The sequence below is a fragment of the Lactuca saligna genome, chromosome 6 (genome assembly GCF_052625555.1).
Source record: "Lactuca saligna cultivar CGN05327 chromosome 6, ASM5262555v1, whole genome shotgun sequence".
Lineage (NCBI taxonomy): Eukaryota > Viridiplantae > Streptophyta > Magnoliopsida > Asterales > Asteraceae > Lactuca > Lactuca saligna.
The window spans coordinates 40,512,456-40,584,544 of NC_136422.1; the positions used below are offsets into that span (position 1 = coordinate 40,512,456).

Consider the following 72,089-nt stretch of genomic DNA (forward strand, 5'->3'; position numbering starts at 1 on the left):
TAAAGAGATGTAGATCACTAGTGTAAATAAATGTAAGTTCTGTTTATGCTTATGTTCCTGTATTGACGATGACATTCCAAACGTTTTAAAATGAATAAAATATGTTTCTTCGAAAATGTTTTAATAACGTATTTATTGTGTTTTTCTGGGAACGAATTCCGCAACATTTTTATTAAAAGAAGAACTCTGATTTTTATAAAGCATAAACAAAATCGGTCTTTTCTGGCCGTGAAAATGGGGATGTCACAGTTGGTATCAGAGCATTAGTTTAAGCGAACTAGGAATATGGATTTATTTCTAGACTTAAACTTAGAATGTTAAGCGGTGATTGTGATGTGTGAGCACTAGATTATTTTAGGAATTGCGCCTAAAATGCTTTTATGTGTTAAATACTTGTGCCTGATATGCTGTTATTTGTTCGGATCTATGGTATGTTCCTGACCGGATCTGGAAACCTTATGTGTTTAGGATTCTAAGCGTTTAACTACGATATTAAAACTAGCATATAAACGTTTCGGAGTGATAAGGATGATTTAACCGTCAATCCTAAGTAAAGGTCTAGGTTCACCTTATTCGGTGTATAGATCAAGATGGCAAGAACCCGTAGCGGAAACGTCAATGCAAATGGGAACCGAAACCAACCCCCAGTGATTGAGAAAATACCGGTTATGGTAGCCGCTGCTGAGCCAATAACGATGGTCGGAGTGCAAGAAATGATCCTGGCGATGTTGGATCGTCAAATGGAGGAAACCAGACGTTTGCTCCAACAAAATCGAGAGGAAGCGACTATTCAGATCGAACGGCCTGAGTTGAATGAAGGGCAGACTGAGGAGGAGAACTACAGCGGGACTGTTGGTCAAGTCAACCCGCCAATAGTTCGACAAAACAACCACGACGACGAAGTCGAGAGGAATGGATGCAAGTATAAGGGTTTTCTGACTTGCAAGCCATCGACTTTCACTGGAAAGGAGGATTCGATCGGGGTCATGGATTGGATCGCGGAGATGGAATTAGCTTTCATGACGTGCGGTTGCAAGGGAAAACAACATACCACATTTGCAATGGGTCAGTTTCGAGGAGGCGCTGTACGTTGGTGGAATACCTTGGGGAAGACTCTGAGCCCCAATGAGCCCCTACAACTGACATGGGTAGAATTTCTGGTGCAATTCAAACGTAGGTACTGCTCAGCTCAAAATCTGCTCGAGCTAGAAAACCAATTCCTTATCTTGAAGAAAGGAAGCATGTATGTTGATGAATACACCAACAACTTACAGAGAAGATGGAGTTCGCCTTACATCTTGTTCCGGATGAGCTGACGAAATTTGATAAGTATGCAAAAGGACTTCCATGGGAGTACGCGGTGCCAGTGCATCAAGCACCTACTTTGGAGGCAGCTATCTGGGCTGCCAAGTCGGTTGAGGAGATGATCAAGGGAAGAGCCGCCAACAAGACCGAGGATGGCGAAAAGAGAAAGTTTAAGGGGTCTGCGAATCCCGATGAGAGAAGCAAGTCCAGTACAAGGAAGTTTAGAGGATGAGGGAGTGAAGAAATATGGTGCGAGAAGTGCAAAAAGAAACACTCTGGAAAATGCGGTGAGGAGGTGAGTTGTTTCAAGTGTGGGAAGCATGGGCATTATGCCAACCAGTGTAAATTCAGCAAAAGGGTGTGTTACGAATGTAACGAGGAAGGGCACTTCAAGCAAGATTGCCCAAAGATAGAAGGGGATACAAAGCCAAATGTGCCGCCCAAACCAAAGGCAAGAGCATTTCAAATGATCCTTGACGAAGCAGCTGACGATGCAAAGAATCATGAGTAAGGATGGATATATAGAGATCGAGTCACATGATGTAGCCTATTATAGGCATAATCTAGGGTGAACTTGAACACCCATGTAATCATTTCAAGTAATAAAATAAAACCTTTGTTTTATTATCTGATGTGTTGAATGATTGTGTGATTTGTTGCATGGTGACTTGGGAAACTACGGGACAATACTTGGGACGAGTATGAGTAGGTGTGAATGGTAGTAGAGGCCTATACTACCGGAAGCACAGGACTCACACTTGGATCAGGGAAAGTCACAAGGTTACCAAGAAGCCAGTAATTGATTTCGTTTTATTCAAGTATGTTGTTACCATTGTTTCGGTAATGACTAAGAAGATTGTTGTTATCCCGAGCCTAGTGGTCATATCACATTGAGTCCGACTACGATGAGTAGGTTACGTGGTTCAGAGAACCAAGTTTGATATAGCGTCTGACTTAAACCAAACGATTAAAATCAAATCGATCAATAGAGGTATCGCGCTCGTTGGTAGCTAGAAATGCTACATGTTAAAGTATGATTATATCACATTAGAACATGAAGGAAGGCATAGTCTGTTTTAGAATTTAACTCTAAGAGACCTGAGTCTAAACGTGCATCACATGATGATAAGTCATAATTTGGAGTCTAACATGAGGTAGAGAGCAGGTGCATGATCAAGTACTGCTTACAGTCAATAAGTCTAAGAGATAGACTTGAAGGAATAAAGAAGTTATAATTATTACCTAGGATGAAGAGATGACGTATGGAGTCATTATACGAGCCCAGTTTCGTTGATGATTCTGGGACGTAATCATCCTAAGGGGGAGATAATTGTAACGCCTGCAGATCCGGGCTAGTCAATTTACAGGCAATAGGGATCGAAAAAGATTTTTCGACAAAATATTATTTAGAATAAATAATCTTAACCAAGTTTTAGAATATGTCACAAGGTTTCCATACATATAAAGAACGCCGAAATCCGAGTTATAACGAAGAAGTTATGGCCCGTCGAAGTTTCGCGACGGAACCGGCACGGCACCGGGAAGCGTAAATAGTGAATTTATGATGGAGGACTTTTTAGCCTTAGTGATCTAAATGAAATCCGTAGAATATGTTAAACTAAGAGCGTCGATAAAAAGAACGCCCAAATGTGACTTCGTATGAGGAAGTTATGATTTTTCTAAGATTTGGCTTAGCAGTGTACAACCGAAACTCGAATTTTAGTTCGAGCGGTTTTTGGCTTACGCGACCTAAATGAAAGTTGAATATCTCATTAATAGGAACTCAACGGTAAAAATACAGGCGAAAACGGAGACCATATGAAAGAGTTATGAATTCTTCGTGGTCATTTAACAGTCTAAATGCCTCCTACTGTTAAATTTGAAATTGGTCGAGAATTAGCCGACGGAGTCTAAACAAAAGTTATAGATCTTGATTTTTCCTATGCATTGAAAAAAATAACGTCAAAAACGGAGCTTTTATGCGAAAGTTATGATTTTTCTAAGTTTGACGACTGATACGCGATAGGGGGTGACGTGGCACCACCAGAATTGGACACGTGGCACCACCAGAAGGTTGCCACATGCACCAACTCGGTGAGTAGGCCAGTCAGCACCCCTATAAATAGAGGTGTCGGGTTCCATTCATTCTCACACCTTCAAACCCTTCTTTCTCTCTCTAAACGCTCTCTCTAAGCCTCCCTAACTCCCCAAAGCCTAGGATAACTCCCTAGCACGAGGCGGAAGCCCTGGAGTGCCCGACGACTCCAAGAAAAGGGCCTTTCGGCTCGGGAAACGCTGCTCCAGCGAAGCCCGGTTTTGCGAAAAACCTGCTGTAAGTGAGCTACATCTACGCTAGTTTTAATATAGCTTCTAATTAATTATAGTAACATTATTAGGACCTTAAAATAATTGTTTGGGCTATTATTATGAGTTATATTGAGTGTTATTTAACACTTATATAATAATAATAATAGTTATACTATTAATTAGTCGCGGTTATCGTTAGACTAAACCCTAGTGGTGTTGATACTAGGTTTTATCGAAGGAAATTGTTTTGAGAGTATCGAAGCGCTGTCCGAGTGCTAAGTCACCACCTATCAGGTGAGTGCATGGTCCCTTTCATTTTACACATAGATATGAAGTATTTTATTATAAATTGCGTGCTATGTGCGCATATTGTCTGAATACTTGTTGTTTATGCTGGTGAAAGCTTTTTATACATGTTTTAAATGATGTAAACTGTATAAAGTATTTTATATCTACAAAATATGTTGGGTAAAACATGGGTAGATGAATGATGATGGATAAAAGATGAAATAGAGGAACATTAGTAGCATGGACCTAGTGCCCTATAGTTATACATTAGCAACAGTGGACCTAGTACCCTATAGATGAGCACTGGCAGCTGCGCCACAACCCGTAAATGTTTCAGATCTACGGTAAACATCCTAGCAGCTGCGCTCTAAGGACAGTATAGGCAGTTGCGCCAAATAGGAAGCCTTATGACCATGACAGTAGCATTTAAAGGTCAACACCGGCAGAAGCGCCTCATAGAAAATGTCCCAATTCTAGCCGTTGCGCCTAAGTGACAAGATTAGCAGCTGCGCTTGAGCAGTGTGTCATTGGCAACAATGGACTTCATGTTGTTTCCTTAGGATGATCCTTAGGAATGAATGAATGAGAAATAGTTGATTCTTAGGGTAGACCCTTAAGAATAAAGAAGATAATGGGGATGGGTAATTGGGTTGATTGTTTGATTATTTAAACATAATAATTATATTATTGTGGGTTGAAAACCATATGTACTCACCAGGTCTCCCAACCTGACCCACTCAGTTTATTTATATCACAGGTGTTGATATGAAGTCACATTACACTGAGAGATTAAAGAGATGTAGATCACTAGTATAAATAAATGTAAGTTCTGTTTATGCTTATGTTCCTGTATTGACGATGACATCCCAAACGTTTTAAAATGAATAAAATACGTTTCTTCGAAAATGTTTTAATAACGTATTTATCGTGTTTTTCTGGGAACGAATTCCGCAACATTTTTATTAAAAGAAGAACTCTTATTTTTATAAAGTATAAACAAAATCGGTCTTTTCTGGCCGTGAAAATGGGGATGTCCCATAGCCTTCCAGGGTCTTCCATATCATTCTTGTGCCTTCCATCGTGTTCTAGAATGTTCCATAGCCTTCCAGGGTCTTCCATATCATTCTAGAGTATTCTAGAATCTTCTAGCATCTTCTAGACTTCTCCATAGAATTCCATAATGTTCTAGAATCTTCCAGATCATTCTAGAACATGCTAACTTGTTCTAGACAATAACATGATTCTATCAGGCTAGTGATGACCTTCAACACTCCCCCTCAGCACTAACCCCCATTCTTCGTATCATGTTGAGCTGACATCTAAAACCTTCACTTTTTCCTTTACTCAGCCCTTTGGTGAATAATTCCGCTATTTGTTTACCAGTCTTGATCTATCGCATATTGACTTCTTCCTTGAGAACTTTTTCTCTTCCACATGCTTGGTTTTTTCTTAGTTGTTGTAGTCGTTGCTTCGTATATTGTTTTCGTAGTTGACAACGACATTCGTGGTTGCATTTTCTTGCAGCATAATATTGTTCCTTACTTTGTTGAACTGTCTTGTGTAGTTTCTTATGCCTCCCTTTGAGAAACTTGTAAGCATGTGAGTTGTCCCTTTTACAAGCTTTGGAAAATTCCCACAATATTAACATGTTATGACGTGATCCCTTATTGATCTGCTCATCTCGTTTAGATGTTGCTCTGTTGAGAAATTCTACTTTGCTCTTACAAATTAATGTGTTTTTCTTCTTTTTCGCCTTATCCATTTTCTCCATCACATGTTCCATTTTTCGTCTAAGATGAGACTTTTTATGCAGCTCTGGTGACGTCATGTTCTTATTCTCCTTTGGAATGTCCATCTTCAAGGGAATAACTTCCTCCTTCAAGGTTGTCATAAACTCTGTCTTACTCTTCTTGAGACCTTTGTCGAGTTGCATAGTTGATAGCATGCGGGATCCAATCATATTTCTCTTCAAGGGTACAATGTGAATTATTGAACCCTTGGTGATACGCATGGTATCGTCTCTCTCAAATGACCAGGGTCGTACATTTTCTAAAAAATCCATTCCCAATACCATACGATAGTCATCCATATGCACCATTGTCAAGTCTATGGTGCCTTCCCATTCTGCTATCTTAAGAGGTACTCCATATGTAACACCAATGATAGGCTTGGATAAAGAGTTGACGACTTTCAAACGGCCTGGCATTTTGGTGTATTTGATGCCCAACTTCTTAGCTTCATCTTCAGCAAGGAAATTATGGGATGCACCTGTATCTACCAATGCCTTGGTGTATCCTCCATTTACCCTGGCATCCACGAACATTATGATGGGTTTTGGTCATAAGACATCCTATGTGCTCATACAAACCCTAATGTTTGGATCTAGGTTTCTCTATTGTACATGCTTTGAATCCAAGACTATAAACCCTAATTCTAACATACAAGTAATCATATTAACATGAGAATAGGTTTATAATGTTACCTTGATTGTTATGTAGCAATAACAATCCCAAATCTCCTTGTATTGACTTTGGAAGGCTTAGAGTCACAAGTGTCACTCATCTAATGGCTCACAAACACCATAAGCAAGAAGATGAAGAGGAGAGAGGATGGAGGCTATCAAAAACGTGTAGAAACCCTAGCAAGATCATTAGCCACGTTTTTGAGCCTTAAGGGGTCTTTATATTGTTGGGCTATTAGGGTTATCTAACAAGGAAACCCTAATTTGGATGCTTAAGCCCTAAGCAACCCATAGACTCCTTTAATTAAGCCCATGGACGATTTCCCTATGGGTTTCCCATTAGAATTCGTCCATCCCTTAATATAAGGCAATCCATGGCCCAAATTATAATTATCTTATAATTACAATTCCAGCCCCTTAAGTTTAATTAATCTCTTTTAGTCACAAAACTAATTACCAATTAATTATTGACTAATATTAATTAAACAATATGATTTCTCCTTTAATATATTATTCCCATAATATATTAATAAATCATATTTAATCCTTTCTCTCCATAATTCATCCTATCAAGTTGCTTTGGTGAAGGCAACCCAAAAGGACCATGCACCATCGGGTCAAGTACATACCAAAATAGTTATGGACTTAGACACTAATCCAACAGTCTCCCACTTGGATAAGTCTAACAACTATTCTGCGTATGACTTCAGATCCTGATCTGCAATCGTAGCTTTCCAAAGCCGCTGTCAACTCTGATCACATCAGATACGCGTGTCCTTAGATAAGGGATCATATATTCCTCCATTCTTGATATCGTCTGAGATATGATTTTTAATCATTCTCTTTGTACTACTTCTCGATTTCTGATTTATGACGACAGACTAACTGAACAAATCAAATTAGCCCTATCCCGGCCGAGCATTTACGTATGTCATCACTAAACCATCGAGGGGCCCAAAGATATCGCTCTTATCCTACCTTGGATAAAAGGAACGGATAAACTTTGATACAATTCTTGCTTGCACTCACTAACCAAATCACACACAACAATATGTTTTATAACACCAAGTTACTAGTGCGTTTACATATTATCAATGTGCAACCGATTAGCAAGATACAACTCACACATCTTGGTTTCAAGAATATAATATGTTATCGTCTCACTAATCACTCGAGATAGTGATCCAAGTGAGCGTGGGTTTAATCCAATGCTCAAATCATATTCATAAGAACTCATGAACGTTGCAGCAAACATTTGCTTATGTCTAATACTTTTCTAGACAATCCACACACCAATTCATGACAGTCTTCATTCATATCTACTTCCAACATATGAACGACTGTGGCCCGTTTGAATAATTCGATTATTCTTAATAAACTCAATTATTCTTGAAGTCAAAACATGCAAGGTGAAACACAAGAATAATACTAATCCCATATGGCCTCAAACCTTTGAGTATAAACAAAACACGTTTTATTTATCACCATATCGATTACTCATTATTTGTCGTTTCGGGTAATCAACTTTTTACTTGAATTATTACACTTGTCCCATGCTCCTAGCATGCACACAATGTTTACCTATGGTTCTTACTTTTGTGAAATAGACAAATTGAACACATTTCCAATCATTCTCATTTTACAACTCCAAATCCATTTTCTTAAGTGTAAGAATATCAAATTCTTGTTACTTATAGAATATACTATATTCTAACACTTTATGCAAGGATCCTTTTGTAATGTCACTGCACCAAAGTCTCAAAGACTATTGCCAATGATATTACAAAGTCCTCTAACGTAGATTGTTACAAGACAATTCCTTAGATATGATGTCTCTCACTCAAAGTACATTCCTTTGAACATCCTTTTGCATAAAAGTTTCTAATCTAGACATAGATTTTCAATATTTACTTCTTAATATGAACACGCTTCCATATTTTCCTCATGACAACTCATTCTTAATAGAATCTTTTCTATTTGTAATGATGTCGATATGGTCCATCCAATATGGAAACATTTCCATATTTTCCAACACTATACTTCCAACTACTCACAAGCGACCAATCCTCGTCGAACTTTGGATTGTCCTTTGATAATTGTTTAATTATTTTAGTAAAACCAATTCTAGTCCCTTTTCCCTCTAAATGCGCTAGACATTTGGAAAATTTTAGAATGGTCAAACATTAAAGCATTGTGCAATCGATCCTATACCCGAAGCGTATGGGACACGATGCACAATGTTTTATTTGCTATGTTCTCAAAATTCGAATTGTGAAGAGGAATGCCGTAATCATAATCAAATTTTAAGAACACACAATTTATTAACATTCCACAACCTAATCCTTTAGATTTGAAATGAAGCATAATATTCTCTCCCTTAATTATAGCAAAACAACTTTATAACCCTTACAACTTTGCAAGGTTTAACTCTTGTTTTCTATAATTAATATTGCCAACTTTGCAATACGTGCCTTAATAATCATACAATCATAACATTTATGCTCCCACTATCATGATGATTATTGTAAAACATAACACTTATGCTCCCACTAGCTTTGACATGTATTCATAAACATCTTAACTTTCAGAAAAACAATACTTATTAAATTTCTTAAGTTCATGTTTCTAATACTTAGTGCTTTGATAATCTTTTATCAAGGCTTCTTGAACTTATACACCTTTGCCTTAGATAGTTCATATGTGTGTCTTAAACAATTAAGACTAATTGCCAAACCTCACAATTCAAATTATGGAAAGGGATACCGTAACCATGATCGAATTCGAGAATGCAATTTTACAATCACTATCTTCTTAAAATCTTTCTTAGTGAAAGCATTTCCTCACAATCATTTTCATGAAGGAGGAAATCTTATGACACTTAGATTTAAATGGTGTATTTGTTCCTATCCATGTGAATTTGTTAAAACCAAAGTTTACGACAAACTCAAACTCATATGGACCGAACTATCTTAATCTTGATTTCTTGCCTTATGGTAGCACAACTGCCCACCACGTCTTCCAAGTAGTTAAGCAGCTCACCTTTTCCTATCAATTTACTTTCCATTGATCAAGGCCCTTGCCTTTTATGCATTCAAATGAGAACTCATAGGACTCACATGCATAATTAACTCGATTGGATTGGCACAAAAACAAAATAATGTCTTCACGATAGGTTGTAAACCTCAACTCGTGTGCTAGTGATGATCGATAAGGTTTATTTGATTTGTTCTTGAAACTTTTCAAGACTATTAAGACTCCCACTGACTCCTTGACATATACGATTCTCTTATCAAAACATTTCTTGACAAACAAATATTCAAGAGTTAGTGTAGCTTTTATCAAAACAAAACACTTCATAATTTTGGTCTTAGTTGGTCTTTGTCTTATTCAAGACATCACAACTTTCCACAATTGATGAATGTTATAAACCTTTATAATACTATTCACTCAATGTCACAATCTTGACTTTAAGACTTGTTTTGGAACGAAGTATGATTGACTTCTTGATTTGACCATTTCTTCTATCTTTGATTCCTATTCTTGGACATACAATTGTACCAAGACTCACTTAGAGGATCAATTGAGATATGGTTCTTAATCATTAAGACCTATCATAAAGCATAAAAGCTACTCTCCCTTCTTCTTAGAATGGAGAAACTCTTATCTTTCTGCCTACTTGATTCTTCTTATTCGTTTTGCTATTGATCTAAACCCTTTAATCAATTCAAAATTACACTTAATCTTATAAGCATAATCATATTTACTAAACCTTTAGTAAATCATGACGAATGTCTTTGTTACTCTTATGGTGGACTTTGATCAACACGCAACTTTGTGTACTCGATCTCCTAGTCCTTCACTTGACACTTTGTCAATGAATTAGTCTAATTTCCAAAATATGAAATTTCTCATTCATCGTGCAACCAAGTTGCATGATTCCAAGTTTCGGTCCAATTGAAACTTGGGCGATGAGAAACTCTCCCTATTTGGTAAATTCTTGACATTTCCATAAATAACATAACTACGAATCATATCCATTCGTTGTAGAAATATGCAAACACCAATTTTCATAACGATTTCATTGCAAGGAAGTAAACAAATAAATAAATAAATCAAACACAATTTATTTTATTTATAAAAGCAACGGAAAAACATTTGTCCTTACAATGCAAAATCTATTGAAAACTATGTAAAAAGAAAATTTATAACAACTCTATCATAACTATCTAAGCTCAAAATCCAATCTTCAAGTCCATGAGATCGAGATCCATCTCTTGTGATTAGATTCATCTTGCTCTCTTATCAAGCTTCCTTTCTTTTCACCGATCCTTCAAAACATTCAAATGCAATCTTATCACATCATGTATTAAGAATTAATGAATAGGAACTTAATGGAGTTAGATAGTGGATTCTTACCTAAAGCGTAGTCATACTTTTGACTCTCCCATCTCTTAGATCTCTTAGGTAAATAGGGCAACTTCGTCTCCAATGCCCCTTCTCTTGGCAATAAAAGCAAACTGACTCTTTTGGAACAACACATGGAACTACCTCAGGAATCGCCTTTCTCTTATGATCAAACTTTTCGATCATTGCATGTCTTTCATTGCCATTGTCTATATCCAAAGAGGTCTCGAAGGCATATTCACCAATCAACTTTGCTTTTTCTATTACGCCAAATCATTGCTGATTCAGCAGCAATAAGCATATAGGTGAGATCTATAAGGGTCACGTCGCGGTTCATCATATAGTACTCTCTTACGAACTCACTATACGAGTTAGGAAGTGACTGAAGAACCCAATCAACATCCATCGCTTCACCGACAATGGATCCCATCATTCTTAATCTATCAATGTGTGACTTCATCCCTAAGACGTGTGCACACACCGACTTGCCCTCTTTATGTTTACTTGCCAAAAAGGGCTTGAGTGATATTGAACCTTTCAATTTTACAATCTTGTGGGTTAGGGAGAATAATTGGAGGAGGAGGAGGAAGTGAAGCATGATTTCTTGTTCCTCGATCGAATCGTGGAATATCATCTTCATGTGGAATGCTTGTTCCACGGGATTTGACAAGACCATAGTTGTCGAACTTTGACATCGGGAGAAAAACTAATTCTAGTTAGTTGATTGATTGAGTCCTTGGTAAATCACCCAAATGAAATACTAAGGCTAGGACCCAACACAATATTCTACAACTCGGGAGAGGGATGCCGTAACCCTAATTGCAGAATATTTGAAGGTAAGTGAATGACGATTCACTATATTCCACCATGAAAAACGAAAAAGAAATTTAAGTTTTAAATCTATGAAAACTCCTAGATCCTTTGAGATTCATTGAACATTTCAATGGCATGTTTAAATCTCGATATGCCCCTCTTGTTTGTGACTGGGATGTCGAGGATCACAAAGCGGGTGTGAATAACCATGCAAACTACATGGTGCCCTCACATGTTACAATCACCTATTCGATGTGCCGGTAAACCACACACGCTCCACCGAACTATGACAAACATTGAGTCACCCTTTACTACTGATAGCTTCATTTTAATTACTTCTTTTTATAGTTTATTTTAGCATATTTCATTCATAATTTAGATAATTTCCATGCATATTTTCCTTTTTGTTATTTTATGACTATTTCGGGTACTCTCGAATCTTGTGAGCATAATTGCAGGTTTTCGGGTCTAGCGGAGCGGGAGTGTTCAGGACGTATAGGAGGCGATGAGATTTGGTAGACAAAAATGACGTTGGGCTTGATGGGTAGTGGCGATGATGCATGGAGTGATCTTGATGATTATTTGAAGACTTGGAGAGAAATAAACTTTAAATTTGCAAGATGCGGGGGAATATTCAAGCGTACGTAAATTATTAATCGGGCGAATTCACGAGCTTTGGAGGATTTGGAGAGGTCAAATTGGGCTTAAAATGAAGAAAAACTTGAAGAAAATGGGCTAGGAGGTGATTGGATTCGATCTGGGCCAAGTGGGCTAAGCTATGGAGGCCCAAAACCTCAAAGATGCTACATCCAGGGACCACCCGCGCAACCCACCCGCGCAAGAGCACGCGGGTCGCGCAACCTCCTGCAGGGGCAATTTCGGAAATTCTTCTTTTGAGCTATTTGAGGAAGGTTGGTGCCCATCTTTTGCATACTCTTGGACACCCGATTTTTGAAGATTCTCTCTGGAGTTTTGGAGACTTTTGAAGGCCAAGAACCCTTGAAGAACATCATATTTTTACCTCTTGATTCTTGCTTAATGTTTGGTACAAATTTCTCTAACTTTGTTTCTTTGGGTTTAGCCATGCTTGGCTAAGCTAATCTTGGTTGACTTTTGGTTAATCCTTTGAACTTTTGTTGAATGTTGAAGAATCCATGAACATGTTCTTGAATCTTTATGGAAATGTTTTGTGTTTTAACATCTTATCATTACTTGTATGTTTTAGTTCATGAGTTTAAATGTGTTTGTGGTGATTAGTTGGCTAATTTCTTGATTAAGTAAAGGATCCTCAAATTAGCAAGCAACAAATGATTTTTGTGTTGTTTTTGCTTCACACAATCATAAAAACATTTCCTCCAACATGGTGGTGAAAGCATTTGATCCCTCTTGGATTTGGTGACTTTTTGGTTCTTAATGCTAGTTGACTTTCACTAATTACATGCTATTTGGAATTAGTGACTTTGACTAAGGAAATTGTTATGAGCTTCTCTATCCATTTCAACAATTAATAAAAGTCTAGGTAATCTCAAGCTCCTTGGATTACTATAGCCAAATTGAGGATTTAAAAACAAGTATTGCACCATTGAATTCTAATGATATGTTCATCAAAAGTCAAAGTGAGAAAACTTTAAGTCAACCATCTTTCCCTTATTGATTTTACATCAAATTCTTATTTTTGTTGCAATTGTCTATTTAAATCATAGTTAATTCTAGTTTGTTTCAAGTATTTCAAAACATCAAAACCCCCATTTTTAATTCATTGTCATATTCCAAGTATTTTACAAAGAGATTTTTCATAGAGTTATCAAATTGAACCAGTCTCCATGGATTCGATCCCTTTACCACTATACACTATTTTAGTGTGTAATATTTAGGGTTATTATTTGTGTTGGCCTCGACAACCACCAGCTACCTTTGCTTAGAACCATTTAGTGTGCCGGTAAACCACACACGCTCCACTAACGTCTTCGCAAGGGCACAAAGTGTAATTTCATGGAATTGCATCAATTCACTTTTGCCTAAGTAACTAAGATTGGGAATTTGAAAAACATTTACTTACTTTGTATTTCATTATACTTATAATGGAAGGTTTCGTCCTATCCTACCCGTTCGGATAACGACCCTCCACTAGTCAAGAGTGCGGTGGGTAAGAGTGGATACCCATTCAATCGTCATTTTATAGGTAATTTCCTTAAACACCCCTTATAGACCAACTTCGTGAATGAGGCCTACTAACGGTAAGACTGACTTTTACTCAATTAAAAGGTTAACCTAAACTTTTATGGATTTATTAAACCTCTTTTAATTATACTCCTTAATTAATTAATAAAACCATAAGGGTGTGATTTGAACTTTTCAAAACATTACTAGGGTTTTAGAATTTAACATTTCTAATTAAATCTTTAATCAACTTTTAAATTCCAAAACTTGAGGGCAAGTTTTGAAACCTTTTTCAAAACATTAGGGTTTTAACTATTTACATTTCAAAACTCCAAAACTTTTGGGTTCAAATTTAAACTATAAAACCTAAAGGGGAAAATATGAAACCTTTCATAACAACAAGGATCAAATAACAAATAATTTTAAATTAACATTTAATCACATAATTATCCATATTTGATTTATTTAATGATTTCTTGCAAAACAATTTATCAATTTACTCAAAATAATTAATCAATTATCTTATAAGGAAAGAATTATCTTGTTAATTGATAATTATCTTTAATTAGATCAAGAATATAGTCATATATATAATAAAATCGGATTTATATTAATCTAACCTGATAAGGTAACTATCCATATGCAAAAACAGCAAGAAATCCCGAGATAAACATTATCTGACGAGTTGACTCGTCGAGTCAAGCCTGGACTCGTCGAGTCACCCTGGACTCGTCGAGTCATAGCTGGACTCGGCGAGTTCAGCTATGGACTCGGCGAGTCCAGCCTCCAAAACACCAAAAATCAAAGTTTTTAGATATACAATGCATCAATACAATTGAAACCAAGCTAGGCTCTGATACCACTGATGGGTTTTGGTCATAAGACATCCTATGTGCTCATACAAACCCTAATGCTTGGATCTAGGTTTCTCTATTGTACATGCTTTGAATCCAAGACTATAAACCCTAATTCTAACATACAAGTAATCATATTAACATGAGAATATGTTTATAATGTTACCTTGATTGTTATGTAGCAATAACAATCCCAAATCTTCTTGTATTGACTTTGGAAGGGTTAGAGTCACAAGTGTCACTCCTCTAATGGCTCACAAACACCATAAGCAAGAGGATGAAGAGGAGAGAGGATGGAGGCTATCAAAAACATGTAGAAACCCTAGCAAGATCATTAGCCGCGTTTTTGAGCCTTATGGGGTCTTTATATAGTTGGGCTATTAGGGTTATCTAACAAGGAAACCCTAATTTGGATGCTTAAGCCCTAAACAACCCATAGACTCCTTTAATTAAGTGTAACACCCCCCTCTGGCACGTATCACAATATTGTCCGCTTTGGGCCACTCGGCACGAGGACTTCCCAGGGGGTCACCCATCCCGGTACTACTCCCGCCCGAGCACGCTTAACTGCAGAGTTCTTATGGAATCTGCTGCCCTCACGGCTTTAAAACGCGTTGTGATAGGGAAGGTATCCACACCCCTTATAAGGAATGCTTAGTTCTCCTTCCCAGCCGATGTGGGATCAGATCTAACCCACTTTCACCCCCCATTATAGGGTTCGACATCCCTGTCGAACACATCGACCCATGCCCTAGCTCTGATACCATTTGTAACACCCCCCTCTGGCACGTATCACAATATTGTCCGCTTTGGGCCACTCGGCACGAGGACTTCCCAGGGGGTCACCCATCCCGGTACTACTCCCGCCCGAGCACGCTTAACTGCAGAGTTCTTATGGGATCTGCTGCCCTCACGGCTTTAAAACGCGTTGTGATAGGGAAGGTATCCACACCCCTTATAAGGAATGCTTAGTTCTCCTTCCCAGCCGATGGGGGGTGAAGGTGGGTTGCACCTGATCCTACATCGGCTTGGAAGGAGAACGAAACATCTACTTATAAGGGGTGTGGATACCTTCCTTGTCACAACGCGTTTTAAAGCCGTGAGGGCAGCAGATCCCATAAGAACTCTGCAGTTAAGCGTGCTCGGGCGGGAGTAGTACCGGGATGGGTGACCCCCTGGGAAGTCCTCGTGCCGAGTGGCCCAAAGCGGACAATATCGTGATACGTGCTAGAGGGGGGTGTTACAAATGGTATCAGAGCCAGGGCACGGGTCGATGTGTTCGACAGGGACGTCGAACCCTATAATGGGGGGTGAAGGTGGGTTGCACCTGATCCTACATCGGCTTGGAAGGAGAACGAAACATCTACTTATAAGGGGTGTGGATACTTTCCTTGACACAACGCGTTTTAAAGCCGTGTGGGCAGCAGATCCCATAAGAACTCTGCAGTTAAGCATGCTCGGGCGGGAGTAGTACCGGGATGGGTGACCCCCTGGGAAGTCCTCGTGCCGAGTGGCCCAAAGCGGACAATATTGTGATACGTGCCAGGGGGGTGTTACATTAAGCCCATGGACGATTTCCTTATGGGTTTCCCATTAGAATTCGTCCATCCCTTAATATAAGGCAATCCATGGCCCAAATTATAATTATCTTATAATTACAATTCAATTCCCTTAAGTTTAATTAATCTCTTTTAGTCACAAAACTAATTACCAATTAATTATTGACTAATATTAATTAAACAATATGATTTCTCTTTTAATATATTATTCCCATAATATATTAATAAATCATATTTAATCCTTTCTCTCCATAATTCATCCTATCAAGTTGCTTTGGTGAAGGCAACCCAAAAGGACCATGCACCATCGGGTCAAGTACATACCAAAATAGTTATGGACTTAGACACTAATCCAACACATTAGCCTTCCTCTTTTAGTCTTATTCTCTTCTATAGCACATAGTGCCTCAGCATCCCATTCATCATCTACTTCCTTTTTGGAAGTTACTACATTGCTTTCCACAGACTTTTTCTTTGACCAACAATCCTTGGACATGTGGCCCCACTTTCCACAATTTTTGCAGTTGCCTTTGAACCTCCTCCCCCGAGAACTCTTATTGTTGGTCTTTTGAGATCTCCATGGTTGTGAGATTCCTTGTTGACTCTACGCTTTGTTAGCATTTTTGTATGCTTCTTTAGAAGGTGGCTTGAAATTCCTTCGACTTTTACTTGTGTAGAGTGCTTCTTCTTCACTTTTCAGCGTGATGCCACCCATTTTCTTAGCCATAGCTTCTTGGCTGCACAACAAATTCTCAAACTCTACAAGTGATGGTTGAGCGGGCCATCCTTGTATAGCAGTAACAAAGCTTCTATATTCCGACCTCAGTCCATGGATAATGATCCTCTTCATTCGAGCTTCTGCAATGACGGATTGCGGATCTAGTTCAGTAATCTCCCGACATATCGACTTGACCTTGTGGAAATATTGAGCAATCGTCATGTCACATTGTGAGATTGATAATAGCTCGTTCTCCAAAAGTTGTAGTCTCGTATCATTCTTCTTTGAGAAAAGCGTCACAAACGTGTCCCAAGATTCTTTCGGGGTGTTCTCATCCCGAATATGCTCCAACATCTCTTCTTCGATTGTGGTCTTCAAGGCACACATTGCTTTGCCTGCTTTGATTTTCAATTTGCGCAAAGCACCATTAACGTCTTCCTCTGGTGGCGTAGTTTCGCTTCCACCGACGACCTCCCATAGATCTTGTCCTTGTAAGTAGGACTTCATACATGTTTCCCACGTTTTGTAGTTGTTGTTGTTGAGTTTCTTGATTCCTCCGACGACTTGGAGATCACCCATCGTGTTGGCAGTACCTCGGTAATACCAAACAAGCTAGTTTCGATACTAAACTTGCAGAATCACAAACTACTCACGATACAACGAGAATCACTCGTTCTCACTATCAACAAACCTTGCTCTGATACCAGATTGTTGAACACGACTCTTTGTATGGGAAACAACAAGACTTTTATTAAGACACTTAAGAAGATCTTACACTTTGTGAGACTACTACACACTTTTCTTACTTGGAGGCTTTTCTTGGATACTTAGATGTTGGATTGATTTGGAGCAAATGAGCTCCACACCTATTTATAGGTGTTTCCACCTCCTTATAGGAAGTTTCTAGATCTACATAGATTCATGACTATTCTGGAACTATCTACCATATTCTATATCAATTACAATCTTATATATGTTTCTAGAATATTCTATAATGTCCTAGATAAGTATAGACATTCTTGTGCCTTCCATCGTGTTCTAGAATGTTCCATAGCCTTCCAGGGTCTTCCATCTCATTCTAGAGTACTCTAGAATCTTCTAGCATCTTCTAGACTTCTCCATAGAATTCCATAATGTTCTAGAATCTTCCAGATCATTCTAGAACATGCTAACTTGTTCTAGACAATAACATGATTCTATCAGGCTAGTGATGACCTTCAACATAAAATGTGTTTGCTGATCCAAGAGGCTTTGGAATTGGAAGGCACTATTGTAATTTATTTCTAATTGATGCTATTTTTACTTATTTGTCTATTAGAGAACCGTACTTTTAATTTTGCTTATCAGAGTATTGTATTTAAAAATATATGGCTAGTTATAGCAATAAAAATGATTTCCAACCCATGCGAAGCATGAGTCCCTACACTAGTTTTAATAATCTTAGAGTAATTTACTTTTTTGTGCCTAAGTATATCTGATTTTTCAATTTTGGTCCCAATTTTTTTTTCTTTTCAGTTTTGGTTCTTATTTGAGGTTTAACCAATATTTTTGGTCCTGTTCCAAGTAAAATGACTATATATTTTTATTTAAATTGCAAAATTTGGCTATAGTCAGGGACCAAAATAGTTATTTCATTTTACGGACAGTAACAAAAAATGTTACAAAAGCCATAAATAAGGACCAAAATTTCAACTAGATTTTTTTGGGAATAAGTAAAAATCGACTACACTTAGTGACTAAAAATATAACTTACTTTTATGTTATTAAAATTAGAGTAAATTATAATTTTGGTCTTCGAGTATAGTTGATTTTGCAATTTTGGTCCCATAAAGTATTTTCTTGCAATTTTGGTCCTTATTTGACGCTTTTGGTGTTTTTTCCAAGTAAAAAGGTTTTTTTTTGTTCCCAAAAGAGAGTTGATAAGAATACTAATTAAGACAATAACAAGAAAAATGTAAGATAAGAAGAGAGGACGAACTTCTATTAAATAAAACGGGAAAAACCATAAAACTTCAAGAACTTCTTTCATTCCAATCCACTAAATAACATTCCTCCAACAAAATATACGCATTTTACTTAGAATAAGGACCAACAACATTACAAAAACCTCAAACAAGGACCAAAATTGCAAAAATTTGGAAAATGAGCTATAATCGGGGGCCAAAATGTAAAATACTCATAATCTTATGATTCGTTTCTTCGAGTATGTGTTAAGATAGATAATCTAGTTTCAGAGGTGTTTAACAGTCAATAGGTAGAGGTTTGGTCATGTGTTGTATTTGTATGGAAGCCAAGCCAATATGGGATGTTACATTCCCTGATGTTAAAAGAAAAGTAAATTGAAACAACTTTGTTTCTGAACATTTGTTACTCGATTCAGTTGATGATGCATGATAAAGACAATAGTGCATTTCATGAAGAAATGACTATATTTTTATTTAATTGTAGTTTTATTAAAATTAAAAACTATTTAAATATATAAATAATTAAATATTTCATCTTTTTCAAATACTTCAAAAATTGTTTCATCTTTTTTTGCACCTCTAATTTCCTTCTAGGATGCCTTATCTTATACAACACAAGGAAAATAGCCAGCCATGGTGTTAGTGGCAAATTTATTGATATTGGGGACTTAAAACCCCTTGCCAAGTGACATTACAATACACAATGAAAAATAAGAAGTGAAAATATAAAACTTATATGACACTACTTTTGCAAATACTCAATGAACACCACCACCTTTACATAAACCCAATCCTTTACGTTATCATAAAATTGAAAAAAAAGCATGTCTCCCGCGTTGATTTAAAAGCAAAACTGAACATGTTATCCAAAATCCAGTAGCAAAACCAGTCCCACCACCAATATAAAACCATCTCTCAACTTCATCTATGTCTTCCTCATCACCCTCACCTTTACCAATAAGAGATGGTTCTTCTGGTTCTTCATCTCCAGGACATTTTTTGGTAAGAGGAGGTCCACATAGACATGTGTTTCCATTGTATCTTGAAGGTGGAAAGGACTGGAGTTGAGTGCTTGTTGGGATTCTCCCTGACAAGTTATTAAATGACACGTCTAGGTCATTCAGTAAACTCATTTGAGACATGCTTGATGGTATCCTCCCTGAAAAACTGTTTCTAGATAAATCCAAAGTCAAAAGATTTTTCATCTCACCAATTTTCTGTGGAATCTCTCCCAATAGAGCATTCTTTGATAAGTTCAAGGAAATTAAGTCATAAAGATTGGTAATTTCATTTGGGATTCGTCCTGTTAAATTGTTGCTTGACAAGTCAATGCTCTTCAACTGTTTCAAAGTGCTAAAGAATTCATGTTCATTTCCCTGCCACTGAATCATTGCATGGTCAACATATGTCTCTTGTTCATATGTTGTATAAAGTTGTACATCTTGTGAAATTCCTTGTTGAACCATGCCTGTAAGATTACTCAAACATGAGGTAATAGTTCCATGGAGATTGTTCCTTGACATGTCTAGAATTTGAAGATTAGCTAACTGACACAACTTTAAAGGGATTGTTCCAGAGAAGTTGTTTGATTTTAGGATAAGAACGTACAAGCCTGAGAATCTTTCCCCAATCCAAACAGGCACATTACCAGAAAACTTATTGGCCCCTAAATTCAACGACTTTAAACTCGTGCAATTTTTTAAAGAAAAAGGCAATTCTCCAGAGAAGTTGTTCTTGTATAAATACAACATCTTGAGTTGTATCAAAGATCCAATAGAGGGAGGAAGCCTTCCAAAGAGATTGTTGTGTCCGGGATTAAGAACTTGTAGTTCTTTGAAAAGCCACAAACAATCTGGGAGTTGTCCGGTTAATGAGTTATGAGAGAGGTCAAGAAATGATAAGAACCCATTAACAATTTGGCATATAAAGGCGATCCCTCCGGAGAATTTGTTTCTGGAAAGGTTTAATGTTGATAAAGTGGAGGGAACATTTGGTATTGGACCATAAAATCTGTTGGAACTCAAATCTATCACTGAACTCTGGGCAAAATTTGATGATAAATCTGGTACTTTCCCGCTAATATTGTTGGAAGAGAGATTCAGATGATGTAATTAAGAAGGCCACATGTCCCAAAACTCCAGAGGAATTGTATCTGAAATTCCAGTATTGGAAAGATCAAGAAAGGTAAGATTCTTGAATGTCTGAATCCATTTGGGGAAGCGAGACCCTAGCAGCTTGCAAGAGGTCAGATCAATATACTTTACGTATGAAAGGTTTGAAAAGTGATATGTGGAAGGAACTCTAAGATTATTAAAAGACAAGTCAATAGTTTCAAGCCTAGGTAGTTCCCACAGTTTCTCACTTATACTTCCATTTAAATGATTATCAGATAGGTCCAAAGATGTTATGGATGAAAACTTTTGGATCTCACTGGACAATGCCCCTGTAAATTGGTTTCTTGCAGCATACAACATTTTTAATGAAAGTGATGCGCATCCAGACAAGTTGTTGAGAAAATCAGCAAATTCAACCACTAAAGAGTTGTTATCGAGACTCAAAGCTTCCAAACTACAGAGATTACCAAGATATTTGGGTATCCCATCTAACATGTTCCTAGAGAGATCAAGAACACGAAGCTTATTGCTTGTTAATGGGAACAACCAACGATACATGGATGATGTGAGATTGTTGCTTCCAAGATAAATGGATTCAATAGATGAAGAAGAGTTGAAAAATGAAGAAGAATATGGGTACACGACATGTGAGAGCTCACATCTATTTAAACTTAAAATTGATAGTTTCCGGAGACTCAGAATTACATCTACCCAATGATTTTGTTTAGCTAGGGAAATCCCATCCATTTGAAGTTCCTCCAAATGATAGAGATGAGACAACCACTTTATGTTTTCAACTCCATAATTTCCAATGGATCCAAGGTAAAGCACTCGCAAATTGGTGAGGTTTCCAAACTCCTGAGGAATGGCTCCATAAAAAGAGTTATAGCAAAGGTCAAGGTACCTTAATCGAGTTAAAGAACCAATGAAGGTGGGAATGATTCCATGAAAATAATTTCCAAAAAGTTCAAGATGCTTCAAGTAGGTTAAGTTAAGCAATGAATGGCTTATCTCACCTACAAGACCATACAAGCCAATATGAAGCCCTATGACATGACCTGTTTGGTTGTTGCATGTGATTCCACTCCATTTACAGCAGTCATGTTGGTCAAATCTCCATGTAGAGAGATGACCATTGGGGTCTTGAAGGGGAGCTTTGAAAAGAAGGAGAGCATCTCTCTCATTATCCAAACACTGCTTCATATCATCTCTTCCGAATTGGCTGGCAGTTGTTGCCACAAGGAGTAGCAAGAGAAGTGGGAGAATTATAAAAACACATGGATTCATAATGTAAATGCAAATCTTGTTGATTATTGGATTGTATTGATCATGGGTTTATGTAGTCTCTACTGTGAAGAAGACTGATTCTTCAAATAAGTAGCTTGCTTGTGTGGAGTATACAATACTTAATTTCCTAAAATTGAAACCAAACTATAAGACAAACTACATAAGACACTCAAAAGACTTACAAGTCTTGGCAATTTGTATTTATTATTGATGTCTTTTTCTCATCTTTTGATATTTTACAAATTATATTTAATATATATATATATATATATATATATATATATATATATATATATATTCATCTTTTCCCATCTTGTGATGTTTTTGGTTCTCAATTTATTAGATATAAATCCCAAATAAAAAGCTAATGCAATCATTTACAAATCTACCCTTGAATAAAGTGAAACAATGTTATTTGGGACTATGAAATGAACTATTCTCATTTAGATTAACTAAATCGCGAACTTACATGAATGAAGCAAGTTTCTCTCACATAAATGGCATCTCAGAAGTTCCAAAAGAACCTCAATTACACCACTTTCTGCCATGGTTTAGGATCATCACTTTCCAAGACTATAAGAGCCTTCATCTACGACTCTATCCTCGTATAAGTTCTGTCCCAACAAACTAACGTAAATTAAGTACCTAAATTATCCCTCCACTAACACGGTGCTTTTTATTTAGCTGAGTTTCCCGTATTACCCCTTCTTATAAAACATGACTTAAGTGGATGCGTAGCACAATGCAACTTCTTTTAGATATATATTTAGAATCAATCTTTTAGAAAGTGCATCCAAACAACTTATTTCAAAATTTTGTACTAATGATACAATTGATACATCTACATAAACAAAAGCAAAGTAAGGACTGTAACATTTATATTTTTAATTTTTTGTAGAATAAATATAGTTATATATATTACATAATTACAAATTACAAGTTATCATGTTCGATAACTTGTGCCCCTCTCCACTCTTCACCCGGTTCAATGGTAATGGGAGCCAACATAGTTGCAGGCCCCGTACAAATAAAATATTCCTCTCCATATTTCTCCGATACTGATCCGGGACTCGACACATAAATTTCTTCAAACCCCATTCTTACCACCCTGAAGAACAATTCTCTTCCCTAAAAATCCAAGTAACCATTTATATCACTTTTAAAATTCATAAAAAATTCAATTTACTCTAAAATATATCAAAGATTACCTGATCAATGGTCTCGTATTTTGATGGAGGAGTGTTGTAGAACTCTTTTAATCTCTCCTCAAGTGGAGCACCATAAACTCTACTAACTTTATGTTTCAAAATTGTGAGTGGCAAATCTTGCACGCTCCAAACTCCTCCTTTCTTCTCAGGCTCCCACCCGAGGGAAAACCAGGCTGGATCTTCTGGTTTTACCGCTTCGGATGGAGAGAGAATCTCAAACTGAGAAGTTAAAGGAGGTTGCGTGCAATATTTGCAACCTTGGAGGCCTTGAATGGCAGTTCCTCCTCTATTTTTAGACTTTAGATGGCTAAGTATAGCTGTTTTTAGGTCAACTGGTTTTCGGCCATTATTTTTTATTATAACTGCGGTTGCCATGCTTAGGGCATAGAGGGAGATGACATAGGTTATGTCAAGAGTTCCACTTGTGGTACAACTCAATTCCACCTGTAAAAATGAAAGTGAAACTGATATACGTTATTTTGGATTGTTAAAAAAAATATCAATCATGTAATTATATTTGTGTAGTTTTTTATGAAATACATCATTTTTTAAAAAAACTTTGGTTACATTAATTGACATAATTGATCGTTGTAGACAATTTAAAGTATGTTTGGCAAAAATATCTGCTATTAGAAACTGAAGCTTTTATTTATATAGAAATATTTGAAGAAAATTTTAAGCTTTTGAAATATTTAAAATTATATCAAACATAAAATTAAATTTAACCACTAGATGTTGTAAAAAAGAGCGAAGAAAAAAAAAACATAAAAGTTAAATAGGAGTCCTGGTCTCTTGACTCTTGGACCATAAATTATAGTAGCATTATCCACCGATATATATACTTCATTTAACAAATAACTAAATAATCTTATTTTTCATGAATATTATCGTGTTCAAAAATAAAAAAGTATTTAAATTATGATTAAAGGTGTTAAATGCGTAACATTATCCAGAAGACCATAATTTACGTTTTAAAAATTTAAAACACAATAAAATGGTGATGGAACGAAAGAGGAACAATACCTGAAGAGCATCAATGGAATCGGAATCAGCATCCTTAACGATCCATTCCGATAAATCAACACCTTTAGATGTCGAATTATCATCAGCGTAATTAATCACCAAACCGATTCCGCCTTTTGCAGCAGAAGTAGTATATAAAACCTCTTCGAATCCATCATTATCTTTCCAGTTTACTTTAGGCTTGTAAGATGTGACATGAGCATTGTTCAATTGAAGCTTCAACGAACTGCCATTTCTGACTGTAAGTTCTGCGATCTGAGTTCCGTCGAACTCTGAGAATTTGATGCCTTTGCGGCCGAATTTCTGATCAAGCGTCTCTGTAAAGGTGGTAACCGAAGGGGTGGTTATGGTGGAAGCGGTTGATTTTGGAATGAGTATGGTTGGTTTGGGAAGAGAGAGAGATAGAAGAGAAGCTGCAGCCATTTGAATTAAGACGATAAAGTGAATCCTATTGTTGCTTCTATTCCTCTTTGTTGGTATCTTCTTGCTAATTTTCTTTTTGTACCCTTCAAGTATTGAAATTTAACAAACTACAAGTCTATAGCCATAAAGAGTAAAGTCATGTTAAAAGTCAAGCAATGGATTTTTGAAACTTTTTTTATATATATTATATTATAATTTATACATGAATAACTCGAATCAAGATGACAAGTTGTAACAAAACATTTGTTTATGTTGTTTTGATGTTTAATTTATGATAATGAAATGTTCCTATAAATAAACAAATAGTTCAAAACTGAATTCGACCTTTAATCAATCTGAAATTTTGTTTAAAAAAATAGACTAAATGTTCGATTAGTCTAACCTCTAGTTTAATGTTCGGCTTAAAACTACACTCAAAGCATCTCCACATGCAAACATATACTATGATTTAACATTAGTGTCACCTTATTATTGTTCTATTAATTTGACATCTAATTAAATAGCATTTATAAAACGTTCCAATAACTTTTTAATTAATTTAAGATATTAATCCACATCTATCTAAAATGTTCTATAAAACATTCTCATTTAGTTAGTCATTTTTTAAACACATCATATTTTAATACGAAATATTTTACATAAATGTTATCACTGGATATTAAAATATAATTGTTTCATAAATGAAAATTTATAATAGAAATAATTAATTAGTTAAAGAAATAAAAAAAAATATTTAAAATAAAATTAAAATTAAAGGGTTAAAATGAAATATGATTAAAGAAAAAGGATTAGATGTGTAAAACGTTCAATTCGATATATATTGAATGATTAATAAAAATAAACAAAAAAAAATAATACCCTCAAATAATAGTAAGTAGTGATAAGGGATCAATTGAACACTCAAAAGTTATAAAATAAGCTTTCATTGAAGATGTTCTTACATCAAACCTAAATTGCAATAAGTACAAGACTGAAACTGATATAAAGTTACACCGAAACAAACTATGAACCAATTAACATTTTACATTATCTAAAATTAGGTTAAAAATAGTCCTAAATTGAAATAGAATCAGTCAAAATTAGTTATTAATTAATATAATACTTTTCTATTCCTAGTTAATTAAGCTTTAAAAATAATATATACGTATATAATATGACCGTTGAATTAAAAAAATACATTTCTTACTGTTGAGAGAGAGAGAGGTGAAATGCCCAACTCAACCTCAGCGCAGTGTGTGGTTTAAGTACTCCTTGCAGTCTAAGCGATTTTGCAGAGCTACTCTATTTTTCAAAGTACAATGCCCTAACAAGAGCATTTAACTTGTAATGTCACATAAAATTTTAATATTTTCCATGTTTTATCTTTTCTTGTCTTAAAACATACATAAATACTTCAAACGTATTTTATTTATATAATCAGGTAATAATAAAATGGCATACACTAGGTCAGGAAATAGAAAAATTGCCAAAGTTGGATACTATTATTGGAGTAACAAAGTTAGATTGCAAAATGCACCAAAAACATCAACTTCAATGCTTCTAAGAGTATCAGAAGAAATAATCAAATAAAATGCCTCAAGAGACCACATGGGAAAGAAGAGTATTTCTGGCATAATATTAGAACCACCACCCCTGTATGCTACAGCTAAATCGATTAAGAGCTTCACAGTAACTCATTCTTTCCAAATAATAATAATAATAATAATAATAATAATAATAATAATAATAATAATAAATATAAATATAAATTGCAAAATATCACAAGATGGGAAAGACACATCTATAATAAATACAAATTGCCAAGACTTGGTAAGTCTTTGAGTGTCTTATTTAAGTTTGTCTTCTAGTTTGGTTTCAATTTTCTGGAAATTAAGTATTGTATTACTCCACACAAGCAAGCCACTTATTTAAAGAATCATTCTTCTTCACAGTAGAGACTACATAAACCCATGATCAATACAATCCAATAATCAACAAGATTTACATTTACATTATGAATCCATGTGTTTTTATAATTCTCCCACTTATCTTGCTACTCCTTATGACTACAACTACCAGCCAATTGGGAGGAGATGATATGATGCAGTGTTTGGATAATGAGAGAGATGCTCTCCTTCTTTTCAAAGCTCCCCTTCAAGACCCCAATGGTCATCTCTCTACATGGAGAGTTGACCAACATGACTGCTGTAAATGGAGTGGAGTCGCATGGCTTCATATTGACTCCTATGGTCTTGTAGGTGAGATAAGCCAATCGTTGCTTAACTTAACCTACTTGAATCATCTTGATCTTTCCAGAAATTCTTTTCATGGAACCATTCCCACCTTCATTGGTTCCTTGAGAGAATTAATCTTTCTTGACCTTTCCTATAACTCTCTTTATGGAACCATTCCTCCAGAGTTTGGAAACCTCACCAACTTGCAACGCCTTTATCTTGGATCCAAGGGAGAATTCAGAGTTGAAAATCTAGAGTGGTTGTTTCAACTCAATCATTTGGAGGAACTTGATATGGATGGGATTTCCCTAGCCAAACAAAATCATTGGGTAGATGTAATTCTTAGTCTCAAGAAACTCTCATCTATAAGTTTAGATGGATGTGAGCTCTCACATGTTGTGTATCCATATTCTTCTTCAATTCTTAACTCTTCTTCATCTATTGAATCCCTTTTTCTTGGAAACAACAATCTCACCTCATCCATGTATCGTTGGTTACTCCCGTTAACAGGAAATAAGCTTCGTTTTCTTGATCTCTCTAGCAACATGTTAGATGTGATGCCCAAAAATCTTGGTATTAATCTTTGTAGTTTGGAAATTTTGAGTCTCGACAACAACTCTTTAGTGGTTGAATTTCCTGATTTTCTCAACAACTTGTCTGGATGCGTATCACTTTCATTAAAAATGTTGTATGCTCTAAGAAACCAATTTTCAGGGTCATTGTCCAGCGAGATCCAAAAGTTTTCATCCATAACATATTTGGACCTATCTAATAATCATTTAAATGGAAGTATAAGTGAGAAACTGTGGGAACTACCTAGGCTTGAAACTCTTGACTTGTCTTTTAATAATCTTAGAGTTCCTTCCACATATCACTTGTCAAACCTTTCTTATGTAAAGTATATTGATCTGAGCTCTTGTAAGCTGCTAGGGCCTCACTTCCCCATGTGGATTCAGACACTAAAAAATCTTACATTTCTTGATCTTTCCAATACTGGAATTTCAGACATAGTTCCTATGGAGTTTTGGGACATAGGGCCTTCTCAATTACAACATCTGAATCTCTCTTCCAACAATATTAGCGGGAAAGTACCAGATTTATCATCAAATTTTGCCCAGAGTTCAGTGATTGATTTGAGTTCCAACAGATTCTATGGTCCAATACCAAATGTTCCTTCCGCTTTATCAACATTAAACCTTTCCAGAAACAAATTCTCTGGAGGGATCGCCTTTATATGCCAAATTGTTGATGGGTTGTTAGAATTTCTTGACCTCTCTCATAACTCATTAACCGGGCAACTCCCAGATTGTTTGTGGCTTTTCAAAGAACTACAAGTTCTTAATCTCGGACACAACCATCTCTTTGGAAGGCTTCCTCCCTCTATTGGAAATTTGATACAACTCAAGATGTTGTATTTATACAAGAACAACTTCTCTGGAGAATTGCCTTTTTCTTTAAAAAACTGCATGAGTTTAAAGTCATTGAATTTAGGGGCCAATAAGTTTTTTGGTAATGTGCCTGTCTGGATTGGGGAAAGATTCTCAGAGTTGTATGTTCTTATCTTAAAATCAAACAAAATCTCTGGAACAATCCCTTTAGAGTTATGTCAGTTAGATAATCTTCAAATTCTAGACATGTCAAGCAACAATCTCCATGGAACTATTCCCTCATGTTTGAGTAATCTTACAGGCATGGTTCAACAAGGGTTTTCACAAGATGTACAACTTTATACAAGATATGAACAAGAGACATATGTTGACCATGCAATGATTCAGTGGCAAGGAAATGAACATGAATTCATTAGCACTCTTAAACAGTTGAAGAACATTGACTTGTCAAGCAACAATCTAACAGGTCGAATCCCAAATGAAATTACCAATCTTTATGACTTGATTGTCTTGAACTTGTCAAAGAACGTTCTATTTGGAGAGATTCCACAGAAAATTGGTGAGATGAAAAATCTTTTGACTTTGGATTTATCTAGAAACAGTTTTTCTGGGAGGATACCATCAAGCATGTCTGAGATGAGTTTACTGAATGACCTAGACGTGTCATTTAATAACTTGTCAGGGAGAATCCCAATTAGCACTCAATTCCATACCTTTCCACCTTCAAGATTTAATGGAAACACGTGTCTATGTGGACCTCCTCTTACCGAAAAATGTTATGGAGACAAAGAACCAGAAGCACCACGTCTTATTGGTAAAAGTGAGGGTGATGGGGAAGACACAGATGATGAACTCATGGGATGGTTTTATATTGGTGGGGGGACTGGTTTTGCTACTGGATTTTGGATAGCGTGTTCGGTTTTGCTTTTAAATCAACGAGGGAGACATGCTTTTTTTCGGTTTTATGATAATGTAAAAGATTGGGTTTATGTAAAGGTGGTGGTGTTCATTCAGAATTTGCAAAAGTAGTTTGTCATATAAGCTTTATATTTTCACTTCTTATTTTTCATTGTGTAATGTAATGTAACATGGAAAGCGGTTTTAAGTCCCTAGTATCAATAAATTTGCCACTAACACCATGGGTGGCCTTTTTCACTGTATTGTATAAGATAAGACATCCCAGATGGAAATTAGAGGTGCACAAAAAAGATGAAACAATTTTTGAAGTATTTGAAAAAGATGAAATATTTAGTTATTAATTAGTTATATATTTAAATATTTTTTAATTTTATTAAAAGTATAATTAAATAAAGGTATAGTCATTTCTTCGGGAAATGCACTATTGCCTTTATCATGCATCATCAACTGAATCGAGTGACAAATGTTCAAAAACAAAGTTTTTTCAATTTACTTTTCTTTTAACATCAGGGAATGTAACATCCCATATTGGCTTGGCTTCCATACAAATACAACACATGACCAAACCTTAAACACCTCTGAAACTAGATCATCTATATTAACACCTACCCAAAGAAATAAAACATAAGATTATGAGTAATTTACATTTTGGTCCCTGATTGTAGCTCAATTTTCAATTTTTGCAATTTTGGTCCTTGTTTGAGATTTTTGTAACGTTGTTGGTCCCTATGATAAGTAAAATGCATATATCTTATTGGGGGAATGTTATTTAGTAGCTTTGACAGGAAGAACTTCTTGGAAGTTTCATGGTTTTCCAATTTGGAACTTCATCCTCTCTTCTTTTCCTCCATTTTTCCTGTTATTGTCTTAATTAGTATTCTTATCAGCTCTGTTTTAGGGAGAAAAAAAAGTCATTTTACTTGGAACAAACACCAAAAACATTACAAAAACCTCCAATAAGGACCAAAATTGCAAGAAAAATACACTATGGGACCAAATTTGAAAAAAACGGCTATACTCAAAGACCAAAAACATAATTTACTCTAAGATTATTAACATGAGAGTAAGTTACATTTTTGGTCTCTGGGTGTAGTCAATTTTTGCATCTTTATTCCCAGAAAATTCATGTTGCAATTTTGGTCCTTATTTGAGGCTTTTGTAACGTTTTTGGTTCCTAATCATACTAAAATGAAATGACTATTTTGGTCCCTAATTATAGACAATTTTTGCAATTTGATCTGAAAATATAGTCATCTTACTTGGAAATATTATAAATGTATGAAATAAGGAATAATCATCATCTGGATTGTTTTTTTACAAACCATGAATTTGTCACCTAAAAATTCAAAAGGTGGTCAGAATGGAAATATTATAAATGTATGAAATAAGGAATAATCATTTTACTTACTGTAAATCTGTGACATCCTCAAAATCTCGGCCATAAAAGACCGATTTTCATTTATGCTTTTAAAATAATTTCAGAGTAAATCCTTTTGATTTGAAAGAGTTGCGGAATTTGTTCCCAAAAACAAAACGTGATAAAATAATATTTACCAAAGCATTTCATAAAAGAAATGTATTTTCATTATATAATCAAAATTCGGGATGTCATGTTTCGATACAGACCATAAAGCATAAACGATAACATTACAAGTCATTCAACAAATATATACATATACAGACTTCTAAACAAAACAACTTGATGATTCATCCATCTTATGCCCTTGCGCCACTTCCTGTAATACAAATAAAACTGAGTGGGTCAGGCTTGGGAGCCTGGTGAGCATATAGGGTTTTCAACCACAATAAATAATTATATTTAATTCCACCAACCAACAATCATCCAATTACCCATTCCCGTTATTCTCACTTTACGTCCCTAAAACAACTAACACAAGGGACCTAGTCTTAGAATATTTCATCGGGACGACAACACATGCATTCGGGGTTTCCCGGCAATATATGTCAAATAAGGCAACCATGAGGGGGATGGAGTACAGCGAATGAACACCCAAGTTCATTAACACCTACAGGTGGCGAACCTGCTAGCGTTCCACAGGACTGTCTAGAAAAGTTTGTGGTCGTCATCTAAACTCCGCTAGATGACTGAATTAAAAACAACATCGAGGCCTCTCATCTGTTTATCACACAACTATCTACCCATGTTCTACCCGACATATTAGTAGATAACAATATATATTTTTATACATAGTTTAAAACCTGTATAGCATTCTCATTCAATACATATTCCAAACAAAAGATGAGACACATACACATAACACGTATTTCATAGAGAATAAATCATATCTATGAGTTAGAAGAAAGTGAATATACATTCACGCATATAACTACAAAATATACACATAACATGTATTTCGTATAAAATACTTCATAATTATGCATTAGAAGAAAGTGACCACACACTCACTTGATCAGAAGATGATCGGACAGCACTATGGCTTATAGAAGTAATATTCTTCGGCAAATCTGGAAGATCTTCACAAAAACCGGACTCCTCGCGGGCAGAGCTTCGGCTCAGGAATTGCACTTCTCGGGATCTTCAGGGATTCGGGACTTTCTTCGGGGCTCGGGAATGATACCGGGGCTTCGGGATAATTCTTTCACGAAAAACGATGCAAAAACGCGAGAGAAAGGGAAGAAATAAGCAAAAGAATCGGCTGCCCTCGACATTCTTTTATAGGGGGCTGGAACTTCGATTTACGTTGGGCGTAAATTGAAATTACGTTGGGCGTAATGAGGATAGGGTCGCTAACTCCCCCCCTTCGGATAATATCGGTATTTTATATTTAAATTAAATATCGAAAATATTTAATAAACTTCAAAAATTCATATATTTCTCATACGAACTCCTTTTTCGACGTTCTTTATATCCCCGCGTAGGTGAGACTACGCTCTACAACTTTCTTATAGACTCCGTTGGCTAATTTTGACTTTATTTTTATTATTTAATTTTAGTAGGTCGGGACAGGAAAACTCCGTTATAAATTCATAACTTCTTCATCCGACGTCCGTTTTCGCCTATCTTTTTATCGTTTCACTACAATTAACGAGATCTTTGATTCTCGTTTATATTGTTTCGGCTAAAAACCGTTCGATCTCAAATCGAGTATTCGGGCTGCATACTGCTAAGTCGAAACTTCAAAAAATCATAACTTCCTCATACGAAGTCAGTTTTGGAGTTCTTTTTATGCACGCTCTCGGTTTAACAAACTCTACGACTTTCGTTTAGATCACTAAGGATAAATATCTCTCTAACGTAAATTCCACTTTTTACGTCATTCAGCGTTGCCGGTTCTGTCGCGAAACTTTGTCAGGTCATAACTTCTTCGTTATAACTCGGATTTCGGCATTCTTTATATCTTCAGAATCCTTGTTTCGACCAATACATATTTATGCAAAGATATCGGGCTTATCCCACACTTCAAATTTGACGCTTATTTTATTCTTAATTCATTAAATTATAATAATTAAGAAAATAAACACATAATTCACATAATACTCAAATATTTCATCATTAATACTTCAAAAAGAGTTACAAGGGTTAACCTAGACTATTACATCAATGATAATGCCTAGCCTGGAAACGCGAGCGTTACAAAATCCAACCTAGCTAATGGAGGCAATGTTTTAGGATAACTTTGCATCATACATTCTAACCTGGTAGACAATTTGAATGCATTTTTTTGAATCCTTGTATCTATAAATCCAAAATGTAGAGATGATTCCATAAAGAAAGAAGCTAGGTAGAGTCCATTTACATGGGACAGAGTCCAAAAACATGATGAAACCCTGCAAGAGGGAGCAAAACTGAAAAAGAAAATACTTTTTGGACCTAAACCAAAAAAGCTGCAAACCAAAGGGACCAATTTTGTAATTTAGTCTCGAAGCAGTAGTCAAAATGGGTTGGAATCAAATATGACAGTTTTTAGTTAAGTGGTTGACAAATTTTTAACAATTGCTATTGTATATATACCTTCATTTTGGAATAAGAAGGGTTTTTGATCTGGATTGAAGTTTGGTAAAGTACTATAAGTCTATAACAATTTAAGAACTATTCAGAAATAGAAAACATCGTGAGCTCGGGTCAAATTTCCTTACAAAATTCGATAAATTCAGTGCAACAGTAATGGATCTAACTAGAGCCTCAATGAATGCTCTAACAATAGGAAATGCACAAATCCTATTTTTCTTTTGAAGTAATTAGGAAAACCACACAGCAGCATAGTTGCAAGCTCTATTGATAATGCAAAAACAAATCCATGAAATGAAATGATAGCGTAAAAGCACATCAACAAACAGAATTGTGAACACACCTAGTCCAGGGAGAAAATTGAAACAGAATTGTGTACACACCTAGCCTTGAGAGAAAATTGAAAGTTTTTTTTTTGGAGATTTGGAGGAGATGTGGAGAGGTTATTGATATGAACATTGGCTGGTTTGTTAATGGCTGAAGAAGCCATGAAATCCATGAAATCCATAAGCAATAGAACCCGATTCTCAGATGGACGAACACGATGACTTAAAACCGAATGGTTCTGAATTTATACTCCGGTAAATACTTGTTTCCAGAGCGATAATTCTAATATTCAAAGAAATTGTTCATTTCTGTTGTACGTTATGAAATAATTATTGTACATTGTGTTGACCATTTTAGTTTGATCAAGTTGTTTTAACACCCTGTTCCCCCAGTGGAAATTAAAGACGGAAACGGTAGAAAAGAACAAAATAGGAGAGAAAGAAAAAGTCTAAGAGTTTTCTAGAGGTTATTTTTTGAAGTAATTTAGGAAGAAATGAAAGAAAATCACAGTATTTTTTTCTCTCCTAATCTTCCTCCCAAATCGGAGAGATTTGGAGAGAAGAGAATTCATGTACAACATCACAGGAAAAAGAATCTTTGCTTCTCTGACAAGGGTATAATTATTCATTTTTAGTTTTTTTTTTCTTTTCAATTTAGAAACACAAAGAAAAATAATTTTCCTTTCCTTTCTCTCGAATTCGGGAACAGAAAAATTCACTTTACTTTCTTTTCATTTCCTTTTTCTCTCCATATTTCTCTCTCCTTTTTTTCTTTTAAATGAAACTCGGAAACAGGATGTAAGGGCAGTGGAGCATAACTTGTTTGGATAGGTTTTTGGTCAAAATCAAATTAACTTATGAATTTTGGTTTTTGATTTTTAGAATCTATTGAATTCGGTTTCTTAATAGGTTCTAGATCTCGGATTTTGGGTCCGTTTCTCGGGTTCAGCCCATAGATTCATAGGTTTTATGTTTAAACTCGTGACTTTTGGATTTTAACATATTTTTCAACAAATATAAACAAAGTTAATCATATTCATTTCCATTGTTCCAACAATTTAAAGTCAACTAAAAACAAAATTAACTAAATAGTTCATGGAAGTATTAAAAGGTTATTGACATAGTCCTTAACTTTGGTGAATTTTGTCCATTTGACTATTTTTTATGCATTAATGCCTTAACATTTGGGAAGATTTTTTTAATTTTTTCCATTTTACCTTCTCAGGTCACCCGCCTATTAAGTTTTGCAAGTTTTGTTGGTTTTGTCCCTTTGATAATTTTTGGTGTGGTAATACCCTAATATTTGAGAAGATTTATTCATTTTGGTTATTTTACCTTCTAAGCATGTCATCCATGTTGGGTTATGAGGATTTTAGCAACAAAGGCACGTACAATGGAAACATGCAATTACAGAAAAACAAAAACTCATGATCCAAAAGTCGGATCTATGTCCAACCAATTAATTTAACAAAATAATTAACTATAAAGAGGGAAAAAGAACACGTACATTTGTAGCCTTTAATTTGTTCTTTCTGGTCCGTTGAGCGAATGGATTAGAACCCAAAGAAGGATTCATCTAATTTGATCGTGCCCAAGGAAGTCAAAACAACAATTTGGGAACCACCATAAGAAATTGATTTTGTTGTTCATTCACATCGTAGCTATCAAGAAGCGTGTTGCACTCTTCGCTGTTCTTCGGGGTTTAGAGAGAGGAGAGGATGGCTGCCGAATTTGAGAGGGTTTATTTACTTAGAATCATCATCATCTTTCGGCCAAAAACCCCTTACATATAGGGGAGGATTAGGCATCCTTATTATCAATGTTTTAAAAACCGGTTTGAACCGGTCGGTCGAACCTGTTGGACCGGGAACTGGGGGAGGGAGCGGTTCAACTATTACCAGTTTTACATTGATTTCTAAACCAGATTGAACTGGTCGGTTTTTAGAAAAAAAAACAAGGTTGAACCGGTCAAAATAAATCGGTTGAACCGGTTAAATCGAATAAAAACACATGAAAAAAGAACAATTTACATAATAAACTTTGGTGATTTTTTTCATATTTATTTAGTTTTCTCTAAATAAAAACATATGATAAATGTTATAAAGATTTTTGATGTGTTTATGTTCATTTAAAACTATATTTCATTATGGTATTATAATTTATTTTCTTTTTGACGTATATAGATTAATGTAAAACACTAAAACTTATGGTTGTGTGTTATTTTAATGTATTTGGATTCATCTACAACTTATTTTATGTGTATTGTTAATGTTTGAATTTGTACACATCAAATTCATGATTTATATATGTATGTATGTATAGGAAAATAGGAAAATCATGAAAACTGTAGAAACCGGTTGACCCGGCGGTCGAACTGGTTGAACCGGGAACCGGTCACCATATGACAAGTATATATCCAAAAGTTTGGAATTTTAAAAACCGGTTTTTAAAAAATTGCTTATTAGATAATAACTCTATTATCTAGTAATTATTTATATGACAAGTATATATCCAAAAGTTTGGAATTTTAAATCTTTACACTTTAGGTCATCATAATCTACAAGATTCACTTAATTAATTATATATTTAATTAATTAACAAACTAGATCCATATAAATTTGTTGTGTTATTAATTACTCATTTGTAGCTTTTAATAATCATCAGTTGTGACTGTAAGCATTATTTCCAATAGTCTCTCATTTAAACAAGTCATTCAAACACTATTTGGTTCAATATTAACTAATAATAGACAGAGAATGTGCAATTCAATACAACTATTGTACTTATTGCAACTTAGCATTAAAACAACTCTTAAACTATTGATAACATATTCCTTTACTCTTCAAGATATCTATATAAACTTGAGTCATGGATAACATGCCAATCTAACATTATGTTTCCCGATTGAAATTTATGATGATCATATTAGACTAATTATTGATTAGATTAACCTAGTCTCAGCTTGCTAAGCATCTTATTAACAATCACCAAATCATATATCAACTTCCCTTATTAAGGAAGAATGACCAAATAAACTTTGACTATATATATATGCCCTATTCCTCATGTCATATATGGTCAATCCTTGTATAGCTTGTAACAATTGCTACTTTTGGCACCGATCGTTATATACGAAAAGTGACCAACGTCAAATATAATAGAATTAATACGTTATATATATATATATATATATATCAACATATGATAAAAATATAAAGTTCTGTATTAAGAAAAATAGAAAAAATCAACCAAATTGTTCGTAAGTCGTAAAAATTATTGCGCCGAAACATATATATATATATTTTATTATATATTAGAAAGTATGCGTCTTCCCAATCCCGAAAATATAAAATTCGTAAAAAATCTGAGTTCATATGAATGAGATATCAATTTTATAAAATATAAAAATCAGTCGAGTAGTTAAAACTTAATAACATCAAAAGCTACAAAGAGAATGACTTTTGGGTAACGTCACTAAAAGAAAAATCGTAGTACTCCTCGATATATGAGTTTTGAAACAAAGAATGTCAAAAACGGAGTCTTTACGAGAGAAATATTATTTTTGGAAAATCATTTAGGATTATAAAGAAATGGTATAATCGATTTCTTAAATCCCTCAAAATTATAGTCATTCAAAAATATTACTGATTTAAATGGTCGATGAAATATAAAACAAGACGGATGTCATTCAGTTTTAAACGGATAAATATCTAGTTATATTAAACATTTAGATTATTTATGAAAAAACATAGTAAATAAAAAAAATGATTTAGGGTTAATTAGTGATAAACACACTTGACATACATATAACCATAAAGTTTTGTGGACAAAAACAATATAAACATTTAGGTGCTGTATGTTTTTTCGAAACGAAAATGTTTAAAGTCTGCGGGCCACCTCTACAACCCTCTGTGTAGCAGAAGAAGTGAAACAAACGACTGCAACATTTTAAAAAAAATGGTTTGTTTTTTTAACGTCTGCAGAATGTTGCAGTAAGTTAAAGTAAGACGTGAAGAGGTTTGAAACAGCTGGTTTAATGTTATGCCATGTAGCACACGCGCAACAATTTTTAAGTCAGAAGTCTCTTGAAAAACAAACAGCTATGAATATCCAAGTGTTGCGCTTGTACTGCGCGGTGCTGCAATAAGAGACCAAAGAGGATTTTTTTAAAAAATAGACATCACCTTACATTCGTTGCTAAAAACCACATGACCATTTACACTTATAAATAGTGTCCATAGACTCATTTCATTTGCACTAAGAAATCAGTTGTAACAAAGTGATTCGTCTCATTTCCTTTCTATTTTAGAATTTTCATTTTCCTTTCGAATTTTGAATTTTGCTTTTATTTTTATTTTCCTTTTTCCCTCAAGCGTACCGACCCTCTGATCATTTTTCGACAATTGCTAAAGAATCACAACCTTTTTTTCCATCGTTTTATAAAATATAAAGGAATACATATTAATTATTTACCAATTATTATATATCGTTATAATTGTTATGTTAAAAATATTATTTGTACAAAAATATATTTATGCCGTTACTCTATCCACATAAATTGATAATTATTTTACCATATCGTCACTCTGTCCGTATAAATATTGATAATTATTATACGTCGTTGTTATTCTATCTGTATAAATATCGATAATTATTGTACGTCGTCGTCATTTTGCCCATATAAATAGTGATATTTATTATACGACGTCGTCACTCTACCCGCATAAATAGAAATATTTATGGGATGCAAGCCCAAACCCTTCTTAGGAAATGAAGGAGTAGTAGGACTGATCGAGAAAACGGAGTTGGTATTCGAGAACAGCTTATGTGCTGAAAATTGTAAGGTTAGGTTCGCTGCATGTACCTTCGAGGACACAACATTATCATGGTAGAATGGTCACATCAAACCCATGGGAGTTAGTATAGCTAATGTTGTAACAATTTGTAAAAAATGTTATGAATATTAAGGATATCAACTGTGTTTATAATGTATATTAAGGATATTACGTTCGTAATTACATTCAGAACATCTAAAACTGCTCAAATCATCTATCGTTGAAGAACGGATCGAAAATCACCAAAAATTAAATATATTTGTGACGTTAAATATTAATTTTTTCATTACGTATATTTGAGAGTTATGGATAAGAAATTTGAAAAGATTACGTTCACTCAAACCAAGGCTCTGATACCAACTTGTAACGACCATAAATTCAAGCCAAATTTAAACTTTTCAAAAACTTTCCAATTTCTTTAAGTTTTTACAAGAAAGTTTTCAATACATTTATTATCAGAGTATTACCAGAACCATAACATAAAACATAAACATGAGGAGCGGTACGATCACGCCTTTGCCTTGCCACGGTCTCCTGAAGAACCTGAAAAACATTAAACCACAACTGTAAGCCCGAAAGCTTAGTGAGATACCCCCAAAATACCAACCACATATACCATACAAACATAACATGCTATGACATAACAAATCACAGAACAACCATGCATTTCGGGTCTACTGTGTGACTGGTTCGCCGTATCGGGCCTTCAGTCCACCTGGTCCACCCTCTGAGTCTAGTCATGTCCCTTGAGTTTGCAGTGTGGTTGGTCCGCCTGTACCGGGCCATCAACCCACCTGGTCCACTCTCTGAGTCTACAATATGACTGATCCGCCTGCACCGGGCCTTCAATCATCCTGGTTCACTCTCCAAGCCTCGACACGTCTGGTCCGCCCTCGTGGGACCTACAGCCTATCCGGACCACTCGTTGGGCCTTCGGAATAACCGGTCCGCCGTGGGTATGTTGGCCTACAACACAAAGCAGGATCCGCCTCAACCCAACCCCAGCCAAACAACCATGTGCACATAAACATACAATCATATAACAATTCACATCCAATCAAATCGATCTAGCAGATCACGTATCATAACATACTCTAAACAGAATATCGACCTAACAAGTCACTAGCATATACCATCCTAATACCTGGATGCAAGCATAGCAAGGCAACAACATAACAAGGATACCCGGATTACAATCCGATAAAGGGCCGACCTTGGTGCCTTAGACCTTGTTGATATAGTGAGGATAACTCACCTCACAATTGTCGAAACTCTGAACTTGAAAAGCAGACTCCCAAATCACCGACTCACCGAAAATCCCGAACTAGCCAACATAAATAAATAATCATTAGGCCAAACATATATCCACTTATTGGGCCAAGGCCAAAGTCAAATTCTCCTACAAAGCCTAATATTGGCCTAATTTACTAAATTAGGCCCACCTTTACAACCGGGCCTAGATCCAAGGTCCTTGATAATAATTGGGCCCAAAATACTCTATCCATACTATTCAATCAAGGTCCAAACTTATTAGCCCAATGACAGCCCAAACAAGCAAGGCCCAAATTTTAAAATGCAACAGAGGGGGTACGTTGGGCGTACCCTTCTTGGTACGTTGGGCGTATAACGATGCTTCGCAAATTGGGATCGGGGCACTGGCCCGCTACGCTGGGCATACACCCATGTTACGCGGGGCGTAACTTCGTTGCTCAACAAGTCCATGAAACTTCTTAATGGCTTAAGCTCTTAAGCCCAAACTTCAGATCCTTAGGCTAAATACACCTAGGATTCATAAAGTCTTAAACTTTATTGCTTGGGACGTCTATAAAGCTCTTAACCCAAGGTCTTAATCCATTAAGACCTACTTATCTCACACATGGAACAACCACAGCCCTTGAGACCTCATTTTTCTCACTCAATACCTCTCCTAAGGTCTGAAAGGATAGATAATCTCAACCAACTCGAAACATGCAACAAGATGAGGACTTTTAGGACAAGAATGGTGTCAAAACCTCACAACACATAGATCTATTCAATATAAATGTCAAGCAAGAAGCTTTATACCTCAGATAAGCTCCAAAGGATGATGTCTTTCCAGATCTATAAGCTCCAGTCGTTCCACTCCTTCTTTGCCAACTTCTCCTTTCTTCCTTTATGCTTTCCTTTGCTAATCCAAGCTTTCCAAGGCCAAACACACCCAACAATGGAGGTAAGACGGATATCTAGGGTTTCTGAGGGTAAGAGAGAGTCTATGGAGGCTGAGGAGGAAACCTTTATGTTCCTTATATAGTGGTTGCCCTTAAAATTAGGGTTTTGGGATTCTGAGAGTACGCTGGGCGTACTCGACCTTGCACCCGCGTTCATTTACTCATTACCTTGGGCGTAACCCAGCCTACGCTGGGTGTACCCACGCGTGTCTCATGCATGCATGGCTCACATTGACAACCTTTTCCATTAATGGGCCATAAATGCCAGAATCTTCAAAGTGTCATAACTCCCTTATTCTAACTCCGTTTTCAATGAACTTTATATCCACGAAGAGGTGGCGAGAAGCCATACGATTCTAGATACATGCCCTGGTCCGAAACCTTCTCGGATGAAACCCATTTCCCATAAAAGGACCAAAAATACCCTTCCTCTTAAATCTCAGGGACTTATAAATAAGTACTTTAAGAACGGGGCGTTACAAATAGACCTGCAAGATCATTGACGGAGAGAACTTTTTTATTTATAATAAAAGCGGTTGTAAAAACCCCATAGGACGAATCTAACCTATCTAGGAGATGGCCATTAAGATCTTCAGCGTCTACATGGTGAAGATTTTCAATGAGAGTCTGAGTTATCGATTGTTGTCGTTCGATGTATTCAATCATGGTCGTGGACCCTTTGGAAAAGGATTGGAGTTGGGCTTTTAGCTACATTCAACATGCCCTAGTTTGGGATTGAAATGTTTTCTCCATGGCGTGTCAGGCCATTTGCGAAATGTTACATTGTGTAACAATAGCGAGGGATTTTTCTGACAAGGTGGATTGAAGCCATAAGAGAACAAAGTGATCGCGTTTCTTCCTCATAGTGAAGTCGGGGTTAGGAGGGGTGGTAGCTAGAGTGCTTGGAATTGTAGGAGAATCGATGGTGACAAGGGTTCCTACGGTGGCTGGAACGATATTGGTGGGTGGAGGTGATGGGTTTTGGCCATATGAACATTCCTATGTGCACATGCAAACCCTAATGCTTGGATCTAGGTTTCTCTAATTAAACATGCATTGAATCCAAGACTTCTAATGGCTAATAAGGTATAAGAACAATACAAAATCAGATTTAGAAGTTTACCTTGAAACACTTGTTTGATCTTCTTGTTCTTGGAGCTCTAGAGTCACAAATGTTACTCCTCTAATGGCTTACAAACACCAACTAGCAAGGAGGATGATTTGAGAAAGAGGAGAGAGGACAAAAATCGGCCAGGGTTCTTCCAAAGACACATGTGTCGATATCCCCACCTCAAGAGGTCTATTTATACTTGTAAGGCTCCTAGGGTTTCACCCTTAAACCCTAATTGGATAACTTTTATTCAAAGTAATCCAAATCCTTTCCAAGATAAGCCCTTGGACGATTTGTGGCTTATCCTAAGCCCTAGAAATCGTCCAACCCTATCAATGAAGGATTTACAGCCCAAAGTGTAACTATCAAACAATTGATAGTTTATACCCTCTTATTTAATTAATCTCTTTAAGTCACCAGATTAATTCCTAATTAATTTATGACTTATATTAATCAAATAATAATATTATTATTCCTTATATTAATCTCATAATATATTAATAATATTTATTCTCTCATAATAAATCACCCTGTCAAGTTGCTATGGTGAAGGCAACCCAAAAGGACCATGCACAATCGGGTCAAATACTTGCCTAATATAGTTGCAGCCTTAGACACTATTCCAACAGTCTCCCATTTGGATAAGTCTAGTAACGATATGCACAAGTACAATCCGGTTTGCAATCGTAGCTCTCAAAGACGCTGTTAAACTCTGATCTAATCAATCTTGTCCTTTAGATAAGGGATCGTACAGTCCTCTGTTAGATATCATGCTGACAATTTTATGGAATAATTAGTCTAGCATTTTGTTTTCTCGATCTCCGATTTATTTGACATAGAACTTAATCGAACACATCAATTCAGTTCTGATCGGGCCCGGCACATAAGTCAAATCAAATCATTGAGCGGCCGAGATATCGCTTTTACCCTCTTAGGATAAAAGTTATAGATAAACTTCGACTTATATGCATTTACTTATTCATTAATCAACTATACACTTCAATGCGTTTTATAACATCGAGTTACTGATGCGTTTTCGCATTATCAATGTACAATCAAATAACAAATAATAAACCATATATCTAGGTTTTAAGACTATATGATATTATCGTCTTGCGATCACCTTTTATATCACATTCCATAAGGTGATTCCAGCAAGCGCGGGTTTGTTCCAATGCTAAAAACTAGTTCATAAGCACTCATGAACGTTGCAGCAACCCTTTGCTATGTCTAAAACCATTTAGACAATCTACACACCGATTCATGACAATCTTCATTCATATCTACTTCCCACATATGAACAATTGTGGACAATTTGAATAATTCGATTATTCTTAATAAACTCAATTATTCTGGAAGTCAAAACATGCAAAGTGAAATAATAGTTAAACAATTAACATAAGACAGTAACATTACTTATAAATAAAACTCCTTTATTTAATCATCAAATGTTAATTACATTTATCTATTATACGTTTCTAAAACTATCTAATCTATACTAATATCATCCTTCAGCCCAATGCTCCTAGCATGCTGCAAGTGCTTAACCCTGCTCAGTCCCTTCGTAAGCGGATCTGCTGGGTTATCTTCTGATGATATCCTCTTCACTACGAGTTGTCCTTCTTCTACACGATGTCTTATAAAATAATATTTTCTGTCGATATGTCGAGATCTACCATGATCCCTCGGTTCCTTGGTCAAGGCAACCGCTCCAACATTATCACATAAAATCTCCATGGGCTCCTTTATGGTAGGTACAACTCCAAGGTCACTGATTAAGTTCTTCAACCATATTGCCTCCTTCGACGCTTCGCTCGCTGCAATGTACTCTGATTTGCACGTTGAATCAGCTACAGTTTCCTGCTTGGAACTCTTCTAAGTTACTGCTCCTCCATTCAGGGTAAAGACCCAGCCCGACTGCGAACGGTAGTTGTCCCTATCGGTTTGAAAGCTGGCGTCACTATACCCTCGCACCTTCAAGTCATTACTCCCTCCGAGGACTAAAAACCATTCCTTCGTCCTCCGAAGGTACTTAAGGATATTCTTCACCGCAATCCAATGGGCTCTACCAGGATTCCCTTGATATCTACTAACCATGCTCAAAGCAAAGGCTACATCAGGGCGAGTACAAGTCATAGCGTACATGATTGAGCCAACTGCGGAAGCGTATGGTACTCGACTCATTTATGCTATTTCAGCTTCGGTACTCGAACTTTTAGACTTACTCAACTTGGCATTACTTTGTATCTGTAATTCTCCCTTCTTTGAGTTTTCCATACTAAAACGTTTTAGTACCTTCTCTAAGTAAGTGTTCTGACTAAGTCCTATTAGTCTCTTACTTCTTTCTCTCACTATCTTTATTCCCAGAATATAGGAATCCTCTCTGAGGTCCTTCATAGCGAAGCACTTCCCGAGCCAGGACTTAACCTCCTGCAAAGTCGAGACAGATGGGTTTTGGACATATGAACATTCATATGTGCACATACAAACCCTAATGCTTGGATCTAGGTTTCTCTAATTAAACATGCATTGAATCCAAAACTTCTAATGGCTAATTAGGTATAAGAACAATACAAAACCATAGTTAGAAGCTTACCTTGAAACACTTGTTTGATCTTCTTGTTCTTGGAACTTTAGAGTCACAATTGTCACTCCTCTAATGGCTTACAAACACCAACTAGCAAAGAGAGTGATTTGAGAGAGAGGAGAGAGGAGGAAATCGGCCAGGGTTTCCTTGCTGTAGAGGAGGTGTCGATTTCCCTATCCCAAGGGGTCTATTTATACTTGTAAGGCTCCTAGATTTCACCCTTAAACCCTAATTGGATAACTTAGACTCTAAGTAATCCTAATCCTTTCCTTAGATATGCCTTGGACGATTTTGAGGCTTATCCTAGCCCTATAAATCATCCATACCCTATATCTTAAGGATTCACAGCCCAAAGTGTAACTATCAAACAACTGACAGTTTATACCCTCTTATTTAATTAATCTCTTTAAGTCACCAAATTCATTCCTAATTAATTTATGACTTATATTAATCAAATAACAATATTATTATTCCTTATATTAATCTCATAATATATTAATAATATCTATTCTCTCATAATAAATCACCCTGTCAAGTTGCTATGGTGAAGGCAACCCAAAAGGACCATGCACAATCGGGTCAAATACTTGCCTAATATAGTTGCAGCCTTAGACACTATTCCAACAGTCTCCCACTTGGATAACTCTAGTAACTATATGCACAAGTATAATCCGATTTGCAATCGTTGCTCTCAAACACGCTGTCAGACTCTGATCTAATCAATCTTGTCCTATAGATAAGGGATCGTACAGTCCTCTGTTAGATATCATGCTGACAATTTTATGGAATAATTAGTCTAGCATTTTGGTTTCTCGATCTCCGATTTATTTGACATAGAACTTAATCGAACACATCAATTCAGTTCTGACCGGGCTCGGCACATAACTCAAATCAAATCATCGAGCGGCCGAGATATCGCTTTTACCCTCTTAGGATAAAAGTTATAGATAAACTTCGACTTATATGCATTTACTTATTCATTAATCAACTATACACAACAATGCATTTTATAACACCGAGTTACTGATGCGTTTTCACATTATCAATGTACAATCAATTAACAGTTAACAAACCATATATCTAGGTTTTAAGACTATATGATATTATCGTCTTGCGATCACCTTTTATATCACATTCCATAAGGTGATTCCAGCAAGCGCGGGTTTGTTCCAATGCTCAAAACTAGTTCATAAGCACTCATGAACGTTGCAGCAACCCTTTGCTATGTCTAAAACCATTTAGACAATCTACACACCGATTCATGACAATCTTCATTCATATCTACTTCCGACATATGAACGATTGTGAACAATTTGAATAATTCGATTATTCTTAATAAACTCAATTATTCTGAAAGTCAAAACATGCAAAGTGAAATAATAGTTAAACAATTAACATAAGACAGTAACATTACTTATAAATAAAACTCCTTTATTTAATCATCAAATGTTAATTACATTTATCTATTACACGTTTCTAATACTATCTAATCTATGCTAATATCATCCTTCAGCCCAATACTCCTAGCATGTTGCAAGTGCTTAACCCTACTCAGTCCCTTCGTAAGCGGATCTGCTGGGTTATCTTCTGATGATATCCTCTTCACTACGAGTTGTCCTTCTTCTACACGATGTCTAATAAAGTGATATTTTATGTCGATATGTCGTGATCTACCATGATCTCTTGGTTCCTTGGTCAAGGCAACCACTCCTTCATTATCACAGAAAATCTCCATGGGCTCCTTTATGGCAGGTACAACTCCAAGATCACCAATGAAGTTCTTCAGCCATATTGCCTCCTTCGACGCTTCGCTCGCTGCAATGTACTCTGATTTGCACGTTGAATCAGCTACGGTTTCCTACTTAGAACTTTTCCAAGTCACTGCTCCTCCATTCAGGGTAAAGACCCAGCCTGACTGCGAACGATAGTTGTCCCTGTCAGTTTGAAACCTGGCATCACTATACCCTCGCACCTTCAAGTCATCACTCCCTCCGAGGACTAATAACCATTCCTTCGTCCTCCGAAGGTACTTAAGGATATTCTTCACTGCAATCCAATGGGCTCTGCCAGGGTTCCCTTGATATCTACTAACCATGCTCAAAGCAAAGGCTACATCAGGGAGAGTACAAGTCATAGCGTACATGATTGAGCCAACTGCGGAAGCATATGGAACTCGGCTCATTTCAGCTATCTCAGTTTCGGTACTCGGACTTTGAGTCTTACTCAACTTGGCATTACTTTGTATCGAAATTCTCCCTTCTTCGAGTTTTCCATACTAAAACGTTTTAGTACCTTCTCTAAGTAAGTGTTCTGACTAAGTCCTATTAGTCTCTTACTTCTTTCTCTTACTATCCTTATTCCCAAAATATAGGAAGCCTCTCCGAGGTCCTTCATAGCGAAGCACTTCCCGACCCAGGACTTAACCTCCTGCAGAGTCGGGACGTCGTTTCCTATGAGTAATATGTCATCGACATATAGAACGAGGAAGCTTACTACACTCCCACTGGCTTTGACATATACATACGATTCATCTTTGCTTCGTACAAAATCCAAACTCTTTGACTTTCTCTTCGAAGCAAAGATTTCATCTGCGAGACACTTGCTTTAGTCCATAAATGGACTTCTCAAGCTTACACACTCTATTCGGATGCTTCGGATCCACAAACCCCTCTGGCTGAGCCATGTAAACATCCTCAACCAACTTCCCGTTAAGGAAAGCGGTCGTGACATCCATTTGCCAAATCTCATAATCATGAAATGCGACAATTGATAGCATCACTCTAATAGACTTTATCTTCGCAACTGGTGAGAAGGTCTCATCATAGTCAACTTCGGGAGTTTGAGTAAACCCCTTCGCAACCAACTATGCCTTATACGTGTGTACTTTTCCATCCACGTCAGTCTTCTTCTTGAAGATCCATTTGCACCCAACGGTCTTACGTCCGGGCACATTATCAACCAAATTCCAAACTTGGTTATCATACATGGATTGGATCTCGCTATCCATTGCCTCTTTCCATTTTTCAGACTCCGGGCCTGCCATGGCTTCCTTATAGCTATTAGGTTCATCAAGGTTTATTAGTGTACTATCACTAATATACGTGTCCCCTTCGGTAGTAATATGAAAACCATTCAACTGGGGTTGAACTCTAACTCTTTCGGAACGTCTAAGAGGTAACGATACGTCAATCGGTTCAACCAGAGTTTCCTCCTTGGGTTGAGTGCCAGCGGTAGAGGTTCCTTCATCTATCGATTCTTGAATCTCTTCAAGCTCGATTTGCCTCCCACTGTCTCCTTGTCTTTTGAGTTCTCGCTCTCGGAAAACTCATCTCCTCGCAACAAAGACAACAGTGTCCTTCGGTCTATAGAAGAGATATCCAAAGGATTTTTGTGGGTAGCCGATGAAAATACATCGCTCACTACGAGGTTCGAGCTTGTCATGAGTATCTCGTCTTACGAAAGTCTTGCAACCCCAAACCTTGATATGTGCTAACGAAGGATCTTTCCCCGTCGACATCTCGTGAGGTGTTTTGGGAACCTTCTTAATAGGGACTCGGTTAAGGATATGGGCGACAGTCTCTAAGGCATACCCCCAAAAGGAGATAGATAGCGAAGCACGACTCATCATAGATCGAACCATGTCCAACAAGGTTTGATTACGCCTTTCTGCCACACCATTCAATTGCGGTGTCCTAGGTGGCGTCAATTATGAAACTATTCCACACTCCTTGAGATAATCGTGGAATTAAAGACTTAGGTACTCTTCTCCTTGATCGGATCGAAGCATCTTGATCTTCCTGCCCAATTGATTCTCCACTTCATTCTTGAACTCTTTGAACTTTTCAAAAGTTTCTGACTTTTGCTTGATTCGGTAGATGTACCCATATCTACTATAGTCATCGGTAAAAGTCACGTAGAAGCGGTTTCCATCCTTAGTGGTATATCTAAATGGTCCACACACATCGGTATGTATGACGTCCAATAGACCCTCACCCCTTTCGCACGTACAAGCGAAGGGTGACTTAGTTATCTTTCCAAGTAAACAAGACTCGCATGTGTCATCTTCCCTAAGGTCGAATGACTCCAACACTCCATCCTTTTGGAGTTGGGCTATGCATTTCTTGTTGACATGTCCAAGACGACAATGCCACAAGGATGCCTTATCCATACTATTGGAAGAATCTATGCATAAAACATCATTTCCTAAGTTATCAACAATCATAACAGTTTCATAAATTCCATTACACGGTATTGCTTCAAAATAAAAGAAACCATTTAGATAAGCTAAAATACAACCATTCTCATTATCAAAAGAAAATCTAAAACCTTGTCTAAACAAAACATGAAATGAAATGATGTTTCTAGCCATTTCTGGCGAATAGCAACAATTGTTCAAATCTAAAGATAAACCATTCCTAAGCACTAAAGAATACACTCCAATCTTGGTCACAAGCGACGATCTTCTGTTCCCCATGATTAGATTTATTCTTCCATGCTCCACATCCCTATTTCTTCTTAGTCCCTACACATCAGAACAAATGTGATAACCACAACCGGTATCAAGAACCCAAGAAATAGCATGAGATGAATCGTTAGATTTAATTGTGTATATACCTGCGAAAGACGGCTTGATATTTCCTTCCTTAATAGCTTGCAGGTACTCTGGGCAGCTTCTCTTCCAATGCCAAATTTTATGGCAATGGTGGCACTCTGCCTCCTTTGGGTTAGAAGTAGGCTTAGCGGGATCAACTTTTGTCCCACTAGAGGAGGAACCATCTCGGGACTTTCCCTTGCGGTGGCTCTTAGACGGAGCCCATTCTCTTCTTGCCTCTTCCTTGCCCAATGGCTAAAATAGGAGCAGCGGGTGGATTGGGAGTAGGTGCAACGGACTTGTCCTTGAGATTGCTTTCCGCAACCCTAAGGAGACCTTGGAGCTTACTTAGGGTGACCTCTTCTTTGTTCATGTGGTAGGTCATCCTAAATTGGTTGTAACACAAAGGCAATGAGTGAAGCACCATGTCGATTGCTAAGTCTTCCCCAAAGTCAACATTTAACTTGCGAAGACGATCGACATACCTTTGCATCTTTTGCAGGTGCACGATTAGAGATTCTCCATGACCCATTTTGGCGGAAATCATGTTAGTGAAAATCTCGTAACGCTCTTGTCTCGCATTTTGATGGTATCTCTCCAACAAGTCTTGGTGCATTTCGTACGGATACATGTCCTTGTAGGACTTTTGGAATTCGGAGTTCATAGTGGCTATCATGATGCAATGAACCTTCGTTGCATCACACTCATGAGTTTCAAAGGCGGTGATTTCAGCTGGAGTAGCGATTTCAAGATTGATCTTCTCGAGCTTCTCATCGAGGACATACTCCTTGTCCTCAAAGCGAGCGATCGTGCGAATGTATCTTATCCATTCGCTAAAGTTTGTTCCATCGAAAGTCACCTTTTGGCAAAGGCTCATCAATGTGAACGAGCTAGCAGCAGCGTTGTTCGCGTTCGACATCTACAAATAGAAAGGACAAAGATAAATTAGAATTTGGATCCCTAATAATCACCCAATAAGAAAAATTAGGGCTAGGATCCAACAACAATATTTACATATTAGAAAAGGGATGCCGTAATCTAACATGCAAACAATTTGAAGGTAAGTGAATGACGATTCACTAATTCACCACCATGAAAACATAACTTTAAGTTCTAAATGTATTGAGAATTCCTAGGTTTGGATGAGATTCATTGAACTTTTCAATGGCATATTTAAATCTCGATATGCCCCTTTCGTTTGTGACTGGGATACTAAGGATCACAAAGCGGGAGTGAATTACCATGCAAATTCACATGGTTCCTTCATTGTAACGATCACCTATTCGATGTGCCGGTAAACCACGCGCACTCCATCGAACTTTGATAAACAATAAATCACCCTTTGCCACCTTCTCTTAGAACCAATTAGTGTGCCGGTTGTAACAACATAAATTTTAAAACAAAATTTTCATTTGTGCAAACATCGAAAACCATCGTTTAATATTCCAAATTCAAACGTGAACAATGTTATCATAACAAAATACATCCCATGATCATAAAAACAGTTTCTCCGACAGTGTGTACAATCACGCCGGCGCCTTTCCACGGTCCTCGCTAGTACCTGAAACACATAACACAACAATGTAAGCATAAATGCTTAGTGAGTTCCCCAAAATACAACTTACGCACATACGCCTTTCCAGGCCCTGACCTACCGGTCCATATGTCTCAGGGGACTTCCGTCCCAACTAGGTAAACCTTCCGGTCCTACCTGCGTCAACCTTACGGTCCACATCACAACGCCTTCCAGCCCATAACATATACGCCTTCCGGCCCATAATATAATGCCTTCCGGCTCATATCAAGCATATCATACATGGCATATAAAAACGATTAACTTATCACATACAATGCATATAACTCATAACATTTCCGACCTTCCGGTCACACAATAAAACCCTTCCGGGTACAGTATAGTGAGAAAACTCACCTCGTGGAAAGTCTAAGATCTCGCGTACTCGCTATCTCCAAATCCCAACGAAGACTCTACCTCGCCTAATCATCAAAATATCATTTTAATAATCAAAGACTTCCACAACTAAATTTTACCCCTTATCATCATTCCTCAGAGGGTAAAAGACCATTTTACCCTTCCTTAACCCAAAGTCTTCATGTTGACCAAAACCCTAAAAGTCAACAAAAGTTAACCTTGTGAGTACGCGGGGCGTACTGCTTGATGTACGCGGGCGTACATCGCCAACCCATGGATCGGGGTCTCCACCCAGTACGTTGCGCGTACTGGGAGTTACGCCCAGCGTAACCATCAAACTTTAACATACTTCATTTCTGGTCTTAATCGGTTAAGCCATTACTCCAACTTCTAGATCCGACTCTGTTTATGCGTCTATACCCATAAAGTCGAGACCTTTAAGCCTTGGCATGGCTGTAAAGGCTCCAACACTTCTTAACATCATTCTATTCCAACTCAAGGATCTAGATCTCATGCATGGTGCAACATTCACGTCCAAGATATCATTTTATGAGTCTACAACTCCAATAGACCAGAAATATGATGGATCTAAGCTTATGGAGACCATTTGCACAAAAAGTCTCCACCTTTGGGACTAAAACCCTAGAAAATGGTACTTGAAGCATATAACATGAACCATATGTCAAGATCCGAACTTTTTACCTGATAATGAAGCTTCAACCTTTGTAAAGCTTAGATCTACACTTGAACACCACTTCTAGCCTTCCCAATGAGCTCTTCTTCTCCTTTTATACCTTGGAATGCACCACCAAGCTTAGAATACTCACAAAATGGCCTAAGAACGAATGCACCCTCTCTTTAGGGTTTCTCTCTGAGGGATGGTGGCTGACAAGTCCAGCCACACATTCCTTTTATAGCCCTCCGAATGGATTAGGGTTTTTAGGTCTGGATCGGTTACACCCAGCGTACCTGAGGGTAAACGCGTCCAAATGAAGCGCACGAGTACGCGCAACGTACTCCTGGTACGCCCAGCGTACTCGCCTAACATGCAAACCCTAATTGGCAATATATCAAAGATGCATGGCTAAATAGAAGGATACCTGGATTTCGGGCTGTTACAATTCTCCCCCACTAGAACCAGACTTCGTCCCCGAAGTCTCATACTAAAAACAACTCCAGATACTGATCCTGCATCTCAGACTCGGACTCCCATGTCAGCTCGGACCCCTTCCGATGTTGCCACTGCACTTGTACCAAGGGTACTTCCTTGTTCCTCAGAACCTTAACCTTCCGATCCATGATCGCCACTGGTCTCTCCACATAGTTCATGCCTGCATCCACCTGAATATCATCTAACGGCACCACTGCCGACTCGTCGGCAATACATTTCCTCAATTGCGAGACATGAAAAGTGTTATGGATCTGTCCCAACTCAGCAGGTAGATCCAACCGGTAGGCTACCCTGCCTACCCTAGCAATCACCCTGAAAGGTCTAATATACCGGGGTGGTCCTGAATCGTATCACTCCTTTCCAAGGAGAGACCTTTAGGAGCACAAGGTCACCAACCTGAAACTCGAGCTCGGACCGACGCCTGCGCATAACTCTTCTGGCGACTCTGTGCGGTCAACAATCTCTGCCTGACCTGCTGAATCTGCTCGGTTGTCTGGAGTACAATCTCCGTGCTACCCATCACCCACTGCCCCACCTCTCCCCAGCAGATGGTGGTGCGACACCTCCTCCCATACAATAGCTCAAAGGGTGGCATATCAATGCTCGAATGATGGCTGTTGTTGTACAAAAACTCTGCTAAGGGTAAATAGGTGTCCCAAATCCCTCCAAAATCCAAAACACATGCTCTGAGCATATCCTCAAGCGTCTGAATCGTCCGCTCACTCTGTCCGTTCGTCTGCGGGTGGTATGCGGTACTGAAATGCAGCCTCGTACCCAACTCCTCATGAAACTTCTTCCAAAACCTGGAAGTAAATCGTACATCCCGATCTGAAACAATCGACATCGGAACCCCATGCCGCGATACCACCTCCCTCACATATAATTCTGCCAACTTCTCCGCAGAAGAGCTCTCACTGATGGCTAGAAAATGAGCGCTCTTCGTCAATCTATCCACAATCACCCAAATCACATTGACTCCCCTCGCAGTCCTCGGCAATTTGGTGATAAAATCCATGGTAATCTGTTCCCACTTCCATTCGGGAATCTCCAGCGGCTGCAATTTACCGTGTAGATGCTGGTGCTCGGCCTTAACCTGACGACAAGTCAGGCACCTCTCGACAAACCATGCAACATCCCTCTTCATACAGGGCCACCAATACTCCTTCCTTAGGTCCAAATACATCTTGGTAGCCCCGGGATGAATCGAGAATTTCGATCGATGCGCTTCCTCCATCAAAATAGTATGCGTACCACCCACAAACGATACCCAAATCCGACCCTGAAAAGTCATGAGTCCCCATCCATCCGTAACGAATTCCGAGACCTGGCCGACAACCCGATCCCTCTTCTGGTTTTCTGGTCTCACAGCCTCAGCCTGAGCTCCTCGGATGGTGTCCAAAATCGGAGTCATCACCGTCAACCTCTTACAAATGTCTTGAATCGGGGCGCTATCCGCCCTACGGCCCAACACATCGGCCACTACATTCGCCTAGCCCGGGTGGTACAGGATCTCACAATCATAATCCTTCACCACATCCAACCATCTCCCATGTCGCATATTCAGATTTGGTTGATCCATCAAGTACTTCAGACTCTTGTGGTCCGTGTATATGGTACACCGAACCCCATAAGGATAGTGCCGCCAGATCTTGAGGGCAAACACCACAGCCCCTAGTTCCAGGTCGTGGGTGGGATATCTCGACTCATGAGGCTTCAGCTGCCTCGAAGCATACGCTATAACGTGTCCCCTCTGCATAAGCACCGCCCCTAACCCCGATATCGATGCATCACAGTATACCACAAAATCGTCCATCCCTTCCGGGAGTGCAAACACCGAGGCCTCGCACAATTTCTGACGAAGGGTCTCGAATGAGGACTGCTGCTCCGGTCCCCATGAAAATGCAACACCCTTCTGGGCCATCTTAGTAAGTGGCACGGCGATCTTGGAGAAATCCTTGATAAACCTTCGATAATAGCCGGCCAATCCCAGAAAACTCCAGATCTCAGTGGGCAATCTCGGCACTTCCCATCTCAACACCGTCTCGATCTTGGCCGGATCGACCAATATCCCTTTCTGGTTAACAAGGTGCCCTAGGAACTGGACCTCTCGTAACCAGAAATCACACTTGGAGAATTTGGCATACAACCTCTCCGATCTCAATACTCCAAGAATTTCCCTCAAATGCTCCCCATGCTGCTCCCTAAACCTCGAATATACCAAAATATCATCAATGAACACGATCACCGACCGATCCAGAATCGGCCTGCACACCCTGTTCATAAGATCCATGAACGCAGCCGGGGCATTGGTGAGCCCAAAAGGCATCAGCACAAACTCTTAATGTCCATAACGAGTTCTGAATGCAGTCTTCTGAATATCTTCATCCCGAACCCTCAATAGATGATAACCCGACCTCAAGTCTATCTTAGAGAACCAAGATGCCCCCTGCAACTGATCGAACAAATCATCGATCCTAGGTAACGGATATCGGTTTTTAACCGTCAACTTGTTCAACTCCCGGTAATCGATACACATCCGGTGTGAACCAACCTTTTTCTTGACAAACAGAATCGGCGCTCCCCAAGGTGAGCTACTCGGTCGAATAAACCCCTTTCCCAACAGCTCCTGAAGCTGTAAGGATAACTCCTGTATTTCTGGTGGAGCGAGGCGATAAGGCGCCTTGGCGATGGGCGCCTCTCCCGGAACCAGATCGATGCGGAACTCCACTTGCCTTTCCGGAAGAACGCCTGGTAATTCTTCGGGGAACACATCCGAAAACTCGCATACTAATGGAACCTCGTCAACCAAAATTGGCCTCCCCGTGGCCACTCGAGTGTCCATCACATAGGCTATGAATCCACTGCAGCCCTCCTGCAAACTCTGCCTCGCCCTGGCAGCCGAACAAAATGCTGACCCACACCGGGTCCCTTCGCCATACACAGTAAGCACTCCCCCACTAGGGTCTCGTATATTTACCAGCTATCTCTCGCAGTCAATGACTGCCCCAAACTTACTCAACCAATCCATGCCCATAATGACACAGACATCCCCCATCGCTATAGGAATCAAGTCTATAGGGAGCTTGACACCAAAAATCTCGAGCACACATCCTCGAATCACATCAGTGGCATATACCGCTTTCTCATCCGCTATAGAAACCCACAGGGGTCGACTCATCACCTCCCGATCAATACCGATGTGCTGGCTAAAAGCCAAAGATACAAAAGACCGACTCGCACCCGAGTCAAATAATACCAAGGTAGGTATAAAATTCACAAGAAAAGTACCTATGCATATCATAATATAAGAACAATATCTTAGCATAAAAGTAAATACACAAAAGAATACATACCAGCTACGACATCGGGCGCCGCGCGGACCTCCTCCGCAGTTAACTAAAAAGCTCTCCTACGAGCCTTCGGAGCCTCGGCTTTCACCGGCCGAGTCTCGGTAACCCTAGCAGTAGGCGCAAATCCCTGGTGAAGCTGAGGGCACTCGGCCTTCCGATGGCCGGTCTGGTTGCAATGAAAGCAAACCATAAATCCCTTGGGGCAATCCCTAGCAATGTGCCCCTCCTTGCCACACTTGTAGCAAGCACCCGATCAACATGACCCCTCATGACCCTTGCCGCACTTTCCGCAAGTGCGGCCCTTCTGACCTCCCGTCCTCGAATCGGCGGACTTGGTCCGCTTGGCTGTCGGCTGGGACTGAGTTGGCCGCCGATCCACCCGCTGAGACTCGGCCACCTCCCTGGCCTGAGTCTCCAACTCGATCTCTCTCTTCCTGGCATTTGCCTGGGGCTCAACGAAGGTCTGGTATGACGAGTTCGATACGAACTCCCGAATATCCCTCCTCAGTACACCCAAATATTAGCTCATCCGAGCCTGCTCGGTGGACACCTGCTCAGGGCAAAACATCGCCCTCTCAAGAAACTTCTGAGTGATCACCGTAACCGAATCATTACCTTGCTTGAGGGTCAAGAACTCCTGAACCAACCGTTCCCTCTCCACCGGGGGAACATACTTGTCTCTGAACATAGAGGTAAACCTCTCCCAATTCACGACTGAAACCTCCGCAAGAGTGAAGTTCGCCGTCACGAACTTCCACCAATCCTTTGCTCCCAGGCGAAGCTGGTTCAAAGCAAACCGTACCCTCAGATGCTCCGGACATGAACAAGTGTAGAAGCATCCCTCAATATCAGAAATCCATCTCATCGCAGCGATTGGATCCTGCGTCACGTCAAACTCGGGTGGCTTCGTGTTGCTGAACTCCCGGAACACCAACGAGTCACCTCCCTGGGGTCTGGCAGCGGCCACAGCTGTGGTAGCTGCAGCGGCTGCGGCCTCAGTCACCGCGGCGTACCGCTCATCAAAAGTCTCCATCAGAATGGTCTTAATAGACCCAAACACCTCCAGAATCTCGGCCCGGATCGCCGCAGCCACCTCCTCGTGAATAATCTGACGAAGCTCCTCGTCACTCACACCGCTCGTACCAGGTCTGTGGTGTGGTCCAACCATAATGCCTCTGAAATACAACATAAAAATATCAGAGACTCCATCGATCATAATCGCACTCGATAACGCAACCCTACTCGGTCTCTGATACCCAAGGATTCTTACTTGGGTTGCCCACTGACCCAGTGTCTTCAGTAGTACGGGCCCAATACTACCAACTACACCGCATCAGCACTCACCCCAAGTCCTCCTCCCCGAACCCCAGATCATGAGTACTCTATTCTTGCTATGCACTGGCTACCCACTCGCTCTCAAAGCCTCTCATAGGAGCAGTTCCCCCTAGACTAAGGCATCACAAATCAGGCCACTCTAGTCCTAATATGAATACATTGTCTACTAGCATGCGTATCATATCTCATAACTAGGGCTGTAAATGAACCAAACAAACACGAACAAGGCTTGTTCATGTTTGTTTGTTTAGGTTTAACTTAACTAACAAACGAACACGAACGCTTAAACAAACATGTTTTCTTGTTTGTGTTTGTTTGTTTAAAAATTACATTGTTTGTGTTTGTTTTTGTTTGTTTGTTGAGATGTTTTTCTAATTGTACCAACCTTCATTGTTTTTCTAATTTTCATCGTTTGTGCATTTAATAGTTAAGAATTATATGTTATTCTATGTTACTCTATGATTGTGATTGACGATTCACACGAATTTAAATTTTAGTATACCATATATATATATATATATATATATATATATATATATATATATATATATATATATATTAACAAATATTAACTAAACAAATATTAATGAACGTTCACGAACTTAAATAAACGAACGAGACCATTGTTCATGTTTGTTTGTTTAACTAAACAAACATAAAATTTTGTTTGTGTTTGTTTGTTTATTATATAAACAAACATAAACGAACATTTTACCGAACGAACTACGAACGGTTTGTCAAACGTTTGGTTCATTTACAGCCCTACTCATAACACATGTTGTAAGAGTATTTTGGGGATTTTACCGTTCGGGCGCTGGCTGACCGTACACACTACTTCTCCTTTGGTTGTTTCGAAATCTCTTATCAAACTTTTATTGCTTTTATTAATTAAAAATTTTCCTCAAATCCCCGGTTTGAGTTCAGTTACGCCCGAAGGTGTATCCGAATCCCACAAACCAAGGCTCTAATATCAACTTGTAACAACGTAAATTTTAAAACAAAATTTTCATTTGTGCAAACATCAAAAACCATCGTTTAATATTCCAAATTCAAACGTGAACAATGTTATCATAACAAAATACATCCCATGATCATAAAAACAGTTTCTCCGACAGTGTGTACAATCACGTCGGCGCCTTCCCACGGTCCTCACTAGTACCTGAAACACATAACACAACAACTGTAAGCATAAATGCTTAGTGAGTTCCCCAAAATACAACTTACGCACATACGCCTTTCCAGGCCCTGACCTTCCTGTCCATATGTCTCAGGGGACTTCCGTTCCGACTAGGTAAACCTTCCGGTCCTACCTGCGTCAACCTTACGGTCCACATCACAACGCCTTCCAGCCCATAACATATACGCCTTCCGGCCCATAATATAATGCCTTCCGGCTCATATCAAGCATATCATACATGGCATATAAAAACGATTAACATATCACATACAATGCATATAACTCATAACATTTCCGACCTTCCGGTCACACAATAAAACCCTTCCGGGTACAGTATAGTGGGAAAACTCACCTCGTGGAAAGTCTAAGATCTCGCGTACTCGCTATCTCCAAATCCCAACGACGACTCTACCTCGCCTAATCATAAAAATATCATTTTAATAATCAAAGACTTCCACAACTAAACTTTACCCCTTATCATCATTCCTCAGAGGGTAAAAGACCATTTTACCCTTCCTTAACCCAAAGTCTTCATGTTGACCAAAACCCTAAAAGTCAACAAAAGTTAACCTTGTGAGTACGCGGGGCGTACTGCTTGATGTACGCGGGCGTACATCGCCAACCCATGGATCGGGGTCTCCACCCAGTACGTTGCGCGTACTGGGAGTTACGCCTAGCGTAACCATCAGACTTTAACATACTTCATTTCTGGTCTTAATCGGTTAAGCTATTACTCTAACTTCTAGATCCGACTCTGTTTATGCGTCTATACCCATAAAGTCGAGACCTTTAAGCCTTGGCATGGCTGTAAAGGCTCCAACACTTCTTAACATCATTCTATTCCAACACAAGGACCTAGATCTCATGCATGGTGCAACATTCACGTCAAAGATATCATTTTTATGAGTCTACAACTCCAATAGACCAGAAATATGATGGATCTAAGCTTATGGAGACCATTTGCACAAAAAGTCTCCACCTTTGGGACTAAAACCCTAGAAAATGGTACTTGAAGCATATAACATGAACCATATGTCAAGATCCGAACTTTTTACCTGATAATGAAGCTTCAACCTTTGCAAAGCTTAGATCCACACTTGAACACCACTTCTAGCCTTCCCAATGAGCTCTTCTTCTCCTTTTATACCTTGGAATGGCACCACCAAGCTTAGAATATTCACAAAATGGCCTAAGAACGAATGCACACTCTCTTTAGGGTTTCTCTCTGAGGGATGGTGGCTGAGAAGTCCAACCACACATTCCTTTTATAGCCCTCCGAACGGATTAGGGTTTTTAGGTCTGGACCGGTTACGCCCAGCGTACCCGAGGGTAAACGCGTCCAAATGAAGCGCACGAGTACGCGCAGCGTACTCCTGGTACGCCCAACGTACTCGCCTAACATGCAAACCCTAATTGGCAATATATCAAAGATGCAGGGCTAAATAGAATGATACCTGGATTTCGGGCTGTTACACTGGTAAACCACACACGCTCCACTAACTTCTTAGCAAGGTGCAAAGTGTAATTTCACGGGATTACATCAATTCACTTTTCCTAAAGTAACTAGCATTGGGAAATTTTTTGAAAACATGTAGTTACTTTGTATTTCATATTATACTTTTAATGAGAGGATGAGGTTGCCCTATCCTACCCGTTCGGCTAACGACCCTCCATCGATCAAGCAAGCGGTGGGTGTGAGTGTACACCCATTAAGCGCCATCTTATAGACCGCAACCTTATACCCACCTTATAGACCGTCTTCGTGAATTAGGACTACTAACGCTAAGACTAGCATTTTAGTTATACATATATATATATATATATATATATATATATATATATATATATATATATATATATTAATCTTATAATATTATATTAGTATAGGGTTGAATTTTAAACTTTTTAAAATTCTAGGGTTTGAAATTTAAATTGTTTAAATTAAACTTTTAATCACAAAACATAAATTTCAAAACTTGAGGGCAAGTTTTAAACTTTTCAAAACATAAAGGATCTAATAACAAATAACAATTAATCACATAATTATCCATATTTGATTTATTTATGATTTCTTGCCAAATAATTTACCAATTTAATCAAAATAATTAATTAATTATCTCATAATGAAATTAAATATTTTATTAATTGATAAATATCTTTAATTAGATCAAGATTACAGTCATATATATCAAAAAAATCGGATTTGTGTTGATCTAATATGATAAAGGCAAGTTTCCATAAGATAAATATCAAAAAATCCCGATTTTTGCTCTTCCTGACGCTCGGACTTGCCGAGTACCCAACTGGACTCGCCGAGTCCACTATGAGATTCGTCGAGTTCAACATTCAGATCCACAAAATTCGAATTTTGCAAGCAAGAAACAAACAACCATGCATCAATTTAATAGAAACAAATCTAGGCTCTGATACCACTGATGGGTTTTGGTCATATGAACATTCCTATGTGCACATGCAAACCCTAATGCTTGGATCTAGGTTTCTCTAATTAAACATGCATTGAATCCAAGACTTCTAATGGCTAATAAGGTATAAGAACAATACAAAATCAGAGTTAGAAGTTTACCTTGAAACACTTGTTTGATCTTCTTGTTCTTGGAGCTCTAGAGTCACAAATGTCACTCCTCTAATGGCTTACAAACACCAACTAGCAAGGAGGATGATTTGAGAAAGAGGAGAGAGGACAAAAATTGGCCAGGGTTCTTCCAAAGACACATGTGTCGATTTCCCCACCCTAAGAGGTCTATTTATACTTGTAAGGCTCCTAGGGTTTCACCCTTAAACCCTAATTGGATAACTTTTACTCAAAGCAATCCAAATCCTTTCCAAGATAAGCCCTTGGACGATTTGTGGCTTATCCCAAGCCCTAGAAATCGTCCAACCCTATCCATGAAGGATTTACAGCCCAAAGTGTAACTATCAAACAATTGACAGTTTATACCCTTTTATTTAATTAATCTCTTTAAGTCACCAAATTAATTCCTAATTAATTTATGACTTATATTAATCAAATAATAATATTATTATTCCTTATATTATTCTCATAATATATTAATAATATTTATTCTCTCATAATAAATCACCCTGTTAAGTTGCTATGGTGAAGGCAACCTAAAAGGACCATGCACAATCGGATCAAATACTTGCCTAATATAGTTGCAGCTTAGACACTATTCCAATAGGAGGTGGAGTAGGATTGCAAACAAAATCATCCAAATCGAAGGTTTCAAAAGCCGCGACAAATGGTTGTGCACCATAACGAGTAATTCTCACACTCGAGCTTAACAACAACTGAAGGGATTTGAAAGTTGATTATGGAGGCGATGGTGGCTGCAGTGTGAAGAATATGAGGGTTCCTGTCGTCGTGGAACGAGAAACAAAAAACAAATGAAAATTAAAAATGAGAGCTATAAGGTACACTCTATACCATATAATGAAGTGTGAATTGTTTTATGTATTGATATCATGTAAATACATGTATTTATACAGTAAACTAGAACTGAAACTAGAGATAAATACTCCTAACTCTAAACTAAGTATATGCTGACTTTTTCAATCGTACATACATTTTTATAATTTTCTAATACTTATGATAATGTTTATAAAATTTGGATTTTTTTAATATATATATATATATATATATATATATATATATATATATATTTTCATTTTTGAAATGTTTTTTTTTTTAATTTTTCTCTCATCTTTATCCCTAGATATTTTTTTTTTCTAAATTTTGACTTTATTGTAGAAGATTGAGTTTATTTTTATCTTCTTATATCATTTCAAAATATATATGAGATGAATAACTACTTTGAAATTCATAAACAATTTCAAAAATCACAAAAAAGTTCGCAATTCAACCCAAAAGCATAAATGAACAAGTTTGAATTTTTGGAATCATATCCGGTTGAGTAACAATATATACAGAAATAGAAAAATCGTTTTTGCCCTAATGACTAAAAACCATTTCTACTTTTTGCATCGAAATAATTGTTTGTTTAGCAACATCACCGAATAATTGATAGTAGAACATGAAGAGAAGAGAGAGGTTGAAGGGTAGCGGATGGAGAAGAGAGTGGCAAGGAAGACCAAAACACACACATATATATATATATATATATATATATATATATATATATATATATATATATATATATATATATATATATATATATATATATATATATATATAGAGAGAGAGAGAGAGAGAGAGAGAGAGAGAGAGAGAGAGAGAGAGAGAGATTTTCATTTTGGCATTAAATTTGTTTGGTTGAATTGTAAGGATTATTTATTTTTGTATTTAATTTGCTTTTCTTTAAGAAAACCAAAGATATGATTATAATTAATTTTGTTCAAAATTACAAATATAGTATTTTTGATTTAAGCCATCAAACAAGTGATTATTTTTTGTTCTCAAAATTTTTAAAAGTTTGAACTCAAAAATCATAATAATAATAATAATAATAATAATAATAATAATAATAATAATAATAATAATTTTGGACTAGAAAAAAATAAGAATAATAATTGGTCGTATCGAAGGCCACATGTCGCATGCTTCACATTCTTTACTTTCCCCTTTTGCATTTTCATGAAAAAGAAACACTAAAACCGAAAAAGAAATAAATAATTATTTTAATTTTCATTTATTTATTTAATATAAATATAAAAAAGGCCTCGGACACCAGGGCAAGACCGCAATAGCAATACTTTCAGAGAGAGAAACAAATACATTACACACCGATAGCCGCAACAAGAATCACACAATCCCATCGCAATTCGTACGATTTTTCGTTTCAAATCTCATTTCCCTCAATTGATCATCACTTTGATCTGTTCTTCTCATTCCTGAATCCCTAAACTAACCAAAAGTTTTCATTTTTGTGGCAGAGCAGTTTGAATTTCTCTCAATTTTTGACAGATAAGGTAAAACGAAGCGGTACGCAGGGCGATATTGTTTTTTTGTTATCATGGAGTTTACTGGAAGGATCTGACAGCCGATCGAGTCATAAAAGTTAGGTTTTCATGTGAAATTCGCCGATTGATCAAGCATTTGGATCCGATCATCTTGATTTTGCAGTTCTTGAGGTGCGGTCGATCTGCCTTTTGATTATTTAATTATTATTTGAAATACTTTCGCTTTAATTAATTTTAAACATACGGATAATGTTTTGAGTTCATAAGATTTTCGATGATCGGATAAAGTAGTTCTCATGAGCTACGACGTAATCTGACGGTTTGATTCGTCAATGATTTTCTCTCCGATTCTCATTCAAATTCGATTCGGACTGTTTCGTCAGGGATTTGCTTATGTTTCTATGCGTTTATGGAGTAAATTTAATTGGATTCAAAATGATTCTTTAGTCAGACGGATTTATACGCTGTATGCCGTTGGATTACAATCTCCTGGAGATATTTTCTTTCCAAAAGAATCAAACTTGTAGCAGAATGTAGAATCCTCGTGATAATCTACAAGTCCTTTTGCTAAAAATAGTATAAATCTGACATATATCACTTTCCGATTTAGCAAATTCTCACTCTCATTGTTGCAATTTGTTCATCCGATTCAAATGATAGTGTTTCCACTAGCGACATTGTTTTCATTTTTTCAATCTGTTCATCTTTTCACATCAGTTTTATTTCATTTATGTAGCTAATTGAAGGCTAAAAAAAGGCGACACTAGGGTTATGAGTTGGATCTAATTTGCATGGGTGACGATGCCACAACTTCGAAGTGGAGCAAGGAGATCAAAACGGCTTGGTGATCTTCAGCCTGCCACTCAACCAATCAATCAAGCAGAAAACACCGCCCCACCAACCCAAACCAGACCTAGAAGAAAGACTGGTGGTGGTGGTGGTGGAAGGGGAAGAGGCGGTGATGCTGCAGGTGTAGCCAAAGGGCCTGTAGCGGCATTACCAGTGAGGCCAACTGTTGGTGGTAGAGGTAGAGGTGTTCGGTTGATTGATTTGGACCCTGAACCTCCTTGTGATATTATCCCTGAAGCTCCAATTAGACTAGACACAGTTGCAGATAAAGACATTGCCATGGAAGGTGGAAGTGGTGGTGCTGATAAAGTTATGGGTGTTGAGGAAGAAGGCAACTCAACTCCTGTTCCCGAAAGGGTATTTCTTTTTTCTCTTTCTTTGAGATTAACTTTCCCCTTTTAGAAAACTCATAATGTGTGGTGTTTTTGTTTATGATGAAGGTACAAGTGGGAAATTCTCCTATATATAAGGTGGAAAGAAAGTTGGGGAAAGGTGGTTTTGGACAGGTTTATGTTGGGAGGAGGTTAAGTGGTGGAACAGAAAGAACAGGGCCAGATGCAGTTGAGGTACATGTTGAAACAATAATTGATAAATGAAGGTCTTTTATCTTTTATAATAACTAGCTCTTTGTGTTACAATTTTGATCTTTTTTTTTTTGTTTTACTTTTATAGGTAGCATTAAAGTTTGAGCATCGCAATAGTAAAGGTTGCAACTATGGTCCTCCTTATGAGTGGCAAGTTTACAGGTACATATCATATCTTTCCCAAAACATTTACATAATTCCATGTTTAACCTTGTAAGCTGAGATCTAATACATTGAAACATTTTAATACAAAAAAAAGCTCATTGAATGGATGTTATGGGATTCCATGGGTTCACTACAAGGGTCGACAAGGTGACTTTTACATTCTGGTGAGTTTTGACTTTTGACTTTGAAATTTGTCTTGCTTTTTTCATTTTTGGTATAAAAATTCTATCTTTATGAGAATTTATGAATCTTTTTTAGGTCATGGACATTCTTGGACCAAGTCTTTGGGATGTTTGGAACTCTTTAGGCCAATCGTAAGATAATAGTCTTCACTTTACATACATACTTCTTACATACATAAATGATAAATCTATATCTATTTGCTAATTGCTTTTTTTATTCAGAATGTCACCAAGTATGGTGGCTTGCATTGCTGTTGAGTCGATATCAATTCTTGAGAAGCTTCACTCAAAAGGGTAATTCAAAGTCATATCTAAATCTAATCTTTCTTGCTAACTTGAACAATCTATATATCTACCAACACATTTAATGACACTCTTTTTTTATACAATAATATTATTATAAAGGTTTGTTCATGGAGATGTGAAGCCAGAAAACTTCTTACTTGGTCAACCAGGAACTGTGGATGAAAAGAAACTATATCTTATCGACCTTGGTTTAGGTATGCTTTCAACTTTATTTAATTAATAATTCCCCTTTAACTACAATGACATTAATTATGTTGAAGTATCATTAACTCGTTTTTTGTTGCTTTTTTCAGCATCAAAATGGAAAGATTCAACTTCTAGTCAACACGTTGAGTATGATCAACGACCAGATATATTTAGGTTTGTGAATATAAAATTATTTTAAAAGCTTATTTATAACATCTAATGTGATTTAATTTAATGTAAATTTTGTTAGGGGGACAATAAGATATGCAAGTGTGCATGCACATTTAGGTCGAACAGGAAGTAGAAGAGATGACCTTGAGTCACTTGCATACACATTAATATTTCTCATTAAAGGAAGGTTACCATGGCAAGGTTACCAGGTAGGTCAATTTCGTCTTTTCACTCTAGATTTGTTTTTTTTTTTTCTAACATTAGCACATTAATTAAGTTTATTTTATATTACAGGGAGACAACAAGAGTTTTCTTGTTTGTAAAAAGAAAATGGCAACATCACCCGAGTTGATGTGTTGTTTTTGTCCTGCACCATTTAAACATTTTCTTGAAGCTGTTACAAATATGAAATTTGATGAAGAGCCAAATTATTCTAAATTAATTTCTTTATTTGAGAGCCTTATTGAACCCGTTACATCACTACGACCAATCAGAATCGATGGGGCACTCAAGGTACACAAATTTCATTTTAAAAAAAAAAAAAAAAAAAAAAAGTGGTTTTTTATATTTTTATTTTTATCAGGTGGGACAAAAAAGGGGAAGATTGCTTATTAATTTAGAAGAAGATGAACAACCAAAAAAGAAAGTAAGATTAGGTAGTCCTGCTACACAATGGATTTCTGTTTACAATGCACGTCGCCCAATGAAACAAAGGTATGAATTTGTTTTTCTTTTTCATTAAAAAAAAAAGATAATTGATTTGATTTTGATTTGATTTGCAGATATCATTATAATGTAGCTGATGCGAGACTTGTTCAACATGTGGATAAGGGTAATGAAGATGGTCTATACATCAGCTGTGTGGCTTCAGCTTCAAATCTTTGGGCTTTAATTATGGACGCAGGAACAGGATTCTGTTCCCAAGTTTATGAAGTTTCTCCTGTCTTTCTTCACAAGGTTATTTTAGTCATTTTCATGTCTATTTCCTCCATTTCATTAATTATTATTAACACCAAGTTTCTTTACATTATTGTTCAGGACTGGATTATGGAACAGTGGGAGAAGAATTTTTACATCAGTTCAATAGCTGGGGCTGCTAATGGAAGCTCATTGGTTGTCATGTCTAAAGGTTAGATAAATCTTTTTTCTTTTCTATTTTAATTATTATGATTTTAATTTTATTGAAAAAGAAAATAAAATAGTTTTAATAATTTTTTTTTAGGAACGCCATACACTCAACAATCATACAAAGTGAGTGAATCGTTTCCATTCAAATGGATTAGCAAAAAATGGAAAGAAGGATTCCATGTGACTTCCATGACGACAGCTGGCAGTCGTTGGGGTGTTGTCATGTCAAGAAACGCAGGGTTCTCTGAACAGGTATTATACAGCAACCTAATTTCCTTTTTTTTTTTTTTTTTGTTGACATATAAAATACTAATAATAATGGTTTAAAATTAAAAATTGAAAAATAGGTTGTGGAGCTTGATTTTCTTTACCCAAGTGAAGGAATACACCGTAGATGGGAAAGTGGGTACAGGATAACATCTATGGCTGCCACACCTGATCAAGCTGCTTTTATTTTGAGTATCCCAAGGCGTAAAATGATGGATGAGACTCAAGAAACTTTAAGAACATCTGCCTTCCCTAGCACTCATGTCAAGGTAAAAAAATAAAAAATAAAAATCAAATCTTTTCTTATATATTATTTACTCATCGTTCAAGTAATGATTGTGTGTTTATTTTGAAGGAAAAATGGTCGAAAAACCTCTACATCGCATCCATGTGTTATGGTCGAACTGTTTGCTGAAAAACTGAGAAAATCCAAACGAACAAAAAAAGTTGGAATTATGTAAAGATGTTGGTGTTAATGTTATGTTGAGATGTAAAATCGAAATAGAGACAATAATGACAAAGAAAAAAGGGATTGAAGTTTAAAAAAAGATAGAAGAAACAAAGAGAAATGTATGTCGAATATGAGGGTGGTGATGAATGTGAACATTTTGACTTTGGTCAATGTCATGTTGGTCACTATTGTGTACCCTTTCAAGATTTTTATCAATCGAGAAAATGAAATCTCTTATGTATTTTATCGGTTTTTGGTTAGCTATTTTTTGTTTGAGTTGAATGTGTATTCAACAATATGTTCAAAACAGGAATCTGACTGATTAGCAAAGAGCCTATAAGAATTCAAACAATCACATCATTCCTTTTTAGAATACACAAATTGAAAGAAATCGATGATTTTGAAAATAAAATGAAGGACATTTATAGGTTACTCTTCTATAATATTCAAAATGAGGATTTAGAAGATTAAAACTTGGTTTTTAAACACACAAGTTTATCATTTATAAGTAGGATTGAACATTGCACATTCGTGAGCATAAACAATGGCTTTGAAAACACATATAGTTATTGTATGAGTTTTGTTTTGAAAGGGTTTATAGTCTTGGTTTTAAATCCATATTTATAAAATTACAAATGAATGACGTTTTGTTGTTTCCATTCTATGCTTGCAAAAGGTAGGATTAAATTCAATACCCTTCCACTTTTCTAGTGATTGTAATTATTTTTGTAAGGTCTAATTGTTTGGTAAAATATTGAGTAAATTACACGAATGGTCCCTATGGTTTAGGGTAATTTGCGCGTTTGGTCCCTAACTTATTCTTTTAACTCGAAAGGTTCCTACTGTTTGTTTTTGTTACGCGGTTGGTCCCTATCTTACCTAAAAAGACTATTATGCCCTTGATTTTTTTAATTTATCTAAATAAACACACCCCTAATCCCACCCCCTCACCTTACCTCACCTACCCCATCATTTTTACCTCTTTAAATAATAGTCTTTTTAGATAAGATAGGGACCAAACGCGTAACAAAAATAAATAGTAGAGACCAAACGCGTAACAAAAACAAACCATAAGAACCTTCCGAGTTAAAAAAATAAGTAAGGGACCAAACACGCAAATTACCTCAAACCATAGGAACCATTCGTGTAATTTACTCAACAAAGGTTGAGTTGTGAATAAAAGTTGGATTCCTATGTATAGTGGGATTGAATCCGTCAAACCAATGATGAGGGTAAGAATGTGCATGATGGAATGATGGAATGGAAGTTGGATTCCTTTATGTAATAATCATTGGCATCAATCAAACCAACAGCCAAGCCTCTTTGTCAACAACCAATCAGAAGGTCTCTTATATATTATACATTTTTCCAAATGTTGGGTCAACGAATTTGCAAACAAGCTACAATTGGTTGGAATGGGTGATCCTCGGATATTTTTTATAACAAGGTGGGACAAATTAAGATGAGAAATAGTTGGATTAGAGACAATAAATAATAATGATCTTAGCGTATTATGTATAATGGATGTGTTCAACATGCAATGCAATTTTTGAGAGTTTCCAACTTTTAGCTTAAAACATAAGGCTTCAAGTGCACAAGCTACTCCATGCAATGTTCAAACATAAAAACTTTTTATATATTTGCGATCACTATTTTTAAAATTATGTTTATATTTTATATTTCACAAAGATGTTTTATGTAATTTTATATGTTTTAAAAGTTTTCAGTTACTTTTGCTTATACAAATACAAAGCTACAGCTTCCATAAATATAAGTTTTCAGGTAGTTTTGTCGAATAGAGTCTATATATAAAATATAAAGAGTTTGACGTGTGATTAAAGTGATATGGTACAAATAGTAAAAAATTAATTTTATATTGTTCAAGATAAATATTAATTACTAACAACATTCATTGAGGATACATATGACCCTTCTATAAAAAATACATAGATATGTAGAAATATTCAAGAAACATTGTTTTACCTAAGATTTGACATAGAAGTAGTCAACATGCATTTTCAACCAACTACTAACCCTAACTGTCAATCCAACCCCACAAAGATTAACGTAGAACCAGTCAAACACATTTGTTAGGATTTACATAACATTAATGATGGGTTGGTGTTTAAAATCTTCTAGAAGAAAACAACTTCAATAATTTTCATCTAAAAAACTTCAGCCACTCTATATATTTAATTATCTTCATAGATTTTTTGCACTCTAAAGCAAATTTTGTAAATTATCAGTAGTATTCAAGTCATGTTCATGATCATGAATGTCCATTGTTTCCCAGATGCAAGACTTGAAAGGTAAAAACTTAGGGTGCGTTTAGTTGTGGAAAAATGAGTCGTTTTCCGGAAAAATTTTCCAAGAAAAATGAGAATTTTAAAAACGCGTTTAGTTCGTCTATTTTTCTAAATTTTTCACGGAAAATGAAAATTTTCCGTTTTCTAAAATTGCAAAGAAGTTGGAAAATTTTGGAAAACTGATAATCATTGTTTTCCACATTTTTCTAATTCCAAAATTTTTCTATAAACACACACCTACTCCACCCCATCCACCTGTACCTACCCCCCCCCCCCACACACACACATACATACATACCCACCCGCACACACACACACACACACCAACCCACAAACACACACACATACATACCCACTCACACACACACACACCAACCCACACACACACCCACCCACAAACACACACACATACATACATACCCACACATACACACACACACACACCCACAAACACATACATACCCACCCACACACAAACACCCACCCGCACACACACACACACACCAACCCACACACATACACATACATACCCACCATCACTACTAACCCGTCACTAGCACCAGCACCACCGTTGCCGCCTGTCATCACCACCACTGACACAATTGCCGTCGCCACCACTATCGCCTATCATCACCACCACCGCCGCTGACCCACTACCATCACCGTCACCGCCCCCACCCACACCTTACCACCGCTACCATTTTTTAAAAATGAAAACCGATAGAAAAATACACATCTAAACACGTTTTCTAATTTTCTAAAACTGAAAATGAAAAATGAATAAGTTTAACTAAACGCGTTTTCTAAATTTTTCAATGAAAAATGAAAACGGAAAACGAAAATCGAAAAAGGAAAACAAAAAACGGAAAATGAAAAGTGTTTTTCCGTAACTAAACGCAACCTTAACATTTGTATGATTACCAACTACAAACGTACGTTGGTCATCAAACTACTATTCTCTATTGTATAACGGCTACTCTACAACATATATTTTCTTTCGAGACTTGATTTAAGACATTGTTAATTTAAAAAATATTGGATTATTGACTAATCGTATTTAAGATCTCAAAATAGAAGAGAATAAGGTAGTTTTTTGTACTATTATATTGGAGAGAGAATCAAATGATTCATTCAATTGGACTTTTTTTTGTAAGCACCCATGTATTATTAATGTGAAAATTAGAAAAAAAAATCTAGAAAGACTAACGTCGATATGAGGTTTTTGTTGGATTTTTTCATGAAAAAAACATTAAATGATCAAGAAACTCATATTATATCCATAACGAAAGCTTTTTCAATTGCTAATTTATAGAATCGACTCACTAAATCATTGAAAAAACTCATATGACAAGAGCTTGTTAACTAACAAGCTACTTGAAAAAGCATATCCACTATTTTTTTTTATCAAATTTCAAGAGCTTTTGGTTTGAAAAGATTCTTCAAAAAAAAAAAAAAAAAAAAAAAAAACTCTTGTTATGGATGCCTTAAGTATATTATATAATAAATATCATACATTAGAGTATCGTAGTAGATGTCATACATGACAACCGTTGAGTGTTGAGTGAGTTCCAAAACAAAATACACCTATACTTGAATTTGATTAGCATTTCACTACTTAATATAAAGAATTACAATTGCAATCTATTCATGAAAGTGCATCGTTTTTTTCTTGTCTCTATGTTGAATCGAAAGGAATGATAATGATTGAATGTCATCGACAACTTCGACCTCTTGCTTGTATTTATTTTGAAACACCTTTTTGTTTGATGGAAATAATAGATCAAATCATGAAAAACTACATGTTTTGTTTAATAGCAACATATATAGTTTTTAGAAATATATAGTTTCTTTCAAGGTTGTCAAAATCCGATTTTGATCTTTAACATCTTACTATTTTAAGATCCTACAATTAAAAAAATGATCCCGATCATACTACGATCCTGATCTCACCTCTTTAGTTTTAATATATTGTTGAGTATCAAAAAAAAAAAAAAAATCTTCTATTCAACTTAAAATCAAGCATCACAAGTTGCAACAAGTCTTATAGAGCATCACAATTTCATGGATTCTTCTCGAATTAGGCAGAACACACTTATAAAAATCTCCTTTTGATCTTATATCTTTAGTTGTATATGATCAAAATGATATTTGTTTTTTGAAATTAAGTTGTTTTCTTCTTAATTTTTACGGTTTGTAACAATAAGAGATATGTTTCATGCTTAAGAAGTTAAATTTATTTACTCTATCAATGTCTTAATAAACATAAAGTCATAATATATATACTTCACATCCACTATTTTGTGGTTATTTTTTAATACGAGTTCATTTTGATATGATTTTTAGATCTTGATTCGATCTTATTATTACCATCTTGCAAAAATTAAAACGATCTTAAGTAAGATCTTGATTTTGACAACTTTGGTTTCTTCGATTTTTAGCAATTTTTTCATTCTAGAATTGAATGGAATAAAATCTACAGTGTACACTTTTCAATCTCCATAACTTTTGATAATTTATTAATGCTTAATGAAAAATAAC

At 36.8% G+C, this 72,089-nt stretch overlaps 4 protein-coding genes and 2 pseudogenes across 5 annotated transcripts; 3 read left to right on the forward strand and 3 right to left on the reverse strand.

Annotated features, from left to right (window-relative positions):
* Positions 1-15,989: 15,989 nt before the first annotated feature.
* LOC145003519 (5S ribosomal RNA) lies at positions 15,990-16,107 on the forward strand (annotated as a pseudogene).
* A 648-nt stretch (positions 16,108-16,755) lies between these two features.
* On the reverse strand, positions 16,756-17,448 carry LOC145002471 (uncharacterized). Its single transcript, XM_078961737.1, has one exon. The coding sequence runs from the start codon at positions 17,446-17,448 to the stop codon at positions 16,756-16,758; it is 693 nt and encodes a 230-aa protein (XP_078817863.1).
* A 2,127-nt stretch (positions 17,449-19,575) lies between these two features.
* LOC145002472 (receptor-like protein EIX2) lies at positions 19,576-22,234 on the reverse strand (annotated as a pseudogene).
* An 846-nt stretch (positions 22,235-23,080) lies between these two features.
* PNSB2 (NDH-dependent cyclic electron flow 1) lies at positions 23,081-24,925 on the reverse strand. The gene is made up of 3 exons (XM_078961284.1): positions 24,466-24,925; positions 23,443-23,886; positions 23,081-23,362 (listed from the first exon to the last, which is right to left on the reverse strand). Exons 1-3 carry the CDS (start codon positions 24,886-24,888, stop codon positions 23,168-23,170), a joined length of 1,062 nt encoding a protein of 353 aa, XP_078817410.1. The 5' UTR covers positions 24,889-24,925; the 3' UTR covers positions 23,081-23,167.
* Positions 24,926-26,929: 2,004 nt separating this feature from the next.
* Positions 26,930-29,518, forward strand: LOC145002473 (receptor-like protein EIX1). Its single transcript, XM_078961738.1, has 2 exons — positions 26,930-27,958; positions 28,124-29,518. Exons 1-2 carry the CDS (start codon positions 26,930-26,932, stop codon positions 29,516-29,518), a joined length of 2,424 nt encoding a protein of 807 aa, XP_078817864.1.
* Positions 29,519-62,717: 33,199 nt separating this feature from the next.
* On the forward strand, positions 62,718-67,486 carry LOC145000130 (casein kinase 1-like protein HD16). 2 transcript variants are annotated; one of them, XM_078959289.1, is made up of 18 exons: positions 62,718-62,820; positions 62,935-63,127; positions 63,693-64,162; positions 64,246-64,371; positions 64,478-64,551; positions 64,649-64,718; positions 64,813-64,868; positions 64,959-65,030; positions 65,142-65,236; positions 65,336-65,402; positions 65,479-65,608; positions 65,694-65,912; positions 65,983-66,113; positions 66,182-66,356; positions 66,438-66,528; positions 66,622-66,779; positions 66,875-67,063; positions 67,150-67,486. In XM_078959289.1, the coding sequence occupies exons 3-18, from the start codon at positions 63,758-63,760 to the stop codon at positions 67,207-67,209; spliced, it is 2,118 nt and encodes a 705-aa protein (XP_078815415.1). In that variant the 5' UTR covers positions 62,718-62,820; positions 62,935-63,127; positions 63,693-63,757; the 3' UTR covers positions 67,210-67,486. The 2 variants fall into 2 exon arrangements, with proteins under 2 accessions (XP_078815415.1, XP_078815416.1); XM_078959290.1 differs by having other exon boundaries at positions 62,727-62,820; positions 62,930-63,127.
* Positions 67,487-72,089: the final 4,603 nt, after the last annotated feature.

Bases quoted from the DNA above. Each gene is read 5' to 3' on its own strand.
- LOC145002473 (XM_078961738.1), top strand. From the start codon at position 26,930: ATGACTACAACTACCAGCCAATTGGGAGGAGATGATATGATGCAGTGT. The intron at 27,959-28,123 runs GTTCCTTCCACA...GTTCCTATGGAG, and splicing joins TGTCTTTTAATAATCTTAGA to TTTTGGGACATAGGGCCTTC.
- LOC145000130 (XM_078959289.1), top strand. From the start codon at position 63,758: ATGCCACAACTTCGAAGTGGAGCAAGGAGATCAAAACGGCTTGGTGAT. The intron at 65,031-65,141 runs GTAATTCAAAGT...ATTATTATAAAG, and splicing joins GAGAAGCTTCACTCAAAAGG to GTTTGTTCATGGAGATGTGA. The intron at 65,913-65,982 runs GTACACAAATTT...TATTTTTATCAG, and splicing joins GAATCGATGGGGCACTCAAG to GTGGGACAAAAAAGGGGAAG.
- PNSB2 (XM_078961284.1), bottom strand. From the start codon at position 24,888: ATGGCTGCAGCTTCTCTTCTATCTCTCTCTCTTCCCAAACCAACCATA. The intron at 23,887-24,465 runs GTATTGTTCCTC...TCATTTTTACAG, and splicing joins ATTCCATTGATGCTCTTCAG to GTGGAATTGAGTTGTACCAC. The intron at 23,363-23,442 runs GTAATCTTTGAT...TTGGATTTTTAG, and splicing joins AATACGAGACCATTGATCAG to GGAAGAGAATTGTTCTTCAG.
- LOC145002471 (XM_078961737.1), bottom strand. From the start codon at position 17,448: ATGGGTGATCTCCAAGTCGTCGGAGGAATCAAGAAACTCAACAACAAC.